Source organism: Myotis myotis, unplaced genomic scaffold (assembly GCF_014108235.1).
Source record: "Myotis myotis isolate mMyoMyo1 unplaced genomic scaffold, mMyoMyo1.p scaffold_m19_p_6, whole genome shotgun sequence".
NCBI lineage: Eukaryota > Metazoa > Chordata > Mammalia > Chiroptera > Vespertilionidae > Myotis > Myotis myotis.
Window position 1 is genome coordinate 5268641 of NW_023416368.1, and position 66344 is coordinate 5334984.

The window sequence follows — 66344 nt, forward strand, 5'->3', positions numbered from 1 at the left end:
TGGCGGCCGGATGTGGGGGCAGAGGGGGACACCAGGCAGGGGGTGGCGAGGGGGTCACCAGCTCTACCAGGTGCAGCTGGGCCTCAGTCTTCTCGTCCATCAAACAGGTGGACAACAAGACCTGCCTCTCAGGGTTGTTGTGAGGGTTGAAGGGCACGTGAGAATAAGGGACCGGTAATTGTTTTTCTCCCCCCCACTCTGAAGTCCCTCTCCGGGTTGTTTTCTTCCACGCACGTTTCTGAGTAAATACATGTAGTTTCTCCCTGAGGTTCCCGGGCTCCGGTTCCCACGGAGGAGGGAGGGTTTTGCCATCACGGGGAGTTCTGTGGGGGAGGCACGGCTGGTTCAACAACCCCATTTAACAGACGGGGACACTGAGGCGGAGTGTCCTCCGGTCACACAGCTGGGAAACCGCACGGGAGAGGGCCAACCCGGGGCTCAGTCCCTAGGGGCCTACAGAGCTTGTCAGGGAGCTCACGGGGCTCACCCCTGAATGGGGAGGCCCCAGCCGCGGGTGGGAACCTCAGACCTGAGTCCTCTGGGTGATTTCTCAGGTCACAGTGCCCTCTGGTGGTCAGCATACACGGCGGCGAGGAAGGAACGGAGCCTGGCTCCAGGCCTGATGGCTCCCCTGGGCCAGGGGCTTATCCATTCCCTGAGTCATCCATCCATTTCACACACATTCCCGCAGCGCAGTGCCCACCGGGGACTAAGACACACACGATGGCTGCTCTGGCCACACGTGCTGTCTCCCGGAAGGAGGACAGAGCTGTTCACACACCTGTGCAGATGCACAGACAGCCGTGTCAGAAATGTGTGTGTGTGGGGGGGATTCAGGGTGCACGAGAGTGTGCGCCTGAGGGACCGGCCTGTGGCCGCGTCAGCAAGGGTTCCTGAGCTGAGAGCCTCCTTAGGCGTTAACGGGGGGCCGGCGGGCATGAGCGGCGGGGGGGGGGAGGGGGGGGGGAGGTCCGGGCAGAGGAACAGCAGGTGCCGAGGCCCTGAGTGGAGAGGACGCCTGCTGCGTGTGCAGGCCGGAGCTGAGCCGCGTGGGAGGGGTGGGGGCAGAGTGGTGGGAGAAAGGCTGGGGGGCTGGGGTGGGGGGCAGAGTGGTGGGAGAAAGGCTGGGGGGGAGGGGTGGGGGCAGAGTGGTGGGAGAAAGGCTGGGGGGAGTGGGGGCAGAGTGGTGGGAGAAAGGCTGGGGAGGTGGGATGGGGGGCAGAGTGGTGGGAGAAAGGCTGGGGGTGGGGTGGGGGCAGGAGCGATTTTGCAGGGTCTTCTGCGTGGGGGTGAGGAGGCTTCCGATCTCCTTGATGCATAAAGACGGTGTCACGGCTGCGAGTGTGGGCTCTGGCCTCAGGCTGCCTGGGTTTGAACCCTGTCTCTGCCTTTTTCCAGCTGGGCGACCTCGGGCAAGTTGCTTAAGCGCTCTGTGCCTCGGTATTTGGGACGGTAACAGGTAGTCGCGTCCGTCCGCAGGACTCCCGTGAGGGAGGAATCAGTGAGCCTGCACAGTGCTGCTCTGGAACGGTGCGGGCTCTCGGGGTGCCCTGGGGGTGCCGGCAGATATTATTCTTGTCATCTTGTTACTGGAGGGGAGCAGTGACAGGGTCAGAACCCCACCGGCAGGAGGACGGCCTCTGAGGGGGTGGCCTGACGGGGCATGGAGGCAGGGAGGTCAGAGGGGGGGTTGCAGCCTCCGGAGGGCAGGGGACGGCTACGTGGACCAGGGCGCTGGACCAGGACACATTCTGGATAAAATTAAGGAGACAAGGTCAATGGGGCTTGGTTAATGGACTGGATATGAGGTTGAGAGATAGAGAGGCCCCAACATGACCCTACCAGCCAAGACCCAGGGCTTCCCAACTGGATAGAGCATGAGATAGGGCCCAGGGGGCTGTTCCTGGATTGATTGATGGATTAATTGACAGATGGGGAGGGTGCTTCAATAACTGCCCACACAGGTGACCCAGACTCCCTTCCTCTCCTGGGCCACCCTCTGGGCTCTGTGCCCCGCAGCCTCGTCTCCTGATCGGCTCCTCCCGGCCACGCCCAGGAGGGCACACTGCCCCTGGACCACCTGCGGGAGAGGGTGCAGAGGTGGGCAGGGCGGCCTGGCTCTGAGCGCCAGGAGAGCTCACCTGCTTGGCCGGTTGGGGCAGGGCGGCTGGGCAGGACCCTGGGGTGCAGTTCCTGGATCCACCAGCACCTGGCTCAGGGCCCTCCTTCCTCGGAGCTCCCGCTCAGCCTAAATCCTCCACGTGCATTCTCCCTGCTTCTCTTATTTATTTTTAATTTTTAATACGTTCATGGATTTCAGAGAGGGAGAGGGAGAGAGATAGGAACATCAGTGATAAGAGAGAATCATTGATCAGCTGCCTCCTGCACGCCCCCCACTGGGGATTGAGCCTGCAACCCAGGCCTGTGCCCGGTGACCTCCTGGCTCATAGGTCGACGCTCAACCACTGAGCCACACCAGCCGGGCCCCGTTTAAGTCACTTTAATCAGGAACCCGTGCCCACTACTCTTTGAAGTCTCTTGTCGAGCTTCCAGGACCTCCTGGTCTCCTAGCGCCTGTTTCTCACCACCTGGCCGGCTCCACAGCAACTTCCCAAGAGACTTCTCCGTCCTGGTGACACGCAGGCTCCTCCGTGGGCCCGGCCGCCTGCCTCTGTCTGGCCTCGGGCCCCAGGGATCGGAGCTCCGTGCTCTCCACTCATACCATCCTGTGGCTCTAGACCAGCGGTTGGCAAACTGCGGCTCGGCAAACCACAGCTCGCGAGCCACATGCGACTCTTTGGCCTCTTGACTGTGGCTCTTCCACAAAATACCACGTGCGGGCGCCCACGTACAGTGCGATCGAAACTTCGTGGCCCATGCGCAGAAGTTGGTATTTTGTGGAAGAGCCACACTCAAGGGGCCAAAGAGCCGCATGTGGCTCTCGAGCCGCGGTTTGCCGAGCACTGCTCTAGCCCTCCCTCTGCTGTGACCGCCCTGCCTGTGCCTTATGTCAAGGCCGTGTTCCTGGCTCCAGCCGCCAGGCAGCCCCTCCTCTGAGTATTTCCCAGACGCCTCCACAGGACGCATCCCAAACAGAAGGCGCAGGCTTTCCCCCAAAACTGCCCCTCGTCGCAAGTCTGCGGCCCGCTCCCCAGCGGCTCCAGCTGGAAGGTGAGGGCCATCCTCCATTCCTCTCTTTCCCTCCTCCCCCCGCCCCCCCCCCCCCCCCCCCGTCCGACCCACCAGCACATTCTGTTGCCCCAGCCTGGAACACACCCCCGCTCTGTGCACTGGGCCTATGGCCCACACCCCGATGGCAGACCACCCCCACCCCCCTGCCCCGGACCATTGTGGTGCCCAGCGCATCTCTCCGCTCAGCCTCTCCCCTCCCCAGGGTCATTGTCCACAGCAGTGGTTCACAACCTTGGCTGCACATAGAATCACCTGGGAATCTTTTTAAAATCCTGATTTCTGGGCCTCCTCCTCCGGAAGTTCTGTTTCTTTGTTATGGGGTGAGGCCACAACATGAGTCACAAAGAAACAGAATTTCTGGAGGATGAGGCCCAGAAATCAAGATTTTAAAAAGATTCCCAGGTGATTCTATGTGCAGCCGAGGTTGAGAACCACTGGTCCACGGCCTTCTTCAGAGAGTGACTGAGCACATACCACGCGCAGGTGCTGGCGATAGAACGTGAACAAAGTGCACCCCTGCCTGCCTCCACTCACCGTCTATTAGGGCGAGGGGTGGGGGGGTGAGAGCAAACGGACAACGCGTGGTCAGTGCCATGGAGAAGCGAGCGGCTGCTGAGACAGGCCACGGCTGTGCGACGTGGTCATGAGGAGTGTTTCCAAGCGACTGCCGTTCAAGACCCACCTTTGAGGTGGGCAGGGCCTGACTTGCCCGAGCAAGGGGGTTGGGCCTGACGAGAGAACTCTGAGGGACTGGGGCAGAGCAATGGTCTAATCTGGTTCCGGTTTGAAGATAATCCTCCGGCTGCTGGATTGGGTGGGGTGGGGTCAAGGGGAGGTGGACAGCACGGATTGGCCAAGCCACGCACAGCTCTCAGCCAAGAGGATGAGCTCAGCCTCCTGCCCCACAGGAGCGGGGTGGGGTGTGTGGGGAGGGGTGGGGGGAGAGGGTGAGGAGGGGTGGGGTGTGTGTGGGGTGGGGTGTGTGGGGAGGGTGTCGGGGGGGTCGGGTGGCTCCGCTGAGGGAAGTCAAGGTGCTGCAGGAAAAGGAAGGCTGTAAAGAAGGAAAACGAGCTCTCCCCGCCCTCCCCCCCCACCCCCCTTCGTCAGGGGCCACAGTGGAATTTACCAGAGGGAAAGCCTGGGCGAAGAAGAGCATGAGAAAGTGAAGGACCTTCCAGGCCTGGGATGTGTGGGGGCTCAGTGAGTGATTATTTATTTATTTACTTTTTTATTGTTTTTAAAATACTAGAGGCCCGGTGCACAAAATTCATGTGGTGGGGGGGTTCCCTCAGTCCAACCTGTACCCTCTCACAATCCAGGACCCCTCAGGGAATGTCTGACTGCCAGTTTAGGCCCAATCCCTGCAGGAACAGGCCTAAACCGGCAGTTGGACATCCCTCTCGCTATCCGGGACTGCTGGCTCCTAACTGCTCGCCTGCCTGATTGCCCCTAACCACCTCTGCCTTGGCCCCCTGCTGTGGTGGCTTCATCAGGAAGTATGTCCAGAATGACATTTGAAAGGTTGTTCAGCTGTCTGGACATTATGCTTTTATTAATATAGATATGTTTATTGATTTAAGAGAGGAAAGGGGGGGGGGAAGAGAGAGAGAGAGAGATATCAATGATGAGAGAGAATCATTGATCAGCTGCCTTCTGCACACTCCCTACTGGGGATCGAGCCCGCAGCCTGGGCATGTGCCTGACGCCGACGTCAGTGAGCGTTTATGGAATGAAGAGCTGGCTCCGGCCTAGGACGGAGGCTGTGAGTGTCAGAGCGAGAGGGCTCTCTTCCCTTCTGCGGACCCAGGAGGCGTGCGGAAGAGGCAGGAACTACCTGTCACGGTTCCTCTTGGATGTCAGGCTCACAACGCCACGGTCCCTGTCGTCCAGTCCAAGAAAAGCCCCCTGGGATCAAGACCATGGTCCAGGGAACCAGGTGTCAGGGTCGCCCGATTCCTCCCCATGTATTTCTCAGTCACCAGGAAGAGGGCGGCCTCCTGCCTCCCCCCCCCCCCCCCCCGCCCCGCCGTCCCCCCCACTCCTGGGCTCTGAGCTCTTTTCCAAATCCCACCACGTCCTCTCCCAGCGCAGCCTGCAGGTCTCGGTGCTCCTCCCACTGCAGCAGGTGGGAGGCAAGGAAGGCCGAGAGTCCACCCATGGGCCCGGCCTGAAGCCAGTCCCTGCAGAAATGGTGCTCTCTTAGCTGCCTCCCTCCACCCTCCTCCCCGACCCTGCAGTCGCTGGGTTACCTGCAGGCTACCTGTGGGCATCTGCAAAGGGGGAGGGGGTGGGCGCTGTCCTATCTCTATGCAGGTGAGTTCTCCTGGGGCCTCATGCATGCAGAATCGCACAGATGTGTCTCCTGTGACAGGCTCTGCCACTTAGCACGGTCTCCAGGGCTCTGTTCATTGCGTTTCCCCTGCCTTTTATGTCAATGTGCCGACACAGGCCCATGTGTGGGTTAAACCGAGCCGGGCAGCCCGGCCAGCGTGCTCAGTGGCTGAGCGTCGACCCATCAACCAAGAGTCAGGGCGCATGTCCGTGTTGGGGGCTCGGTCCCTATTAGGAGGCGTGCAGGAGGCAGCCAATCGGTGATGTTTCGCTCTCACCCATGTTTCTATCTCTCTATCCCTCTCCCTTCCTCTCTCTCTACAGATCAATAAAAACATATTTTTAAAAACCTGAGCTGGTCAGATGGGGGCCAAGTTGGCATCCTCCTGGCATTGCCGGGTCCTGGTCCCGGTCCTCCCCCCGCAGCCCAGCCCCACTGTCGCCCAAGACGGCCCCCTCCAGCTCACTCAGACCACCAGGCCATTTGCGGAGCTGCCTTCCCAGGTCACCTGGGGGCATCGAGGATCTGCTGGGGGTGGTCAGCGCCTGGACCTTGCCTGTCTGTCCAGCTGCTTCTTTCTGCTCAGGCCTTTGTGGCCTCTCATGGCGACCAGTAGAGGGCGATAGCGCTCCACCTTCTAGAAAGAAACGGCCCGTCCCTCCCAAGGTGGAGCCCAGAAAGCCCCCTTCTCTGGCCCTCAGGTCTGCCCGGCTCACTGCTCATGGGTGAGGAGGGGAGCAGGCGCTGAGGGGACGGGCCTCATCACATGGCTGTGCTGCCCCCAGGCCCGTGTCCAGGGCGCCCTGCTGCCCAGGCCCTCCACTGCCCCTTGCCCACATGTGTGCAGCCTGCGCCAGCTGTGGCGTGTGGGGACCCCTTGGAGGAAGAGGCTGGTTAGAGCTGAAGGAACCGTCTCTGGGCACCTTTGCCCCCACCCTGGGCCGCTCCCTCGTGCAGGGCGTGCTCCGTGGGACCCGCTGCTGCCCACCCTCCAGGCCCAGCTCCTGTGGGACCCCTTCAGGGAAGCCTCCCCCCGACCGGGTGCTGAAACAACCCCGGGGTGCAGATCCAGAAAGGCCGGAAGGAGGGGTGGCCCTGGGGTGGGTCTAGACAGCCCCGGACCCCTGTAGGGGGGAGGCAGAGGTGAAGGGGAGCGGGGATTGCTCAGAACAGTGGAGGGGCTCATTGTCACAGGTGGGAGGTGACCCCAGGGAAGGCAGGGGCAGGTCTGCTGAAGGGGGTGGATGGGGGAGTGGGGGGCGGGGGAGGCCAGTGCCACTCACTGCCCTGGTGGCAATGAGTCTTCTCCCAGCGCCGGCCTCCATCCCACTGTGGTGGGCGGACCTCCCTGGGGAGCGAGGTGGTCCTGGGCTGCGGGATGGCCGGGCTGCGGGATGGCCAGGCTGCGGGGATGGCCGGGCTGCGGGGTGGCCGGGCTGCGGGGTGGCCGGGCTGCGGGGTGGCCGGGCTGCGGGGATGGCAGGGCTGCGGGGATGGCCGGGCTGCGGGGTGGCCGGGCTGCGGGATGGCCGGGCTGTGGAATGGACTGGGCTGCGGGGTGGCCGGGCTGCGGGGATGGCCGGGCTGCGGGATGGCCGGGCTGTGGAATGGACTGGGCTGCGGGGTGGCCGGGCTGCGGGGTGGCCGGGCTGCGGGGATGGCAGGGCTGCGGGGATGGCCGGGCTGCGGGGTGGCCGGGCTGCGGGATGGCCGGGCTGCGGGGTGGCCGGGCTGCGGGGATGGCAGGGCTGCGGGGATGGCCGGGCTGCGGGGTGGCCGGGCTGCGGGATGGCCGGGCTGTGGAATGGACTGGGCTGCGGGGTGGCCAGGCTGCGGGGATGGCCGGGCTGCGGGATGGCCGGGCTGCGGGATGGCCGGGCTGTGGAATGGACTGGGCTGCGGGGTGGCCGGGCTGCGGGGATGGCCGGGCTGCGGGGTGGCCGGGCTGCGGGGTGGCCGGGCTGCGGGGATGGCCAGGCTGCGGGGTGGCCGGTCTGTGGGCAGTTCTCAGCTGCGCTGCGAAGGCTGGGCCCTTCCCACGCCCTCCTGGAATGCGGGGCTGCTCCTGGGAGTTGAGCAGACGTGCGGCTTTCCCTCTGGAGCCCGAGGTCAGCCGGCCTCCCGGGCCGGGCCGGCATTCCTGACGGGGCGCCAACACAAGCAGAGGCGAGGGCCGGCGAGCTCAGAGGCCCCGATCCCGCCATCGCATCGCTCCTGCCCTCATTCCTCTCGGGAAGAGGGTGTCTGACGCCAGAAGTTCCGCGCTCGTGGGGGTGGGAGGGCTCCAAGGCGGGGCCCAGAACCCCAGGCCCTGCTGCAGGGGACGCTGAGCTGGGCACCTGCAGGTGCTGCTGCAGAGTTTTCTTCTTTGCCGATCAGCGGTGCGGCCTCGGCGTCAGCTGCAGACGCGCTCTCAGGGGGTCGGGAGGGTTAGGCCGGGGTTTTGGCTATGGCTTGTTTTTAATTTAATTTATTGGGTTTAAAATTTTTTTTATTGATTTCAGAGAGGAAGGGAGAGGGAGGGGGAGATAGAAACATCAATGAGGAGAGAGAATCATTGATTGGCTGTCTCCTGCACGCCCCCTACTGGGGATGGAGCCCACAACCTGGGCATGTGCCCTGCCCGGGAATCAAACCATGACCTCCTGGTTCAGAGGTTGATGCTGGACCACTGAGCCACGCTGGCCGGGCAATTTATCTTTATTGTTGAAAGTATAACAGATGCCCCCGTTCCTCCTCCCCGCATTGATCCTCTCCACCCCAATCCCGCCCCCCCCACTCCCCACACAGGGGTTTTAAAGGTGAGAGTGGCCCCCTGACCAAAAGGATGGGTAGCTAGGGAAACAAGAGCATCAACTGACATCATTCGTTTTCTGATGGGTGGGGGCCACTGGGCTTCCAAGGGTCGGCTGGCTCAGTGGTCAGCAAGTCATGAGATGAGAACAGTGGGTAGTTCCGACTGATGCACACTCAGCAGGCAGTCACAGGATGTGGCCAACAGCTGGAGTCATAACACGGTCAGCAAAGCGGGGGGTGGGGGTGCGGGGCAGGCCCGCAAGGCAGGGGCCGATGCCTCAGTTTCTCTCGGAGTCTGCAAGATAAGCTAGTGAAGGGACTTCTGTAGTGAAAAGGACAACGCGGAGAATGCAGTTGGTCCGGTGGAGAGCTGAGTGGGAACTGCCAAGGGCCCGGCCACGCGAGCAGGGCCAGAGCCCCAACTGCAGAAGAGTCCAGATACTCGCTCACAAATTATGCCACTAGATGCTCACGGCTAACGGTGACGGGGTTGACTCGCCGAGGCAGTAGAGGGCCCGACGGAGGCCCGGGGGGCTGTGGGGGTCAGAGGGGCAGCCCTGAGCCCAGCCAGGATGGGGGCGGGGGCAGCAGGTCCTCCAATCCCGGTAAAGACAGTGACCATCATCACTGAGCACCTCCTGGTGCCTGCCAGTCCCTGACACTGTACACCCCGACATAGTCCACGAGGGGGCTGACACCCTCCACCTCAGAGATGCAGAACCCGGGGCTCAGAGAGGGTCAGTCCCTTGCCCAAGCCCTCACAGCAGCGGCTGGACTCCATCACGTTGAAAACACCTGCTCAGAGCTGAGCTGAGGTGCCAGGGCCCAGCCTCCAAAGGACCTACAGACCCCCCCCTAGAGGCAGGGAAGTGAGGTGCAGAGAGGGGGGCGTCTCCCTGTTGCATAACTCCAGGGGGCCGGCCACACAAAGTCTAGGCCCCTTGGCGAGGCCAAGTGTGCCTCTTGCTGGGGACAGGGTGTGGACATGTGGCCTCAGCAGGCTGGGGGGACCCTTCAGGGGGCCGAAGCCTTCCCCAGGCAGGCGGAGAGGCAGGACGGGCGAGGGTAGGGCTCTGGATTCCGAGAGGAAGGGTTAGCCCTGGCAGCCCTGGCCAGGAGGGGAGGGGCCGGGGAAGGGGACCAGCCTGCCCCAGGCACTCTGTTGATGCAGCTGCCCCCAGGCTTCTGGAAGCTTCCCCGGGTGCATTTAACAGCCAAGGTTGGGGCTCTGTTCCCACAGTGGATGCCTGGAATATTCATGTTTTCCGTATCCCTGTGTGGGAGCCAAAACCAGCTCCCGAGAGCCAGGAGAGACGAGCCTGAGGGAGAGGCAGGTTCCCCTCCCTGGAATGGAGTCACGGCCCTGGTGTAAGCCAAGGACACGACTTGACGACTTTCCTCTGTTGTCCCTTTAGGTGCTGAGCCTGGCTCCCTCCCCTCCCCATTGTTCTCCTCTCTCTCTCCTTCCTCCTCCTTCTGACAATTCACCTGCAGACCAGCCATGATGCTGAGGAAAGAGGCCAACCTGGTGCAGATCCTGGCTCTGCAGCTCGCGAGCTGTGTGATTCAGGCCAGGTCACTGTCCTCTCTGAGCCTCTCTTCCCTTCTCTGTAAAATGCGACAGTGATACCCACCCGACGGGCTGTGGGGTCAGTGAGTCCCAGTTGCCTATGTTCCAGCCCATTTGCCCTGGAAAACCACCGAGTCTAGGTCCTGGGAAATAATTACAAAAAGAGCAGAAATGCTTTTGTCTTTGAGAGGCCATGGAGAGTGGATAAGGTTACTGGATGTCTCGGAGTCTTGGTTCCCTGTCCCATAAAATTAAAGTAACAGTGCGACCTACCTCAAAGAGCTAGGGGAACTCATTGAATTTATGAGGATTCAATGATATGAGGGATGCCTTAGCACATAGTAAGTGCTCATTACATGGTATGTTGTTGTTATGGACTAGAGGCCCAGTGCACAAAATTCGTGCACGGCAGGGGCGGGGAGGATGGGGGTATCCTTCAGCCCAGCCTGCACCCTCTTGCACTCTGGGACCACTGGCTCCTAACCACTTGCCTGCCTGTCTGCCTGATGCCCCTAACTGCTCGCCTGCCTGCCTAATCTCCCCTAACCCTTCTGCCTGCCTGCCTGATCACCCTTAACCACCTCTGCCTTGGCCCCCTGCCACCACAGCTTCATCAGGAAGGATGTCCAGAATGACGTCCGGAAGGTCGTTTGGCTATCCAGTCTAATTAGCATATTACACTTTAATTATTATAGATGATACACTAGAGGCCCGGTGCATGGATTTGTGCACCAGCGGGGTCCCTCAGCCTGCCCTGTGGGGATTGGGCCAAAACCAGATCTCTGACATCCCCTGAGGGGTCACGGATTGCTAGAGGGCGGTTCTCGGGTGATGCACCCCAGAATTGGGCTCCCTCCTCTCTGGTTCCAGGTGCATCACCTGAGAACTGCAGCTGCCAAGTCACTGCAGCTCAGAAGCTCCTGCGTTAAGTGTCTGCTCCTGGTGGTCAGTGCATGTCATAGCTACCGGCCAGTGGGCAGGTCGCTTAGACTTTATATATATATATTTTTATTTCAGAGAGGAAGGGAGAGGGAGAGAGAGATAGAAACAGCAATGATGAGAGAGAATCATTGATGAGCTGCCTCCTGCATGGCCCCACTAGGGATAGAGCCTGCAATCCGGGCATGTGCCCTGACTGGTAATCAAACCATGACCTCCTGGTTCATAGGTTGACGCTCAACCACTGAGCCACGCTGGTTGGGCTGTTTTGTTTTTGTGTGTTTTTAAAACGAGTGTGGGCATGTGACAGAGACTGGTTCAGGGACTAGGTTGTTGATCCAAGGGGTCAAAGGAAAGACAGCTCAGGGACTTTTCCTCAAACTGTTTAAAGGGGTCACTAAGCTGACGTAAGTGAGGAGCCACTGGAGGCTATCTTGGTTCCCACAGAGGGAGAACCTGCCCGAGAGCAATGTCAACCCAGAAGAGAGCAGAACTGAGAGACAGGGATACACGCCTGACGACATCATGCAAACACCTGGATCCAGCCATTCCTGAAGCCAGAACTGACATGTTCAGCTGTGTGAATTGTTTTGTAAGTTAGGTTTTCCTTGTGTTGGGTTTCAATCTCTTATAATCAAAAAAGCCTAGATTAATAATTCCCCTCCCCAACACCTTTATGATAATAGTAGTTATTAGTTTAAAGTCTTGTTGATTAGGTAGCACCTATGAAAATGTCCCCTGGCCCAGAAGAAGTGGCTATCACAGGAAGGACACGTCGGAGTGGAGAATGGAGCCTGAGGCCTGGGAAGACTGCCTCTAACCGAGACGCAGGGGGAGGGTGCAAAATGCCTCTGGAAGAGTTTGCCTTTTCCGGAGCAGGCACCCCTGTGCTCCAGTCCGACTTCTGCCTGGGAGGGGCCCTGCTTCCCGCGCCTGCAAAACGAGGAGACAAGCTCATGGTGAAGCTTCGTTCAGAGAATGTGTGAAAGTCAGGGCTGCTTCTGCTTGATCGATGCCGGTTCATTTCTCTTCGCCCACGGCTCCCGGAAGAGCGTCACCCAGCCAGGCTGTTCCGCAGCCGGAGGAACGGCGGGGCAGCCCCTTCACCCTCGGCCTCTCCCAGGAACCTGACCCTGAAGCCTGGCCTGGAGGAGGAAACCAAATTGGTGGCGTTGGCCTGGCCTCCGCCAGAAACTCGCAGGCCCTTATCTCCCCCGTGACTAAATTTGGGCCTCAAACTCCATCAGCCTGGGAATTCCTGACGAATTCCAGCAAGGGCCAGAGAGTCTCCTGGCTTTTTGCAGAGCAGGGAGAACGTTTTTCAAGTAACAGTTTAATTTAAAAGTAATCACTGGTCGTTACAGAAAATTTGGAAAACTCGGGAACAGATCACCAGCAACGCCTTCGCCCAGCCCCGGGGCCCAGAGAGGTTTGCTGCTTTTCTGCTGGTCATTCCAGCGTATGGTCAGGTTAGTGGACTGTTGGTTGTTTTCTCTTTTTCCTTTTTAAAAGTATTATTTTATTGATTTCAGAGAGGGAGAGTGGGAGAGAGAGAAACATCAATGATGAGAATCATTGGTTGACTGCCTCCTGCACGCCCCACACAGGGGATCAAGCCTGCAACCATGACCTCTTGGTTCATAGGTCAATGCTCAACCATTGAGCAACACTGGCTGGGCTCTTTTCATTTCTTTTTACATCCATGAGATGGGAGTGTTTGTAGCTTCACGTCTTGGTTTTCCCAGCATATTTTAACATGAGGATGTTCCTGTTATGAACGCTTTGCTGAGTGCAGACATGTGCCTAGCAAACGACCAGCAGGATCTCAGGGATGCTCACACCCATCCCTAAGTCAGAGTCTTACTCTCCTTGCATTGCAGATGAGGAAACTGAGGCACAAAGCGCTTAAGTGCCTGGCCCGTGAGGTGCTGAGACCCAGCTATGAACCGGGTCTGTGCCTGTGCAATGGTTCACCCACCCTCCCTGAGGGAGCTGCCGCTGCTGCCTGCCCAGCACTCCTCCTTTGCTCCCGTTTCTCCCAGGGACTGAGATATCCACCGCTCAGTGCCCTGGGGGCAGCTGTTGGATGGAGGTGGGCGTTATCCTGTCTGACCAATCGGAGCCCCCTATCTCCCTGGCCTCCGTGATTGGTTCAGGATACTGCCCGTGATCCAGGTTTCCAGGTTGGTGTGAGTGAGGATTGCTGACAGGCTGGCTGTGTGTGAGAACCCACCTGGGAACCCCGCTCAACAGGGGGCCAGCGGAGAGAGGGGGAGACTAGGTCCTGCTGCAGCATTTCCGATTCTGGGTTCAGTTGTCCTAAAGGGTTCTTGGGTTCTGCTACTGGACTTCCCATTACCTGAGCTTTTTAATCCCCTGAAGCCATTGCGAGTTGGGTTCCTGTCACTTGTGACCGAGAGTTCTGGTCATTGGGCATTAGGGTTGCTATAGTTTCTTTTTTGTCATTATAAACTAGAGGCCCAGTGCATGAAATGCATGCACTCAGGGAGGTCCCTCAGCCCAGCCTGTGCCCTCTTGCAGTCCAGGAGCCCTTGGGGGATGTAGCACTGCCGTGGAGGCTTGTGGTTGATTGGTGCTCCCCCTGTGGGAGCGCACTGACCACCAGGGGCAGCGCCTGCATTGAGTGTCTGCCCCCTGGTGGTCAGTGTGCATCATAGTGACCGGTCGTTCTGCCGTTCGGTCGATTTGCATATTCACCTTTTATTATATAGGATAATGCTGCCATGAACACCTTTACATTTAGAGCTTAATCTCTGATTGGAATGATTTCCTTGCAATATCCTGCAGGAGGTACTTGGTCAAAGGACCAACCATTGTCAGGGCCTAGAGACATTTTGCAAGTCATTTCCTCAAGGCGGGCACCGATTCGTGTCTGCACCTCCACTCCCCAGAGGTGCACACCCCTGGGATTTACAAACTGAGTCTGGAGAGCTTTCTTTTTTAACAAGCCAGAGTTGTATTTGTTTTTTGTTTTGTGTGGGGGTTTTTTAAACAGAAAACTTATGTTAATATAAAACAGATAAAAACAGACAAAAAAATCGAAACACACCACACACAAAAGCACAACACACAGGACAGTGCAAACCCTTCCCACCCACTCGCCCCAAGTTTTACAACCTTTCTTACAGTTCCCCAAAGATTAGACTGCATTGGAGAGGTCACAGTATTGAATCAGGAAAATGAGAGCAAGAGACAGTTTGTAAAGGTCTGTACACAGGTAGTGGGGGCGGGGCGGGGGGCACCTCACTCCACCCCGAAACACAACACGGGCCTGCAGTGACCGTGAGGTGTCCGGACACTGTGATGTCTGCCAGCCCCTGCCCAATGGGGAGAGTTGCTTTAGAAAAAGATAAAAAGTGCACAGACACTCTCATAAGGCACAGACAGATTGTCGTACAAGTCATTTCATGAGGACCTGGGAGAGACGGTGAGACAGAGACCAAGCAATGCCAGGAGGCCCTGTGTCCCGGGCCGCTGTCCCCCAAGACACGGGGCAGAGACGGGGTCCAGAGGGAGGTCACTGCCCCCTCAACAGGAACTGACCGGGGTTCTCCAGGGCCCTGGGGACCGATGTCCAGGAACCAGTCCCCAGTAGCAGATGGCCTCCTCCCCACGTCTCCTGGCAGGACCTGAGGGTGGTCACCCGCTGGTGGAGACTTGGGGGTTCAGCCCGAGGCCTTTGGCAGCGACGTACGGGCTGCGCAGCGCCTGACACTTCCCACGCAGTGGGGGCTTTGCGAAGCCCGCAGGAGGCTCTGGTCCAGAAGCAGCGGCTGGACACTCACTGAGGTAGACCCCGGGGCCACAGTGGCCAGCGAGGCCCATGAAACCTGCCCCCATCGTCTCATCACTCTCTTACGGCCTCTGCCTCCGACCTCAGACCCAGGGCCGTCCTCCCAGCACCCCACACCTGGCAGGCACTCAGCAGGTGTGTGAGGAGGGACTTTGCGGGCGTGGACATGTTCTATCAACCCCCGAAACTCAGAACCTGGTTCTCATTGCTCTGCAAACCTCTCGTACCTACCACATGCGAGCACAGACCCCGACACAGAGGGATCAAATCAAACCTCGGAAATGTCCCCAACCCTGTGTCCAAACACAGGCCACGCCGACCAGAAGGCCCGGTCCTGGGGCTGGACTAGGAGAGGGAGCTTGTTTTGACTTGGAAACAGGCCGATTTCTCTAGCGATTCCAAAGGACAGGCACAAGCCCACAGCACAGGGGCATCCTCGGGTCTCCAACCCACTCCTGGGGGCCCAGGAAGGGGGTAGAAGGCCTTCCCCTCCCCAAAGCTGCCTCCAGGGGTGCCCGAGGGAAGAGGCGGAGGCCCTGGGGTGGACCCGAGCTCTCACCAGCTCAGCTTAGCAGAGGCGGCGGCAGTGGGCAGAGGAGCCTACAAGGGTTGTGGGGGCACAGGGGCCACAGCCCGGGGCGGGGCCTCCTCCAGGCACAGCGGCCAGACCCCCCGGGGGCGGTCACATGAGTCTAAAGGAAGGAAGCTCGGGCCAAGCAGCAGAGCAGGGGACTCAGCACCACACTCTCCCGGGTGTGGGTCCCAGCCCTGCACCTCCCGCTGCGGCTCCACCTCGCTCACTCCCGGGGCCTCGGTTCTCTCACCGGCCGAGTGGGGACAATCCCTTATTTCATCAATTCCAAGTAGCAGGGCCCCCACCCTCCATTTCAGCATCTCTGATTGGGATGAGCTGTCCAGCTGTGGCACCCGGCAGCTCACACTGGCAGCGGTTTTCCCCTAGTAACGCGGCGTGTTTTACAGCCGGTGCTGTCTTAGGCACGACTCGGCCTGGCGATAAGACCTGCCCCTCGGGATGAACGTGGGGGCCCCTCCCTGGCCCAGTGCCGAGGACAAGAGATGAAAGAGGGCCCCTGTCTCCCTCCTGCCCCTCTGGAGACAAAACCCGAGGGCAAGGCCAGCGGCTCCTGGGGGCCCTGAAGAAACCAGCGTAGAGCGTCAGGAAATGTCTGGATTTTAGAAAATAAACACCCTCTTCGTTCCTCTTGGATGCAGGAGGCTATTAATAGCAACCGCGAGCGCATCAGACAAGCCCCGGCTCCTTTCGTCCCAGGAGCAAGGCCTGGTCCACCCTGGGCCAGGCCCTCGGTCACTGCTCTCCTGGTGGCGTCTGTACCTGACCCGCCTGGCACCCAGGGGGCAGACAGGGGGCTCCTCAGGCCGCTGAGACCACCTGAGCTGTGCCTGTGGCTCAGGCCATCAGGAGGCTGGGGGAGGGGAGAGGGGCGAGTCCTCTCACAGAGCACTGTGCCCTCACCCAGCACCTGGAGGACGGAAGGCTCCCATTGACCAACTTCAGCGAGGCACCGAGCGCTGCCTGGAGTCTCAAGCTCTTACCTTGGCAAACACTGGGGTTCCAGCAGCCACCACCCCTCCCAGAGATTCTGCAAAATTAAAATGTGGGCATGTTTCCCAAATTCGCTAGGAAAAAGGACCAATCAGGGGTTCTTGCAGGGGCAAGAGGAGCGCTTCTGCAGTTGAGATCAGAAAACTGGGCCACTTCCAGACAGAGGGGAGGCGGCTGAGACGGGCAGCAGCCCCAGGGCACCACCGGGCGGTTTCCTATGCCGAGGGCATGCATGGCCCCGCTGCGCTCCGAGCCGGCCCCGGCCAACACCTGCTATATGAATGCCTGAGTCTGAGTGTTCTCCCTGCCGCCCTCACAGATGAACAGGTTAGGGGTTGTAATAAAAGTGACACCTGCTCTTGGCAAGGCGTCTCAGGCCTTTCAGAACGCTGTGTGGGTCCTCCCAGCGCTCTGCAGGGGGCAGCTACGAGGCTCCCTCTTGGTTGCACTGGGGACTGAGAAACAGAGAGGCCCGGGGGGTGCCTAAAGGCACGGCACCAGACAGGGCAGCTGGGGGGGCAGCCCTGGGGGCAAGAAGGGAGGAGGGCGAGGGCAGGGCCGGGGTCCCAGGAAATGCCCAAATAGCCCCGGGAAGGGGGACAGTCCAACGTCAGCATCTTCAGTTTCTACCCCAATTTCCCCAACATTCTAAGGGTCAGTGAACATCCTAGTGATCAGCCGGGGGGGGGGGGGGGGGGGCGAGAATCAGAACTACGAGGTCGCAAAGCCCTGGTTCCCTCCTACTTTGCCAGCAGGTTGTCCCAGTGATGCCCACAGGCACGGGTGGAAGCGTGACCAGCTGTCTGTGCCCCACAGTGGCCTTCCCAGCTCCAGGCGAGCCCCTGCCTCTAGGCTCTCTCCCTCCCCAGGAAAAGATAACCCGCTGTCTGGTACACAGCGGGGCCACACAGACCCAAAGCAGCCAGGGGCAGGGGCAGGGGCAGTGTGCTTATGATCAGGCTGCCTGGGGCGAAGGGGGGAAAAGGCTTCGGGGCGGCCTGCCCAGAGCCCTCACATGGCTGCAGCGCCGAGCACAGCGCCTCTCCAGGGCGGGTTAGCAACCAGAGAGGCAAACTGTTCTATGTTCTCCGCCCACCTGACCCCCAAGGAGTTGCTGCTCGGAGCTGTAAACAGCGAGCTATTTTTTCCTGCTCTGCTCCTAGGGAGTCTGCAGCCCCTTTTCCATACCATCCGAGGAGTTTGTTCAGGTGCAGGCTTCACACATTCAAAACCAGCGGATGTCACAGCCCCAGAAAGCCAGCCACTTCTAGTCTTGCTAGTGTCTGGGCTCCAGGTCGCACATTCCTTAGTCTCCTGGAGCCAAGATCCCTGTATAAATACCGATGCGTTCTCTCTCATTCTCTCACACATGCCCTCTCCCTGCTCAGTCCCCACCCCCACCCCCACACGCACGCACACACCTCAACCCACCCCCAGCAAAAAGCATTGCACAGAGGACGCTGTTTCCCAGCCGAGAGGTCACCAGAGGGACGGGCGGTCTGCCAGGCAGTTCCTGAGCTTGCTTTTGGGTCGGCCTTTGGGGGCGAAGCACTCTTGAGCCAGAAGCAACCCTCGCCTGGGCTCAGACCCCCAGGGCCTCGTCTCCATGACTGTCACGCCTCGCCCACCACGGAGAGTGACAGACGAGATGGCCACTGCCCTTGGGCTCCCTGGTGGCCATGGTGGTTGCCCAGCCCAGAGGGGCTTCAGAAAGGTGACCTTGCTCTGGCCAAGGCCCATCGGCGGGCCAGGCTACGGCCTGTAGATCTTAATGACGTCTTTGATGGGCCGCCGGCAGATGGGGCAGCAGGCCCGAGCCTGCCTCTTGAGCCGCAGGCCGCAGCTGGTGCACAGGCACATGTGTCCACACGTGTAGATGACCGTGTCCACTTCGCCATCGAAGCACACCGTGCACTCGCCGTTCTTGCTGCCTGCCGGTTCCGGTGGGGGAAACACGGGGGACACCGGGGGGCTCAGCGGGGAGCTGGGGGCCGTCACTGCAGAAAGGAAGGCCAGGCCAGACCTAAGTAATGTGGTTCTCAGGTGGGTTCCGTTGGGGCAACCCCAAGAAGGCAAAGTTTCTCTGGGGGAACCCATGGGAGAACAGCTTTGGGAGACACCGACTTCGGCTTTTTGTCTGGGTTTTGCCCTCTTTCCTGCCCCCAAGCATCAGGCACCACCATCACCCTTTGGGGAGCCACATCTAGATGCTTCTCTTCCCGCCAGCTGAATGCACAGCCGAGGAAGGAGAGGATGCGGGGGTGGGGGGGAAGGTGACCACCCTGCTTAGCCCTGGGAAGGAGCCAGGCCAGCCCCTGCCCCCGCCCCCGCCCCCGCCCCAGGTCTGCATCTCCTTACCCAGGGAGGACTCCGAGGCCGAGGAGGACTGGTTGACACTGAAGGCCATATCGGAATCGCTATCGTCCTGGGAGCCGCTGAGGGACCCCGACGGAGACGGGATCACAGGGCTGGACTGCAGGGTGCCTGCGACCAAAGAGACTCCATCAGGTGGGCGCTGCCCTGCTAGTCCCTGGCTTAGCCTCCCGCTCTGTCTGATGGGAGGGCAAGAGCTGCCTCACAGGGTTCTGATGGAGTTGTCCGTGCGAGGTGGACATCTGCTATGCGCCTGCCCCACCATCGTTCCCGCTTACTTCTGGGAAACAGCACTGGGGTTTTATTGCACACAATCCAGGCCAGTAAGAACGTCTCCCTTTTGGTCTCAATGGCAGTTTAGGGAAGGCCGCATAACCCAACAAAGGCCAGTGAGGCCTGCCCTAGAACTTTCACTCCAGCTACGGGGAAGAAAGGCTCACTGGCAGGCTAGCCTGGCACTGCAGGCCCGGCCCGCGGGAAGCCAGCACAGAGAAAGTGCACTCCGAGATGGAAAGAGGGGTGAAGTCCTACTGACGTCCTTTCAACATCTGGACCAAGCAACAGTCGCCGTTGTTACGATCACTACTTCCTAAGCATGCGGGAGGCGACAGGCACCTGCTGAAAGCATGCGCATCTCATCCTTTCACCCTCACAACCCCAGGATGCTGGGGACCCCTGCCCTTCCGCACAGGAGGAAACTGAGGCTCTGACTGCCCCACCTCTTCATGGCTGAGCAGCCATCAGACTGCGGCAGCCACTGATTCTCTCTGTGCTTCAGTTTTCTTCTCTGTAGATGGGATCATGAAACGGGTTTCCTACCATCGGCAGGAGGATAGAAGTGAACCAGGTGACAGAGAACATGGCCATCGTGTCTGTTAGCGTTGGGACTCGACTTCCTGAACCATGAGAAGGGAGCTGTGCTCTGTGAACCTTCCCCACACCCCCTCTGCCCCGCAACCACCACGCCCTGCAGCTCTGCACTCCCACGTCAGCGCCCTGTCCTCTGCCCCGCCCCATCCTGGAGCCCAGGGCCTGGCCCAGTTGGTGGGTGCTCCGTGGCTGGGGCATAAATGAAGGCAAGAATCATCTCAAAACAGGGTGGTTCAAGCCTGCGTTCCATTTTCTGTGGACGGTGTTGTTCTCACTTCCTCTTTTCAGTGTAACTGTACATACTGTTTCTCCTACACTTACTGTGCGCCGGCTATGTAAATCTTGTAGCCATAGCAATGGAAATAACGAGTGCACTGAGCACTGACCGACTGCATGAAGCCTGCCACACCCTGGCCCCGCGGTGCTTAGGTCGGTGCAGACAAAACGTGGTCCAGGGACCTGCAGCCTGGGCATCCCTGGGGCACTTGTTGGAAAGACATCCTCTCGGGGCCCAGCGCTACTGCCTGGAAACTCTAGGTCAGTGGTTCTCAACCTTCTGGCCCTTTAAATACAGTTCCTCATGTTGTGTCCCAACCATACAATTATTTTCGTTGCTACTTCATAACTGTAATGCTGCTACTGTTATGAATCATCATGTAAATATCTGATCTGCAGGATGGTCTTAGGCGACCCCTGTGAAAGGGTCATTTGACCGCCAAAGGGGTTGCGACCCACAGGTTGAGAACCGCTGCTCTAGGTGGAGTTGCGCGGTGCGATGCACGCTCAAGTTTGGGGACCGCGGGCTGGGCTTTAGTGGTGTCTCCAGCTCCCGCCCCCGCCCCGCCCTCTGGGTCCCGGCGAGCCCCGCGCACGCGCAGTTGCGGACTCACCGAGCAGGCGCAGCTGGCCGGCGGCGCCGCCGCGCACGACGAAGAAGGTCCAGAGCGCCTGCGTGGTGTCCACGCACAGCAGGCGGCCGCGCGGGCGCCCGTTGACGCCCAGGTGCACGTCGCCGCCGGGCCGCAGCGTGAAGCTGAGCGCGTCGCCGCCGCTCGGCACCGGCCCGGCGCGCGCCACCACCCAGTACTCCTTGCGGTCGAGCAGCGCGTCGGGGTCGGCGGGCAGCTCCGCGGGCCGGAGGCCGCCCGGGTCGCACGAGGTGATGCCGAAGGCCAGCGCGCCGGGCGCCGGCAGCCCCGGGCGGCCCACCTCCACGAAGAGGCTCTCGCCGGGCCGCAGCGGGCGCTCGGAGAAGACGAGCGTGCGGCCGGCGTCGGGCCGCGGCGCGCAGGCCACCTTGCGGTCGGCGGACAGGCTCACGTCGGGCCCGCGCGTCGCGTGGAAGCGCAGGTCGGCCTCGAGCAGCGCCGGCGAGGACACGGGCCGCGGGCGGTCGCGGGGCCCGCACGGGATGGCGGCGGCGTCGGCGGGCGGGCCGGGGGCGCGGCCCAGCCCCAGGTGGCCCAGCTTGGCCACCACCTGGTTGTTCTCCAGCTCGTTGTTGTTGAAGTTGGCGGCGTCGAGGCTGCCGGGCGGCGCGCAGGCGCTGAAGCGGGCCTGGCTGAGCCGCGCGGGCGGCAGCGTGTCCGCGAAGGTGCTCTCTGCGGGCAGAGGGAGGGGGTCGGAGGGAAGGGTGAGGGCGCGGCCCGGCCCCTGCCCATCAGCCCGCCTCCTTCCTCCCCGCAGCCCTCCCCGCGCCCCCAGGGGCCCCAGCCTCTCCCCACCCCCCCCCCCCTCCCCGTTCTTTTTCTGGTTCATGTGTGGGTTGGTTTAGGAATCGCGGGTGGCCCGCCGGCCGGAGGGGCTCAGGGGTTGAGCTTCCACCTACGAACCAGGAGGTCGCGGTTGCGGGCTCCATCCCCAGTAGGGGGCGTGCAGGAGGCAGCCGGTCAATGATTCTCATCACTGATGTTTCTCCCTCCCCCTTCCTCTCTGAAATCAATAAAAACGTATTTTAAAAATCATCACAGATGCACAGGATTGGGTTAAGCATAACCCTTCGTTTCCGTGACATCTTACCTTGGGGATGGGCAGGTAAGACCCTCGCCGCCTTCTGTGCTCCCTCCTCCCTTCCCTCCACCCCTTCGCCCTTTATTTCTCCTCCCGTTCTTCCCTCCTCTCTCCCTCCTGCCCCCGTTTTCTCGCTCCCTTCTTCTTTCTCTTCCTCCTTTCTCCCTTCCTCCTCCCTTCCCTCTGAGGTTTTCATACTCGTGAAGCTGGAAAGGGCATTTGGAAACCCTTTGTTTTCTGCCTCCCCAACCAGAACATAAGCTGCGAGGGAAAGAGGGGCCCTTTCTGCCCTTAGCGTGTGGCCTTGGTCTGTGAGAGGTGCTGCTTTAAGCTCCTTTCAGGAGGGGCTCCTGCAGTCCTCACACACCTGTGAGGCTGGTCTGTTATCTGTTATTACTCGCCATTTAGCGGAGAAGGAAGTTGAGGCACAGAGGGGTTCAAGAGTGTGACCACGGTCACAGGGTCACTAAACCGCAAAGCAGGACGAGAACCCAGGACGAGAGTCCAGGCCTCCAACACGTGCCGGCTGAGCCAAGGCAGCAGGAGCACAGAGCCTGGTGGCACCAAACACCGGATGCAGAAGGTTTCAATAAGAGATGGAGCCGTTCCGCCCGGCCGGTGTGGCTCAGGGGTTGAGCACTGACCTATGAACCAGGGGGTCACAGTCCAATTCCCCATCAAGGCACGTTGTGGGTTGTGGACTTGATCCCCAGTAGGGGGCGTCCCATCAGTGATTCTCATCACTGATGTTTCTGTCTCTCCCTCTCACTTCCTCTCTTGAAATCATAAAAAAAAATTTTTTTAAAGAGATGGACTCATTCTAAAAACAAGAAACTAAGGAGGAGTTTTTTTAAAGACAATCGTGAAAATATTTTTGAATAATTTTTAGTGATATGAAAATATGTTTTGATACGACATATTACAGTTAAATAAAAAAGCAAAATAAAGGTATTTATCATCCAGGTAACAGGTCTTTATACTTTGGTAGATGAATAGTTGACTGTCTCCCCAGCTAGAATGTGAGTTCCTGGAGGGCAGGGTCTGTGCCAGTCTGCTCACCACCATGTCCCCAGGGCTGAGCAGAGTACTGAGCAAGTAGCCCCATCATTATGTGGTTTATTGGATGGATGGAGGAATGAATGAGGTCTCTAGCATAGACTGTTAATAACAAAGAAATTGAAAAGAAAAAGTCATTAGCATATTTTGAAGGTTTTTTAAGTGACAGAAATATTAACCATAATTAAAGCAAGAAAAAGGGTTTCTCAAACTTTAAAACCAGGTCCCTCTGGCTAAGATTTTGTTAAATATTACCATATAGAATTATAGTTTATGTCATGGAATAAAATTTTTCTTCCTCTTCAGTTTTCCTAATATAAAATTAAGTCATAATCTTGAACATGCTTTTTCAAAAAGCCTGCCCGAGCCCCTGGGGAGAGTCTGATATGTTACCCTGCAGTCCTGCCGCTCCGTACAGGGCAGGTTTGGCAAGCTGGCAACCCCAGTTCCGACCCTGGCTCACAGACCTGTTTTGGTTGGCCTCCTGGTGTGCCCCCCCCCCCCCTTTTAACTCTTTGAAAGACTAACCTAGACAAACAGTATAATGAGTGCTGATGATCCAGATTGAACAATTCATGGCCAATCTTGTTTCATTGACACCTCCACCAACTCTCCCTCCATTATTGAAGCAAATGCTAGACATGCCATTTCATCTGAAAAAACTTCAGCATTTCTCTCAAGATAAGGGCAGCAAACTTTCCCCATGAGTTCTCACCACCAGGACTTCAGCATTGGCCGCTGCCGCCTCTGATAGAGCCAGCGCCACCCCTGCCTGCCTGCCTCCCCCTTGGACCCTGAGCCCTTACCAGTGGGCTGAATGCTCACTGCCTGACAGTGTAGACACTGGAGGCTTAGGGCTTAAATTATAATCTGAGTGAGTGGATGGATGGATGAATAAGCCGATGAGCAAATGAATGAATGCATGTGTGAATGCATGAGTAAAGGAGTGAGCAAGTGGACAAAGGAGTGACGGAATGAGCAACAGAATGGATGAAAGAATCAGTCGCAGTTCAAGTCCTTTACCCCCCCCCCCCCCCCATGCCTCAGTTTTCTCAAATGTAGAACAGGGATCATGAGTTGTCACGATAAATGATTTAGAAGTGAGCCCTCTGCGTCGCGTGAAATAAACACACAGCAGGCGCACGGAGACCATCGCCTGGCCCCTCGCAGCGGGGCCGGCGGCCGGACCTACCGAGGAGCTGGACCTCGTCGGTGATGCCGTACACGTCGATGAGCGCCCAGAGCGGGCCGCCCACGGCCACGCCGCAGTGGAAGAGCACGGGCTCGCCGTCGTTGACGCTGTAGAACACGCGGCCGTGGCGGTCCACCCAGTAGGCCAGCACCGTGTCGCGCAGCGCCAGGTTCTCGGGCAGCGCCTTGGCCCAGTAGCCGGGCCGCGTGACCAGGTCCGGGCAGGCGTACTTGGGGATGTCCTGCGGGCTCATGAGCGACGGGTCGTGCACCGTGAAGCCGAAGCGCAGCGCGCCGCTCCAGCCCGGGCGCACGGCCACCAGGCGCAGCCGCACCTGCTCGTACAGCCGGATGGGCCGCTGCGTGAACGTGACCCCGTTGCAGAAGCTGTTGCGCCGCGTGGCCCGGCGCGAGTGGCCGTCCAGCCGCACGTTCTTGCCCTTGGCCTGCGCGTGGAAACGCGGGGCTTCTCCCAGGACCGGGCGCCGCTCGGGGCCAGGCCCACAGCACGGCCGGGTGGACAGGAGGCGTGCGGGAGGGCTCGAGTCTGCGGGAAGAGAGGCAGGAGGGTTAGGGCCCCTCAGAACTGTGCCGCCCCAATTCATCTTTTAATAAAAATTCCATCTTAATTAAACCAGTACTTGGTGAACTTAAGAAGGTTCCAGCCACCCCAATCAGCCCAGCACTCCCACAGCAGTCACTATACCCACTTCACAGATGAGCAAAATGAGACCGTGTTCGGGGGAGAAGCACTGTTCAGAGCTGTTTCACCCCCAGATGGACCAATACCAATGAGCTCATCACCCAGCAGCCAGGCTGGAGTCAACCCACTTCTCCATCCCCATCAAATCCTTCCAGTCCTCCAGGGGCCACTCCGGCTGCAGTCTGTCCAAAGGCCACAGGGGCCTTGGATTCTTGGGGAGAAGTGTGTGAGGGGGGTCACGGGGGGGGGGGTCGAAGACTGCTTTTCTCTGCAATTTTTGTTCAAAAGCAAAGCAGAAACAGCAACAGAAAGACTGAGGTCCGGGGATCCCGTGACAAGAGGATGAAAGGCAATAGAGTCCAGTCTGGAGCCAGGCGCCGGCCCTTCCTGGCTGGGATGGGTGGGAGGGCTGGTCACTTCTCTAGCCCGTTTCCTCGCCTGTGAAATGGGACATCGCTCAACTCGCACAGCTGCTGAAAGAGCTGTGGCTGCAGTTTCTAGAACAGGGCCTGGCGCGGAGTCTGTGCTTAATAGGCAACTGATAATATCCCGATACTGAGGTTCCAAGGAGACTGAGGCCACAACTCTGTGCCTGCCCCTTCCCTTTACCACAGAAAGTGAAGACATCCTTTATAAGCAAGGTGACTTTTCTAGGACATGCACCTTTCAGGATGCATTTCTTAGGGAACTTTGCCCCAAAGGACTTGGAGAATATTAGGATGGTCTTATTTTTTAAAATATGTTTTTATTGATTTCAGAAAGGAAAGGAGAGGGAGAGAGAGAGAGATAGAAACATCAATGATAAGTGAATCATTGATTGGTTGCCTCCTGCATGCTCCCTATTAGGGATCAAGCCCACAACCCGGGCATGTGCCCTGACCGAGAATCGAACCGTGACCTCCTGGTTCATAGATTGATGCTCAACCACTGAGCCACACCGGCTGGGCCGGGATGGTCTCTTTGAAAGGATCTGGTTGCTGGCCATGCACCCAGGTGGCCTGGGGCTGAGGCGAAAGCGTCATCCTTCCCACCTCCTCCTCCTCCATCCCAGGGGCAGTTCCTGGGGGCCCCGCAGCCTGGGGGTGGCGGGGTGGGTGATACTGCATGAGTCTGTGCTGTTGCTCACAGCGTTCCTGGCAGGTGCTCATTAATCGCAGGCACTCCCTGGCACACGATGGTCTAGTGGTGGGAGAAGAATGGCACCCCAGGGCATGGCAGGCCGCTGCAGGGACCACTCCTCCCACGCCCAGCCACGGGGTTCACTGTGCTCTGGGCACATCAGGGGGTTCAATTACTACTGAGGCTAATGGGAGGGAGGGCAGGAGAACATGAAGAGGGAGAGGCGATGAGGAGGCAGGCTCGCCATGGCCGACCCTCCCTGGGCCCAAGGGGAAGGCCCCAGGCACCGAGGGAGGAAACCATGGGGGGGAAGACCTCTCGCCGAACAGAAGCCACTGACCCGTAGAAGACACAACACAAGGAATGAAGCCAAGGTCCCACATAAGAAAAAGAACTTCAGGAACAAGAGCCATTCCTCCATTTGTCAAACATTACGGGGCACCTAGTATGTGCCAGGCACCATGCCAGGCACTGGAAACAGCAGCCACCTAGGCAGATGAGGGGCCACTGGGTGCTGCTGACATTCCAGACTCCCTTAGGCCTGGGTGACGACGGGGCCCCGAGGCCCCAGACTCAACCAGGGACGGGTCAGAAGGTGATGCCCACGGAGCCAGGTCCTGAGGGAGGGGAGGGGATATTCCAGGCTGAGGGAACACTAGGGGCAGAGCGGGGGGAGCCAGACTTTGTGGGGAGAGTAAGTACTACAGTTGGTGTGGCAGAGAGCGTCTGAGGTTGGGCAGCCCCTGCTTCATAGGGGCGAGGGGTGAGGTTGCCATCGACATCACAGGGACCAGACACGAAGGCCCTAAATGCCAGCCCGAGAGGCTCAGATTGCACAGCATGGGGGACAGGGAGCCAGGAAGGGCTTCCAGCCAGGCAGCCAGCATTGCCCGCCAGGGAGGGGCCCCCGGCAGCGAGGACCGGGACACAGAGCCAGGCTGCGGCCAGCTCTGAACCACAAGGGTAAGCAAGGGCCCACGGGAGAGCTAGTTCATTCGGACAGAAATCAACGAGCGGGGAAATGCCACCGGTGAAAACCACCAGGAGAGGCAGCCCAAGGTCTCCGCGCACGCATGCTACGGCCCCGTCCGCCCGAGCCACCAGCTCCTGGCCGCCGCCTCCTCCCGCGTCCCCCAGGCCCATTCTCTCCAAGGTCCCGGAGCCGGCAAACTCTCCAGGAAACATTAAATACGACCGCAGATCAAAGCCCTTCGGAGCCCCAGAGACCACAAGCCACCCTTATTTGATTATTTTGAGCTCCCCTGACATCACTGTTGCTTTTCCAACCTTATCTCTTAATCGGAGAGTTTCCATACCAAAGGACTTGGGAATTCTAAGCAGACGTTCCTTCAGAGCGGCCTCATGATGGAAGTGGATGCTGGGCTGGGAGAAACTCTGCTTTGTTACTATAAGGGGAAGAGGCCTGCAAAGCCAACTATATGTTCGGGTGCACTGCAGCCAAGTCACCAGCGAAGTTTACATATTTGTTTAATCTTGATGATATGATCCAACTTCCTTCAGGGAGTGAGGGATAAACACTCTTTTTTCCCCTCTCTGCGGCCAGAGCCCTGATGTGCGTTAAAGAAAACAGAGGGAACACGTTTCTAAGAAGATGTGTTATTTACACAAGTTGAAAATGCTTAACACAAAAGAGCAGGCAACCTCCAAATTGTACACCCACACCTGCTTTTAGCTCAGCCCAGGGAGAGTGGCATCCGAGTTGGGAGATGTCCGTGGAAAACCCGGACTTCAGCCTTTAAATCACTGCAGGAGACGCTGCAGCCACACTATGGAAAGCTCGGAAAGGACAAAAACTGCCTCGGTCTCCCCACTTGCACAGCCTACCCCGCATTGCATTTTCACGTCCCCGAGAGAGCACAGAGAGAGCCCAGCGGGAGTCCTGGCACATAGTAGATGCTCACTAAATGTTTTTATTTTCTAAATCTCAGCTTGAGAGGCAGTTCTAACACAGGCTTGGAGACAGACAGACCCGGTTTAATTCCGGTTTTGTCATATCTTAGCTGTGTCATCTTGAGGTACATGCTTAATGTCTCTGGGTCCCCCCAACCAGACCTAGAAAACCGGTAAGAGTCATCGGCACGCTGCAAGATTGCTGAGAAAAAAGGAGGCCAACTCGTCAGATACTCAGTATGTGGCACATAGTAGGTGTTCACTAAACACTCGGTCTCTTTTTAAAACCACCTTATTAAAGGTTTTTTTTCCCCCCGGGTCAGAATGCCTACTGTGGGCCTGGGGAATACGTCCTGAACGGTTTCTCCCAGGGAGGGCCAGCGACCTTGGCCAGGAAAGGCCTCTTGCAAATGCTGGGGTTGCTTTCCCTTGATGTCCAAGGACACAGGCCTATTTTTAAGCCATCCCAGCAGCGTCCCAAATGTGCACTGGGCCACCTCCTGAACGGATCCCACTCCTCACCCCAGCCCAGCCCAGCCCGGCCTTCCTTTGCTCCAAAAAGAGCCGGGAAATGGCATTTACCGCCAGAGCGGGGCAGGCAGGAAGCCACAGCTCCTGCTCCTATGGCCGCCGAGATGACAGCTTCCAGCGCGTTGGCATTCGAGCAGATGGCATTCGACTGAAATTTTCAGCAGATTCTGCTCCATGGGGCGAGAGCTGCCAGGGAGCCCGGTCTATTCTGCACCCTCCCCGCACCCAGCCGTGGACAGAGCCCTGATCACCCAGGCGCGGGCCTCGTGTGCTGGGTGCAGTCTTCAGGACAACCCTTCAGGGTGGGTTTACCCCTTCATTTTCCAGATGAAGAAACTAATGCTCTGAGAGCAGCACACTGGGCAGGCGCGCCCTCCTCCCAGGCGGCCCCGTGGGGGCCCCGTCACAGGCCTTGAAAGCTGTGCAGGCCTCTTTCCCTGAAACGTACCCACAATCCACGCACCATTTGACATGGGGCCTCCGGGACCTGCCTGACATCCCGCCTCAGCCTGTGGAGCACAGGAGAGAAGGCTGTGATCCAAGCGACATGTGCCCAAGTCCGCAATGCCAACCAACAGCGCGGGCGGTAGGAAGCCACATGGTGCGTGCGTGCGCCTGTGTGTGCATATGTGTGCGTGTGCGTGTGCGTGCATATGTGTGCGTGTGCGTGTGTGGTGGCATGTGCATTGGAGAGAAAAGGCAAGGCTGGTCCTGGGCAGGGCTCCCCATGGCCCGAAGCAGGGCAAGGATGTGGGTCCCCGTCGGGCCCGAGCGCGCCTCTCCCATTGGCGGGCTTGAACGTGGGCTAGAACCAGAATAACCCACGCTCCTCACCCTGCCAAGTGGGGCAGGGGCATGTGCCCAGGGGCCGCCGCCAGCTTAATGGCACTTTGTTCTCTGCCTCAGAGGCCTGGTCAGCCAGCACCCCGAGTGGAAAGCGGCCAGCCCGCGCTGGAAACTGCCACCCGCTCCCCTCCCCTCCCTTTTGCAAACAAAACCCTCAGTGCGGTCACCTCAGTGCAGCCAGTGACACTCCTGTCGGCTGCGGGGAGGCCGGGCGGGAGGCCAGAGGTCACCCGACGCTGCTGCTGGGAGAAGCCGGCTCCTTCCAGGCCAGGCCGGCAGCCTTTCCGCTCAAGTGGGCTGGATGCACGAGTTCCCAGGGCGTGAGGTCATCCCACACCCCCTCAAAGAGTGCTCAGTGGCACCGGGATTCCCAAGCCTGTCGGACCCCCTGCTGGGCCCCTCCTGATAACCCGGCCCAGGAAACTCCAACCTCAGAGGCGCCAGCTCCCAGGGTGGGGGGTGGGGGGTGGGGGGCACCAGGGATGCGGGGGGAGGGGGCTGGGAACATGCCCTCATTCTTTCCCGAGTACATCACTTCCTCCTTCAGCTGACATTTAGGAAACATCCACTCCGTACTAGGGCCTGTGCTAGCTGCAGGGACACGGGTCCCGCCGAGCCACACACAGTCCCCATCCCCCACCGTCAGGGACAGCACAGACACAGGCCGCACAGGGTGGTCAGCACGAAGGACAGTGGCCCAGGGGACACTTCTCAGAGAAGCTACTCTGCGGAGAGAAGAAGTGACTGGGACGATGACAAAAGATGGGGAAGCGTGTTTCGGGCAGAGGGAACAGCACAAAGGCCTGGAGGTGAGGACAAGCTGAGGGCATTTGGGGAACTGCAAGGACTTCAGGGCAGAAGGGAAAGGGGAGCGTGGACAGGGAGTCAGGGGTCACATCACAAAAGATCTTAGAGGCAAGGCAAAAGAGGCGAGGGGCCTCAAGAAGGCTCTGAGGGCCACTGACGTGTTAGGAGCAGGAGAGGAACCCCGAGAACCCACCTGTCTGAAGAATGAGATTAAACCCCACATCTTCCCATAGAAACTCTTCCTTCCTTCTCCCCTATCAAAACGACCCAGCACAGTGGGAGACACGCACTCCAGGTTTAAAGGGCTGGCCCTGCCCCGCCCCTCAGCACCGGCTTCTCCTCTGGGCAGCCCGGGGCAGCTGCCTGCGGAGTCTGCCAGCTTTCTCCTTCTCTTTGCCTTGAGGGGAGCCACTCCCCGGCCTGGGTGGTGCCCAGAAGCCTGGCTGCTCACTGACCTCGGCCCCCGGGGAGCACCTGCAGGCCCTGTGCAGACTCTGGAACAATAGAGCCACACCCCTGCTTTCCAGGGTCAGAGGCAGCTGGTGCAGAGAAAGCTCCCTGCACACCCCTGCTCTCACTCCGGGAGCCCAGGAAATGTTCCGCAGGCCCCACCGCTGGGAAGTGTCTGCCGGCCCCGGGGGCGGGAGCCCACCTCTGTGGCCCTGGCAGTGTGTGCCAGGGGCTCGCCCGCAGCCATTCACTGTCGCCACCCCTGCCAGGACGCTTCCAGATGAGGAGCCCAAGGCCCCCGAGAGGCGGATGTCCTGCCAGGGGCCTCCAGCCCGCGGAGCCAGTGCCTGTGTCAATCTAGTTCAGTCGGATCCCGAAGGCTGCATCCTTCCTCTTTCATGCCTCCCTGCCCCCCCCCCCCAGGTCCCTCACTCACCCCCCGACCCACAAAGAAAAAAGCAAGGCTATGTACAAGTAGCCTAAGCCACCTGCTGGCGAAGGGGGTGAGCCGGGCCCTGCCTTGGTCTCAGGGAGGGGCAGGGGTGGGCGTGAAGATCATCAGTCAGCTTGTTCTGAGCTGCTCAAAGGCCTTGGTTTGGTGGAACTTGGGATGAACAATAAGCGAGGCATCTAAAAAAGGAGAGTGGTGACCGATTAGGAGGGGCCGGGGAATGGAGCCCCGGGCCGACATCCCTGAGGTCTGAAACAGGAATCGGGGTGGGGCAGGGTCTGAGAGGCAGACCTCCCAGGGGGCAATGCGGAGACTGAAACGGGCCCTCCATTCACAGGCCGCCTGGGACCCCCCTGAAGACCCACTGCTGGTGAGGCAGGGAGGCTCAGAGAGGTTGGGAGAGCTGCCCAGGGTCACACAGCCAAGAAGCGGTGGAGTTGGCATTTGAACCCATACCAGCCTGGCTCCCAGGGCTAGGAAGAAGGGCCTGCGGGTGCTCTGGGCAGAGTGTAGAAGTCGTCCCTGCAGGGAAGACTGGGAGCACAGGGCCTGGCACACAGTCAGTCCTCAACGAATGTCCCTTCCTTCCCTGCCACGTGTGGCTCTGAGGCCCACGGAGGAGCGACTCTGAAGGGTGCCTCTTCCACCCGCTTCCTCCTCTGAAGACCCAGCTTTCTCTTTGCTCTCCCCTCCTCCATCGCGCTGGCCTTCCTCCAGATGCCTGAGGGCTCCTGGGAGCATGTGGGTGTGGACTGACGAGGCGTGCAGGAAGTCTGCGCGGGCTTCGGCCCCTTCCCCAAGAAGTCAAGGATGTGTGTTGGAAATGCAAACGCTGAAGCCCCGAGAAGAATCTCCATCCACACATGCTAAGCGCGGATGATCTGAGAGTAGTGGCTCACCGGCATTTCTCTATGGCCCTGTGGACCCATTGCACAGACGAGGACATTACGCCCAGACGGGGAGAGTCTGGTCCAAGATCACGTGCAGGCCAACAGCTGGGTCAGGATTCAACTCAGATCTGAATCCAATGCCCGTGGGAGCTGCTGACCATCACAGGCACCCCTCGGGCCTCCTGCGGGGTCAGGTCCAGATCGCCGCAAGAGAGCAGAGCGCAGTAAACCGAGGTGCGCCTGGACGCAGAACTGCTTCCCTAGGCAGCCAGAGGCACTTTAGACATCCACCCCAGGCCCTGGGGAGGTGCCACAGACACAGCAAGAAGACGCGGTCTGATAGTTCCTTCCCCCCATCAATTCCAGGAGCACCGCTGTCTTGCCTTCAGTGGCCACTTCCGGACTGTGTTGGGCTCCGGCTTCTCACAGAGTCTCCTATCTATTCCTCACCACAGCCCCGTGAGGGAGGGGCTATCATTACGCCCATCCTCACCACGAGGAGAGGGAGGCTCAGAGAGGGGGAGTCACTTGCCCAGGGTCACACAGCTTCGCTAGAGACTGAGGTTTGAAGTTGAGACTGCCTCCAAAACCAGTGCTCTTTTTCTAACCACGTCTCTTGGCGTTCCAGCCACAGAGCACATCTGTAATCGTGTGACCCTGCAGAGCCCCCAGCCGCCGAATGGGAGGTGGGGTGTGGCGATTTCGAGCGCTCACTGGTCCTGGGGAAAGAACCCCTGGTGACCTGCGTGCAGGGATGAAGGTCTGCGCCACCTTCAGAGGCAGGGAAAGGCCACCGTCCCACCTCCTGCCCTTGAATCTCCTGAACCTCAAAGGCACGGAAGCTCTCCTCTGGTTAGTGGAAAGTTACCCAGTCGACCAGGCGTTGGAGACACAGGGTATGCGTGTGCCCACCCATCTCATAAATCCATCATCCTTGGGGGGAAGGAAAGAAAACATGTGCCCAGGGATATAATTATGGTATAAACAATGTGTAATGTTGAGGATGTAAACAAAACACGCTTGTTAATAGCGATGGGCGTTCTGCCAGTTCCGAGTGCCAGCCACCCCCACCCCACCACTTCCCCCCAATGGCTTACTCATTAAAGAACTTTCCCCGGTCGCCCAGAGGTGAGGCTGAGCTGCCGGAGTCTGGTTAGAAGGATGAAGAGAGAAGGGGTGAGGGTGAGCCGGGAGTGACGTCCAAGGATGGCTGTCCTAACCCCACTCAGAAATACCTGTCGCCGCGTCTGCAAAAATGCCGAGGATGGGAAACTGGGGAGGGAACAGACCTGGGCAGGGCACGTGACTTCATCTTTCTGTGCCTCCGTTTCTTGATCTATAAAATGGGGCTAAAATCTCCCAACATGCAGAACTGGCGGGAGGATTGTAGAAGTGAGAGATGGTGAAGGGCCTGCCGGCGTTCAGCAGGCGAGCACCGGACAGCACCCCCCATTAGACCTCAGGGTCAAAGGCGCCTTAACGGACCATCAGCCCAGACCCATCTGGTGCTCGAGTTGCCCCTGCAATGTCCATGTCCAGCCCCAGCTAACACCGACGCCCCTCCAGCAGCGGGCGCTTCCTCCCCGCCCCTCTTCACTCCCAGGCAGCTTCCGCAGTTAGAAAGCTCTTCCTTTAAGCTGAAGCGTGCCTCCGTGTGAGGCCCACACACGGGTCACCTCTGCATTTGGTCCCCATCCTGCCTGCTTGCTGGCCTCACGGTCTGCAGACAGCTCTCAGGCCGCAGGTCCGCAGGCCGTGCTGCTGGGGATCCGTGGCTCCCTGTGGGGTGACATGGCCCTCGCTTTGCTGTCCAGAGAGACTTCAGGACATCGGCTGTCCCCTGATCTGCTTTGAAAGGCAGTTGGAGGTCTACACATCAGACATTGGGGGTATCAGCTGGGGTCCCCACCGGGAACCACAAGCCACTGGAGCCTGCCCCCTGCCATGCCGAGAGACAGGTGTGAGAGAAACAAGTAAAAAAGCAGGTGAGCGACTACAACAAGCCTGCCAGGGTTTCTAAACGCTTACAGACCCCTGCTCACTACTAGGGAGCTTCCAGCTCGAGCCCCCACCCCAACCTGGCAGTTACCCATCCCACACCAACACCCCTTCCTTCTAGCCTGACTCCCCGAGCTGTGCGCCCCTGGGAAGTGACTGTCCCTCTCTGTGCCTCTCTCTGCTCTCTCAACCGCTACACGGGACTAATAACAGTAGCCATCTCTCAGGGCTCGTCCTGGGGTTCCATGCAGGCACCTGCCTGGAACAGTGCCTGGCACAGACTGGCTGTGTGATACCGCTTAGCGGCTGTTACTGTTCTTCTGTGTGTGTCTCCCTGGGGAGCGCAGGGCTCAGAGGACCCGGGGCTCATTGGCCCAGGAATCCAGTCCTAACAGGTGGCCCGTGTGGACATTACTGCCTGTCGGACGCTGTGCATGCCCGGGAGGTCACATCACCGCCCCTTTCTGCAGAAAAGGGGATCGAAGCTTGGAGGGGTCAGGCTATCTGGCTAATGAAGAGGCAGGGCCGAGGCCCGATGATGGGGTGGGGGGCTCAGCCTGTGCTCCTACCAGCCCTCCTGATGGGGACAGCACGCTCCTCCCTGCAGAACAGCCTGCGTGTGGGGCGTGCAGGGCGACAGGGGTCTCCCCGGCGGGCGCCCTTGCTCACGGATTGGTGGGTGCCGCCTGGAGCTCTGGGTGGGCGATGCACCGGGCGGGACACCTGGCAGTGGCGAGTGTGGGTGGCTGACCGCAGGGCAGTTTTTACCGGGCGACGCGTCAGAAGCCCGAGCCCCAGTTGGGCAGGAAGAAGGGGTTCACCCTTCCTCCAGGGCAGGCTTCCCAGAGGCCACACCCCTTCTGAGCTGCAGATGAAGGGTGAGGCCTGAGGCGACAGACCGGTTCCGGGGACAGCTTCATCCTGGCTCTGTGGACAGTTGTCATTCACCTTCCCGGGACGGCCAAGATGAGGGCCTGTGGGAAGGACTGGAGGGGCGCAGGGCGCAGGAGGAGGGTGAGGGGCAGTGCCCCCTGGTGACGGAGGCGAAGGGGCTTTGGAGCCGGGCAGGCCTGCGGTCAGATTCTGCTCTGCCACCTCCTGGCCGCCTGACCCGTGAGCTCAGTTTCCTCATCTGTGAAATGGGAGACTCCCGTGGAGGGCTGGCCCTGCTGCTGTAAATGGGACGGAGCAGGTAAAGGTCTGGCGTGGGGCAAGCAGGCGGAAGCCCTGACCACTCTGCCCCACGGCCCAGGTGAGCAGCCAGGCCTGCCCCCGTTCCCTCTCTGCTTTCAACGCTAGCACACGCCTGGCCCCGGGACTTGTTTCTAGCCAGCACAGAGCACCACCAAGCACAGAAAGCCCCTGGGTCCGAAGGAGGGCAGAGCTGCCTCTTGTCCGCGGGGAAGATGACACAGTGTGTCCTGAGTGGTCCTTGTAGCCCCCCCACGCAAATGCTCCGTCCCTGCTGGTGAACACGTCTCATCCCCAGCCAGGGAGGGAGGCAGCTGGAAACCTAAGCCTCCTGACTGCGCTGGCCTGGCCTCTGACTCCACATGCTACCCCCACTTGCACTGGGACCCCGCGAATGCCACAGCTCCCCACCTGTGGCCTGCTCTCCGTCCCCTCAGGCCTTTGCACATCTAGCCCCTCTGCCGTGCACAGCCTTTCTTGGTCCCTCCTCTTGGCTAACTCCTCTGCTTTCTGGGCTCAGCTGGACAGCACCTCCTCCAGGAAGCCTTCCTGCATCCTCTAAACTCTCACCCAATCTGGGCTCACCCTCCCCAGCTACTGCTGTAACTGCCTGTCCTCAAGTTCTCTCCCACTAGACCTTGAGTCCCCAAACCCAGGCTGTGACCCCAGGCCCAGCACAGCCCAGCCTGAAGGCTGGTGGACAAATAAAAACTGGAAAATTGGACCTGCCAAGAAGATTCTCCTCATCAGACATCAGGTGTCCTGGAAAGAGCTCCAGAACCCATGGGACTGCCGTCAGCGCACATGAGAGGGTGCTTCCCAGGCCAGCCCTGGGTTTGCGGTTCATGGTCACCTGGGTTTTCAAGGCAGGAGATGAGGGCTCCCGTCAGCCAGCCACGCCGGACACCCCAGGGCAGGCCCAAGGCCCCTCCTTACCATGGGGACGGCAAACGCCCTGGGCATGTGCTAAAGACTGCCTGCACCATTCCAGCTCACTCTCACCCCCACCAGTGACGGGAGCCACCTACCCTCCCCATTTCACAGTGAGGAAACTGAGGCAGAGAGGGAAGTACCTTGGCCAAAGTCCCTCCACTGACAAACGGCTGGGCTGAGATCTGAACCCAGGCAGCCTGATCCATGTTCCAGACCCGGACACCAGACGTCCGGCTGCGGCTGACCAATGAGTGGGCTTATCATGACCCTTAGACACGGCGACCCGTGGAGAGAAATGCATTTCACACTGTGACACACACACACGTGCTCGCACACACACACACACGCATGTACACGCACACCTGAAACAAAAGTTTATGAAGCAGAAGCACTCTTACTGCATAAATGCACTCAGTATTTTATCTTCATTCTATTCGACATCATTTCAGATTGTTTTTAAGCTGGTTGCGCGTGACCCACGGTAGATGGCTCACTTGGTCTGGTGGCCAGGCCTTGTTTGGGGCAGTGGACACGGACCCCTCCCTCTCTTAGGCACCTGTGCCCTGTGCCCTCCAGTAGCCTGATCAAAGCTGCCCTGTTCTGCTAGAACAGCGGTTCTCAACCTGTGGGTCGCGACCCCTTTGGCGGTCAAACGACCCTTTCACAGGGGTCGCCTAAGACCATCCTGCAGATCAGATATTTACATTATGATGCATAACAGTAGCAACATTACAGTTATGAAGTAGCAACGAAAATAATTTTATGGTTGGGTCACAACATGAGGAACTGTATTTAAAGGGCCAGAAGGTTGAGAACCACTGTCCTAGAACATTCTATTCCTCTTCCGCCAGCGGCTGACCATCCCATTCACCGCTGAACCTCCAGTGCCTGGCACGTGACAGGTGCCCATAGGTGTCAGGAAAATGAATGAAGGTGCACACAGGAAAGACAGGGTCACCCCAGCCTGGGGTGGGGATTAAGGTGACCTTAGGGTGACAAAGCCACAGGAAGACCTAAAGGCAGACCGAAGGAGATGATGCTTGAGGGTGGAGGCCGACATTTAGAACTTTCCTTCAGACGTCACCTCCTCCAGGCAGCCTTCCCAACTTTCACCGCCCCAGAGTTCCCTCCTCTCCTGCCAGGGGAGAGAGTGAAGGGAGCAGAGGTGGGAGCAGGACAAGGGTAGAAACGGAGGATGGGCCTAGTTCCTTCTGGTTCCAGCTTCTCCCTGGGCACCTCCTCCACTTGTCCTGCACACCGGACAGAACCACTCCCTCTTCCTCACTTGCACTGCTGGACCAGCCACGCCACCCTCCAGCCCCACCCAGCCCCAGCATCCTCATGGGCCGTCACCAAGGGGCCTTGCCGCATCAGGCCCCGGCTATGCATCCACAGCCTGTGGGTTTCAGGGCTGCTGGCGGGACCACTGTCACTCAGAGGCTCAGCTCGGGCCTCTTGCTCCACCGGGTGGGAGGGAGGCAGATGGGCCGGAGAAGGCAGGCGGGCCTGGCCTAACTAGGCGTGACTGGGTGACGGCGGGAGAGAGGTGCGGGGAGCGGAGAACGTCACCGTTGGGTCACCCATACAGCCATTGCGATGGCTGTGGAGAGAGTGACAAAGACCTCTGTCTTTCCAAGAAAGTCCAGATCCAGGGAAAGGAGTGGCTGCCAGGCCCTCAGAGCATCACCGCCCACTGCCAGGGAGCAGAGCTGACCCACGAGGGCCCAGCACCCACGCTCTCCTTTTCCAGCAGCTCTGCGGGCCAGGGATGGCATCCGAGGGGCCCGGGAGGAGCAGGGCCTTCCCGCTCTGGCCAGCGTTTGCAGACTGCCCGGCTGGATGAGGAAGACTGGCTCCCCTCTTACTCCAGGGAGAGTGCCTTTGTCCGGTGCCTCTCCGAGCCTCCATTTGCCTCCCTGTAAAATGGGGATAGCTAGAGCCCCTCAGAGGGGTTCGGAGGATTTAAAATAGGCAACCAGAGCTTGGCAAGGTCAACACTTCTCTCCCGCCAAAGCTCCAGGATGCCGGCGACTGAACTAACACCAAAAAGGTGTTGACTTGCTCAATGGACAGACTGAATGATTAACCAGCCCAACGGACAGTTTAAGTTCAGCCTCTTCTTCAGAGCCTCGCGCTGAGGGAGGGGCGAAATGTGAGAAGACAGGGAGGAGCTCCTCCTCCTCAACCCTCCCCTCTCCTCCCCCCAGGAATCCTGCCCCCCCTCCCTGCCCGCCCCCCCCACGTGTTTACACTTTCCCCCCTTACAAAACCCAGAAGAAGGCTGATGGAGTCCGGAGAAAAGGCCCACGTGGTTATTAGCAATAAGGCAGACCTGGGTCTTCTAAGCTCAGCTTTGCCACTGCCTGTGTGAGCTGGGGCAAGTGCCTTAACCTCTCTGTGCCTCAGTCTCTTCATCTGTAAAATGGAGCCAGGCCCCTGACCGTGCAGGATTGCAACTAGAAAGGAATGGGTCGTGCACACAGCAGGAGTTTAGCAAACTGAGTTCCCACGCTGGGCCGGGCCCACTCGTGCTCATCGGAACTGCCGATGCTCTCTGCCAGGGACAGCCCCACAATCGATCATAAAGCACATTCCTTCCTTTGCTGTTTCGTTTCCTCATTGTACACAACGGCAAGCCGGGTGGACTGGGTGCCCATAATGTTATCTAAGCCATGGATGGGGAGGCACCACATGTGGGAGGAAGAATGCAGGACTTTGAAGCTAAATAAACCTGGATTTCAATCCTCGTCTGTCAACCGGATGAGCCGTGTGAGCTGTGGCTTCCTTACCTGTAAGGTGGAGACGATAACCCCTACCTTGCAGGGCCGTCGCACGAATTAAATGCACTCATTCATTCAACAAAGGTTTCCTGGGCATCCACTGTATACTAGCCACTGGTCCAGGTGCTGACCATAGGGCAGGGAACAAATAGACAAAACCCTCCCTCTTTAGACAATAAACAGCCGGCACGTGGTGACCCAGGTTAAGGAGAAATGCGAAGAGGGTGGAGGGAGGGGGGAGTGCTGGGGACAGGGCCCCTGATGGAAGCAAGGGGGGTGGGGGCGAGCCATGGGGGCGCTGGTGGAAGAAGGTTCCAGGCAGAGGGTTCAGCAAGTGCAGGAGCCTTAAGGAGACGCGTGCCTGGCATGTAAATGCAGCCACATATGCAGGAAGCCTGGCACGGAATCCAGGTGCTCGGCAAATGCCAGCTCTCTATTTCAAGACCCGAGGAAGAAACCCCACGCATGTCCTTTTCCTGAGAATGAAGCAAGGATTTCTACAGGGCAGGACTGAGCCAAGTGTTCTTTCAGCCTCAGATGCAGGCGACACAGCTCCACTGCCGGTTTCTGAGCCCCTGCCAGGCACCAGGTTCTGAGCTGGGCAACCAGGGATACAAGATGATCCAGACCTGGTCTTTGACCTCACACCCCCCAAGGCGAGTCATGGAGGTGGGCGACCACCACGCGACACGGTCAGATGTACCAGCAGAGACCTAAGAAGGGATCTAGGCAGCAGACCAAAGGATGGGATTGGGTGTGGGTGGTCAGGAAAGGCTCCCTGGAGGAGGTGGCAACTACGCTGGATTTATTTTTTATTTTTTATCTTTTATTGATTTCAGAGAGGAAAGGAGAGGGAGAGAGAGATAGAAACATCAATGAGGAGAGAGAATCATTGATTGGCTGCCTCTTGCATGCCCTCCACTGGGGACTGAGCCTGCAACCTGGGCATGTGTCCTTGACCGGAATCGAGCCCGGGACCCTTCAGTCCACAGGCCGATGCTCTATCCACTGAGCCAAACCAGCTAGGGCTAGGCTGGGTTTTGAAAGTTGGACTAGGCGAGAAAGGATAGTCCAGGTGTGGGGAGCATCACAGACTGAAACGGCACAGTGGATGTGAGAAACGAACTGCAGGCAGGTCCTTGTGGCTCAGGAGTTCCAGTTCTGTCCCCTGCCTCAAACTTAGTGCGAGCTTCAGCCCCAGGGGAGAGTCTGAATTGCCCGCACTTAGCTACTGCAGCGGGTGAGCCCAGCCCAGCGTGGCCCAGGCCAGAGCCGGGCCCAGTGGACTGAGACCACAGAAACCTCCAGCTATATTTAGCTCACCTCGCAGCCTCTGTGCCTTCGCTCACCCCAACCTGACCCACAGGTGGCAGAATGGCTTTTTTACTAGAACAGCATGAACGTTTCTTGGTTAAGAAATCCTGAAAAGGGGCCCCTGCCTCCACGCCGTGTCTTCCTGGCTGGGAGATGCTGCCATATTTGCCATCACCCCGGACACCTCTGATTGGGTGGGTGGATTCCCGCCAGGGGGCAACAGCCCTGTCAGTCAGCGGACCTGGGTTCAAGTCCTACATCTGCCACTGACGCACGGGTGACCTCGCCTCTCTGAGGATTTGGAGGTTTGAGGGCAGTGGCCCTAAAGCTGCCCAAAGGTGTAGAAAAGTAGGAGTTGGCTCCTCCTCCAGCAGCTGGCCTTGGGAATCCCCGGCTCAGCTCCGGCCACTGCAATCCCCTCCAGGGGAAGGAACAATGACTGCTTGGTAACACCTAGAAGGGAGGGCTCTCTGGGAGTGTGGGAGCAGAGATGGGCGATGGGTCCCTCTCCTCCTAAGCCTCACACTACATTTACCCACAGCTGACTGCCTCCCCACCTAGCTGTGCTTTTGTACTTTGTGTGTGTGTGTGTGTGCTTTTGTACTTTCAACACACACACACACACACACACACACACACCTCACCTTCTGCATAAAGGATGCTACAAATGCCCAGCCGTCAACCAAAATAAAGACTCATTCTAAAGACATGGGGGATGGGAGAAGGGCTGGCCGGCAGACTGGGGTCCCCACCCAGACCCTCCCTCTGCTAGTGGTGTGACCTCGGGCGAGTCACTTCCCCTCCGCTGAGCCTAAATTTCACTTGTGAAACTGAAACCCACACCCTTCCAGGGAAGCTTCTTTGCATACCCTCTGTGCAAAGGCGAGGACATGCAAAGTGCCGGGCACGGAGCCTCCGCGCGCGCGCGGATCTGTTCCACGGTGACCCGGTATCTAGCAGTGAGACCTCCGCTGCCCCCACTCCCACCCTCGGAATCCCCTTTCTCTGCCCCCCGCGGTTCTGTGCTGGTTTAACTACAGGGGAATGCGCTCTGCGGTAGCGACTCCGAGGGGCTAGAGTCCCTAGTTGAGCGGACACCAGAGGGGGGCGCAGCCGGGGGTGCACATGGGAACCTGGCCAAACCGAGGCAGCTTGTGCCGCGGAGGCGCTGGGCAGCTGTAAGCTGGGGTGCCCCTGAGAGCACCCCCCACTCTCAGTAGCTGCAGTCTCCACACAAAGGTTGGCTCTGGCCGTCGGAAGCCCTGGGGAGCCCGGCTCCAGTCCCCACCCCCCACTCCCTGGGCGCCCCAAGCTCCCTCATCAGCGCCCCCAGGCTGGAACAAAGGCGAGGGGGCGCACAGCATCGTCCCGGCGGCCCCTTCGCTCATCTGGCCAAAGCCGGGAGGAAAAGGATGGGGGTCCCCAAGGTAACCAGGACGCGGTACCCGCCTTCCCGGAGCGCAAAGCCACCCGCCAGGCGCACACGGATATGGGGTCCAAGAAGCACTAGACTCCAGCCCGCTGGGCGCCGAGGATTCCAAGGCGCGGGTGGCTCCCCGGAAGTCCCCCAGCTGGTCCCCCAGGGAGCGGAGCACCCCAGCGCCCGCCTCCCGGGCAGGGCTCCCGGCGTACCTGGCAGGGTCCTGTGCGCCGTGTTGCCCATCGCTGCTTCGGGGCGCGGCGTTGGCAGCGGCGCGCTCAGGGCGCACGAACGCTAATTGCGCGGTGGGCCGGGGACCCGGGCCGAGGGCGGGCGGCGGGGCATCGCGGCTGCACGGGCGAGCCTGCCGGCGGCAGCTGGGGCGACCGCCGGGAGGGAGGCGGCGGGAGGAGAAGGCGGAGCCACCGGCCCGGACCCGCCAGCTCCGCCCTCGCCGCCTGCCGCCTCCAACCGCGCAGGGAGGGAGGGGCCGCGGCCGCCGCATCTTTTGAAAGTTTGCACCGGGTGGCGGGAGCTGAACCGCCGGGACTCCCGCCCTCGCCGTTCCCGCGCGCCCGGGGCAGGAGGACGTGCCAGGCAGCTGGGTGCCCGCGGTGTGCCGGGCTTGTCAGCCTGCTGACCTTGCACTCATTCTGTCCAATAGTTTGAGAAGCCCTTCTGTGCGCCAGACCCTTTCAGGCGCCGGGCCACAGGGGACCACGTCTTAGCCCCCAAGGAGTACATATGCGGGGTTCGGGCGGGGAAAGGACGCACACACAGGCAGAAAGTCACGGCGGACAATGCCGAAAGGGCTTGAGGGGGACAGTCCAGCCCAGTGACTGGGCAGTGGGATCACGTACCTACAATTAGAAGAGACTTCGGCAGAGTCCAAAGGTTGGGAGGAGGGACCCCACATTCATGAATCCACTCACTCATTCAAATATGTTTTTAAAACTATATTTTTATTGATTTCAGAGAGGAAGGGAGGAGAGAGAAACATCAATGATGAGAGAGAATCACTGATAGGCTGCCTCCTGCACACCATGGATCGAGCCCGCAACCATGACCTCCTGGTTCATAGGTGGATGCTCAACCACTGAGCCTCACCTGCCCGGCTCGCATTAAAATATTTATTAAGCGCTGGCCGGTTTGGCTCAGTGGATAGAGCTTTGGCCTGTGGACTGAAGGTTCCCAGGTTTGATTCTGGTCAAGGGCACATGCCTGGGTTGTGGGCTCAATCTCCAGTAGGAGGCAGCCGATCAATGATTCTCTCTTGTCATTGATGTTTCGATCTCTCTCTCTCCTTCCTCTCTGAAATCAATTTTTTAAAAAAATTGAGCACATCTTATGTCCCAGGCTCTGTGCTGGGCACTGCAGATCCAAACAAAGCACGCTGAGTGGTGAAGACAGAAACAGCCATTAACATCACAATGTAATGATCCTAGCCAGAGAGAAGAAACAAAACAAGAGCTATGGGGTGACTTCGGGGGACTCGGGGAGAACCTGGGGGCGTGTCAGCTCCATCTGATGGACAATAGATGGGCATGGGAAGAGCTAGGGAGCGGGTCGGCAGAGGGAGTAACACATTCCTCCTTCATTCATTCACCCCACAGGTATTTGTGAGCACCCCTCCTGTCTGTGCAGGAGCCCACACCACACTGGGTGGGGAGGGAGGGAGGCCTGCTAGCTCCTGCCCTCACTGGGCTCCATTTTGCAGATGGGAACACAGGCGACCCAATTCCAAACCAGCCCCCTTCCCCCTTGGCTCTACTTTCCATGCTCTCGACCTTATGAAATGCCATTACCCCCACTTCCCAGATAGGCAATAAGGCTCACGAGTGGAAAAGAAGGGGAACAGCAGGCCTGGAGCTGTGTGAAGAAGGGGGTATCCAGGAGAGACTGCCCCTCCCCCACCACCTTCAGCTCGGTTTGTCCGGTGTCCTTTGCCAGGAGTGCCTGAGCCAGCCCAGAAGGTTCTCCTTTAAGACCAGCTCAAAGCCTCCACCTCCAGGAAGCCCTCGGTATTCCCCACCAAGTCCTGACTCATCATATGTCTGATACTTAGGCATATACACAAGTTGCTTTCCCCCCGAGTTCCCAGTGCATGCTCAGGGCAGGTTTTGTAGCAGTCACCCCTCTGTGCTCTCCACTGGCACATGGGAAACTTCCTGAGGGCAGGACCAGGCTGTTTTCTTTCTTTCTTTTTAATTTATATTTTTATTGACTTTTAAAGAGGAAGGGAGAGGGACAGGGACAGGGAGAGGGAGAGAGATGGAAACATCAATGATGAGACTGAATCATTGATCAGCTGCCTCCTGCACACCCCCCACTGGGGATCGGGCCCGCAACCTGGGCATGTGCCCTTGACCGGAATTGAACCCGGGACCCTTTAGTCCGCAGGCTAATGCTTTATCCATGGAGCCCAACCAGCTAGGGCCAGGCTGTTTTCATTTATGAATCCCCAGTGCCCAGCACAAGACTGACATACACAGGGACTCAATACACATTTGAATAAACTGACACAGAGATGAGTTGCTCTAACTGGGAGAAGCAAGGAAAGGAGGGAGGAAGGTGGGGTGAGGAGAAGAAAGGGGGAGGGAAGAGTTTAAAGGAAGGAGTTTCCGTTGAGAGTCGCCTGGGACTCTGGTATGGTCAATAGCGACATGTGCTGGGAGAGACACAGCAACCAAACAGGAACACTTACACAGAAACAGTCTCTAGAACAAGGTGCAGGTGGCGTTGGGAGAGGGGGATCCCTGTCACAGGGGGTGTGCAAATGGAAGCAGGGGCACACTGGGCTCGGGCAGCAGCCTTCAGCGGAACCCCTCCCAGCTTTGACGTCCACCCCCCACCCTTAACCACATCCAGAAGTGCACAGACTGTGCCACCCTTCCTTGGCACCAGGACTCATGCTTGGATTGCAGGGGCCCCTGGGTGGGGCTGACTCTTGATTGTGTAGTGTTGGCACAGTCTCCCATGGCAGTGGGTAGAGGGAAGGGCCCTGGCAGGGCTCCCTGGCACTGCTCCCCGGGGCATGCCATGGCAGGCCCTACTCCTGCGATACCAGGCGGTCAGGTGCACCTTGGAAAAAGGGTGCACATTGAGCTGAGGGGTATGAGCACCGCTGACACCTGGTGAAAAGACCCTCAGGGCAGGGATCTGCAACCTTTTTCATCTCGTGGCACACATACATTAATTACTAAAATGTGCGGTGCACCAAAAAATATATTGTCTGCCCAGCTGGCGTGGCTCAGTGGTTGAGTGTTGACCTATGAACCAGTAGGTCACGGTCAATTCCCGGTCAGGGCACATGCCCAGGCTCAATCCCCAGTAGGGGGTGTGCAGGAGGCAGCCAATCAATAATTCTCTCTAGATGTTTCTATTTCTTTCCCTCTCCCTTCCTCTCTGAAATCAATAAAAATATATTACATTTATATATATGATCTTTTTTGCCAATCTGACAAAAAATAGGTACAATTTGATTCATACAGGACAGCTGTTATTGTGTTGGGTATTATCATTCTTTTGTGATAATCCAAGGGAAGAGGTCAGTGCCCCCGACTAAACAGTCAGGTATTGCATGTCTTAAAAGTTCCTGTGGTGCACAGGGTGCCTGCCGGGACACACCGGTTGAAAATGCTGCACCAGGGAACCCAAAGGCGTTTGCTGTCTCCTCCCTGTAACTCAAGAACCAAGAATCCAGGCTGCAGGCAAACCACAAAGCTCAGTCTTAAAATTGCTACAGGAGGGCTCTTCTTTTCAGCAAAACCTCGATTTCCAAACCCAGCAGGCCTTCACCCGCAAAAGCAATCGTTCTCAGTTCCTGGTCACAAAGTGCCAAGCACGCAGCGGGCACCAGGCTGTCACGGCCTAGCAGCATGCTGATTAACACAGTTCCCATTTTGCAGGCGAAGAAACCGAAGCACAGAGAAGAGGCAGGAACTGCCAAGTTCACAAGGGAAGGCCATTGATGCCCTAATCCCAGGTGTAAAGATAAGTGTCCTCTCCTTTCTCCCTCCTCCCGCAGCCACTCCTGGCCCCCCGCTTGCTCTGCCACCACTGATCCCTTAACTGGGTGAAATCTCAGCAGGGCTCTTTAAACTCCATCCCAGGACCATTGCTGGGGCGTTCACTCTGCCAGGCCCAGGGGACAACGGGATGAGCAGCGTCTCTAGTTGAGCCACCAGCAAGCAGTCCCCATCATACCCCAGCCAGTCGGAGAGACTCAGTTAGTCCCGGGGAGGTGGAGAGAGCTGGGGTCCTGGGCCAGCCAGGGGCCGGTGCCTGGGAGGGAGCTCCCCGCTTCTCCCCGAGGCCCAAGAGCTCCTGCAGATGGACCATCCATGGAAACTCAACACCTGGGAGTGCTTTCTGGTTCAGAGACATTTACCTTCCATGGCCTCTTTTCATCTTCGTGGGGCCCTCTTTGTCCACGTCACTGATGAAGAAACTCAAGCTCAGAGAGGTGGAGGATTGGCCCGTGGTCACACAGCTGGATGCCGTGGACTCCGGCCTGTCCTCGGGGCCCCACAGCTGGGCCCCCCATCTCTCTAACCCCTCCTCTGCAGGGAGCAATGGCCCCTTAGGCCCAGAGGAAGGAGTCCATGAGAGGGGCGCAGTGTCTCAGACAGCCACCAGCATCCTCCATCCGCCTGGGGTGGTTATGATCGAGAGGCCTGGAGGCAGGGTGCTTGGGTTCGTATCCCAGCTTGGGCACTGGCTGCCTGTGACCTCGGGCTGAGAGGGCTGTGAGGACTGAATGAACCGATAGTCCTGAAGTGTTTATACAAGTGTCTGGCGATGGTTCTCAAGAAACACAGGCCCCATGGAGAGCCATGGCTGCAGGTTCTAACTCCTGCTTTTAAAGGCCTTATAAGCTTCTGTTCACATTCTTTGAGTCTGGAATCCACTTCTAAGGACCTCTCCTGAGGACGCAATCCCAGCTAAGCAGGGACTAAACTAATAAAGGCCCAGAGATGTTGGTTACATACCAGGACAGCACCGTAAAGTCACACTCACTCCTACCGCAGGGAAATGCTCAGTCAACGGGTGTCACTCAACAGAGCCTCACTGAGCTCTTGGGCTGCTGCTTCCAAAGACTTCAGAGTAACAGGAGAGAAGGCTTTTGTTTTCATGCCAAGTGAGAAAGGCCAAACAGAGAACTCTAAACTCAGAACGAGGTCAGGCTTATAAAAACAAAACAAGCAGATACAAAATGTGTACAGAAAACAAGATGAAAGAAAATGCATGGGCTATGGCCAGTGATGATCTCTGAATAAGAGGAATATGTGTGTGTCCCCCCCCCCTTTCTATCTGTTGGCAGTTTCTAAAGGCTCGATAATGAGCAGGTATGGAACGTTTCTAATGGGAAAGAGCTCAATAAGCTACTTTAAAAAAAAAAATAGCTTTATCAGGAAGCTGACAGGCTGTCTGATCTGTCCTTCGCATGTGGGCATGGATCGGGCTGCCAATTTTCTAGCAAGGAGTTGAACGCTGTGGGGTGGGAGTATTCACTTTGTTAATATTTATGAGGTCCCAGCTCTGACCAGGTCCTGAGTGTGCAGGGGACGTGGGTATGGAGGGAGGGCCTAGGCACAGGCACAGCTGGAAGTCCCCTTGGTACCACGCTGGCTGGCTGAGGGTCCAAAGGAACATTCTGGGAACATTGCTATCATCATGATTTTGCCACCTCCAAAATGTTGCCTGTACTATCACTCCCTTAAAAAATGGCTTTACCTAAAAACGACTCAGGAAATGGTAAGATGTGATTGAGAGGAATCTAAAACCTCAATGAAAGGATATACCATGTTCATGGATTGGAAGATTCGATATTTTCAAGAAATAATTTCTCTGCAAACTGATTTACAGATTCAATGCATACAACCTGAATCAAAACCCTAACGGGTGTGGAAGTATTTCCTCTACTGGATATAAATACTTATTGTAAAGCTCAGTAAGCAGGATTGTGGCATTGCTACAAGGATGGACACATAGACCAATGGGATGCAGGACACATATGGATACATGTTTTAGGACAAATGTGACACTACCAAGCCGGGGGGGGGGGGGGGGAGGGGGACAATCTTTTCAATGACTAGTGCTGACCAAGTGAATAGCTATATAGAAAAAGGAAAAAAGGAAGGAAGGAAGGAAGGGAGAAATTGATCCCTACCTAACAACATTTGCAACATCAGTTTCAGGGGAATTGTAGATCTAAATGTTAAAATAGTAAAAATTCTAGGAAGTAACATAAGAGAATATCTCCATGACCTTGGAGTGGTCAAAAGACTCTTTAACAAGACACAGAAAGAGCTGACCATAAAAAGGATTGATAAAATTGACTTCATTTATATTCAACATTCTTTTTTGTCAAAGATATTGATAAGAAAATTAAAAGACAATTTACAGAGTGAAAAAAGATATATCAGAAACACATAACCAACAAAGAACTTACTTGTTTCCACAACTACAGATCAATAGAAAAAAAGACTAACAACTCAAGATAAAAATGGGCAAAAAAGCAGGCATTTCAAAACAAGAATATTCCAATGGCCAATAAATATATAGAAATGGTACTAAGTCTCATCAATAATAAGGGAAATGAAAATTTAAAGTCACAATGTGATAATCACAGCTCCCCAGCCAGATTGGCTAAACTTTTAAAATTCTACAATACCAAGAATTGGCAAGGATGTGGGGCGGCGGGGACTCTCCCATGGTGCTGCTGGGAGCACAGAGTAGCACACCTACACTGGACAGCACCCTGGCAGTACCTTTTATAGTGAATCATACATCTGCCCCCATGGCCCAGCAAAGCCTCCTAGATATAGACCCAAAGAAATGCATACATAGATGAACCTAGAGACCTGCCTGTGAATATTCACAGCAGGCTGATCTGAAACGGCCCCCAGCTGAGAGCAACCCAAATGTCCATCCCTGGTAGAATGAATTGATAAATTGGGATATACCTTTATGATCAAATACCACTCGGTAATGAGAAGGAAGGACGCAGAGCTGCACATGCCCACCCGGTGACTCCCAACACCATGTTCTGTGAAGGGAGCCAGGCACCAGGGGCACGAGATACGGGACTCCATTTGTACGACGTTCAAAGCCGGGCAGGGCTCGGTGGTCAGATCATGCAGCAAAGCAAGGAGTGACCAGCATCACGTGCAGGATGGTGGTCACCTTGGAACAGCATGGAGGGGTGCCGGTGGGGAGGAGCCCAGAGGGGGGTTCTGGGGAGCCAGACATGTTCTATTTCTTGACCTGGATGCGTGCTTTTTGATAAATAATCAAGCTGCACATTGTTTTGCTGTGACCGTTAGCCACACACAGTGGGCTGCTCTGTCTGTGTTCCATTTCACAACCAAACGCTGAGAAGAAGAAAGAGCGTCCGAGGCTCCAGAGGGAGGGAAGGCAATCTGAGAGGCCAGCTCCCGAGGGAGCAGCTGGGGCAGGACAAGCCGGATGGTGTCAGCGAGCACCGGGCACCGAGGCCTATGTCATCCAGGCGTCGGATACGTCTCCCGTCCCAGAATTAGAGGCAGGATTCAGACAGAGGGTGGTGCAGAGAGGTTCACACATGGAACATAAACCCGTATGGGTGGACAGTGCTGGCTTCGCCATTCAGCCCGCCTGGTGGAGTTTTTGAGAAAGGGAATGAGCTGACTCTATAGCTCCGAGGTGGTGAGGAGGTTTGGTTTAAAGCACTTGGTTGGTGTAGGGATGGTGGAAATCGCATCCTTTGCAACTGTTTACATTTATGATCACATTTAGATGCCAACTAAAAACGTGCACTGCTCGGGTCCAGCCCCAGCGGTCCAGGGTTCAGGTCCCTGTTCAGGCGCCAGTTGCTGGGGTCCAGCCCCAGTGGTCCAGGGGTTCCCAAAGGTGTGGACGGAGTCGGCGAAGAATGAAAGACACGGAGACAGCGTTCAGATGATCAGCATAGCCAGGTTCTCTCTTTATTCTCCTGTTACATCTGTATTTATACCATTTGATCCTATAAGCATGCCTCTATAGTCACATCATGGTATGTTTTGGGTCCTCTCTTGACCTCTACAGTTCCTTGTTTCATGTCCATAGTTTCTTATCTGACCTTTGCCAAAAATCCCATCCCCATCTAGTTCTGCTGATTTTAATCCTATCCATTCTATTCCAAAAGTTAGGGCTAGTTTGTTATCTCCATTCCAAGGTCACTACTCTGCTGTTCTGTTAAGCTACAAGGAAGTAACTGAAGGAGATTATCCTAAGTAAAGATTATGTAGCTTAAGCGTGATTGTTCGTAGTTAAGGTGATTAACTACCCGCCTGGCACTTAGTTAAGGGGTTTTACTGATTTATTCCCTTCTTAGTCCTGTTAATCCCTAACTCCAGGGAAACATCCCCACCTGGTGGCCCTAGTTAGAACACATAGCGCTAAGAAGGGGAGCAAACATATTAAGAACAGTATGCCAGATCCCTTGAAACATATGCTGTGCAGATGTTTCTTCCCTGCAGCGCCTGTGTCAAGCAGCAAGGATGGACTGGCTTCCAGCAGTGCACCATCTGTAGTTTCCAAAATTATTTTAGGGGCTATGTGAGCCCCAAATTTGAAGAGCGCTGTCTTCTCAGGTGTTAGGAGTAGATGGCCAGATGGACAGAGGCAAGGAGGGCCCTGGCATGGAGGAGCCCAGGCAAAGGAAGGCCAGAAGGCTGGGAAGGCCACTGTGCTGGGGAGACGGGGGAGGAGGGAGATGGGTGTCGCCTGCAGGGAGCCCTGAGCAGGCTCTGGGTCTGCAGGAGGGGAGCAGAAAGAGGCTGAGGTGGCAGGGAGGAAAGGCCAGGGCTGAGAGCCTCTGAGGATCAGGTGTAAAGAGGTAGCAAGGAAAGGGGACTCCCTGGCCCCTCACTGTGTGTGGCCACAGCTCTCCTTTTAAAAATATACTGTATCTATGTTTTGTTAATCCTCAACTGAAAATATTTTCCATTGATTTTTAGGAAGAGTAGAAGAGAGAGGGAAAGACAGAGAGAGACATGGATGTGAGAGAAACACATCGATTGGTTGCCTCTGCACGTGCCCCAACCAGGGCTCAGGCCGGGGAGGAGCCTGCAACCAAGGTACATGCCCTTGACCAGAATTGAACCCAGGACCCTTCGTTCTGCAAGCCGATGTTCTATCCACTGAGCCAAATGGCGAGGGCACCACAGCTCTTGAAACGACTACCAAGCAGGCCCCATACCTGGCAGCTGCTTCGAAAAGGTCGGGTGCCCACCCTTCTGCCACCAGCTCCTAGCCCCCACTATTGCCAGGGTCTCCCAGCATCACTGGCCCTGTCCTCGCTAGGTGGGGGGGGAGGGGGGAAGAGGGGAAGGACGTGGAAGGCTACCACCTACCACTCTGCCTGGGGACAGAGACTGGCCCACCCCAGCCACTCAAAGCTATTCTCTCAGCGAGAGGGGCTCCTGCCCAGCCTGCTGGACTCAGACAGCTAAGGGGCAAAGCCCGCTCTGACCCCCAGGCTTGCCAACTCAGGCCACTCTCTGGCCTCAGGTGTGCACTTGAGGACTTGAACCTAGCTTTGAAATGGACCAAGAGCAGTTGCTAAACATTCATGGGTGAGTGAATGAATGAATGAATGAAGGAGCAGCTGACAATGAAAGGGATGCCCAAGCAGACAGGTGGCATGGAGAGTGCTGGCTGGCAGAAGGCACAGGGAAGGTGGCCTTCTCCCCCTGAAGGGCCAGACTCCGCGGGGCTTCCTATAACTCCACCTCCTGGGCTGATGCGCCCATCTGTGAAATGGGCCCATTCTGCTGGCAGTCTGGCTCGGTTCTGGCCTTCGGTCAAGGGCAGGCTCAGAGGGACCCTGGCCCCATGGGAACCCACCCGAGGGGAGCCGGGATGAAGGGCTCCGCTCAAATGCAGGTCCCAGCCCAGAGGGTGCCTACCTCCAGCCTCCCGACAGCTCTCGCTGTGGGCGGGACTGCCTGTCTCTGAGGGGCAGAAGCAGCCACTTGGACCCGGTGTCCCAGCACGAGCTCGCACGGGGGAGCCAGAGCCAGAACCAAGCCCGGATCTGGACACCAGAGACCCCGGGTGTGCATCCACCCCGGGGCCACAGTCCTTTCGCGGCAAAGCTCCCCTCCGGCCAGGTCTCTGCGAGTCTGCTCCACCCTCAGCCCAAGGTGGGGGTGGGGACGGCGGGGGCAATACTTCAGGACTCGTCACATGAAAACAGACTGAGGATCCCCCTATTTTTAGCAACTGAGCTGCGTGTACCTGTTTCCCCCACCCTGGGAGCAAAAGCTCGGGCAAACATCCGCTCACACCTTACGCAAAGCAGCTGCCTCCTGGCACCCCCTGTGCTCAAAAGCTTCGCTCCCTGGGTGTTGATTGTCACGTGCACCCGCCATTGACTGTCCGATTCCGTGAGTCGCTGTTTGGAGTGTCAGGATAATGGGAACAGATCAGGGGGCTCAGTGGGTGGGCGGGGGGGTCCCCGGGTGCAATCCTGGTGGTCTGTGTGAAGGATCTGGGTTCCCCTGGCCCCCCAGGGAAGGGACAGTAATCATCGTAAGGTCTACCAGCTACTGCGCCGGGCTTCCCGGATCCACTCCACTCACAGCAGCCGGAGTCCTCCCTCTGCGGCATGCCCTGGCTGAACCCCTCCCGCGCTGTCCCCTCCAGTGGATAAAAGCCCACTTCCTGACCTGCCCATTAGACCCTCCCTGACCTGGCTTCTGTGACCTCACACCATCTCCCACCAGGCTGGCTGGCCTGTGCTTGCCACGGTCCTGGCCACACCAGCCTTCTGCTCGTGAAGCATACTGAGCCTCCTCTAGCCCCAGGGCCTTTGCACCTACTGTGCACCATGGGATGTTCTTTCCCCAGGTCCCCGAAGTGGCTCCATCTCCTCACTCGGGTATCAGCTCCCGTGTCATCTCCTAGGGAGGCTTCTGAGATCCTGGCCACCAGACTAGCTGTACTTACCCTTCCTGCCCCTCCTCCCCCAGGCATGGCCCAGGGCCTCGCCGCCCTGTGGTGGCAGCAGGGCACAGTGCTGACAGTGAGACCATTCTAAACAGCCTCCAGCCCATGGTCCAGAGGCAGAGGACGGCCGGGCTGGTGTGCGCCTGACAGGACCACGCTATTCAGCAACCTCCATACACAAAATCAGCAGCTTTGCTACGTTGAGAATTTACCCACATGGACCTTCAGAGTTCCGACGGCAATGTGGAAGGCAACGAAGTTGACAGTCTTTTGAACAAAGTAGAAGAAAGAGTGAAAGAATTGAGTCAGGACAGTGCTGGGCGGGTGAAGCGATCCCACCCATAGTTCAAAGAGGAACCCTTGGCCGGTACTGGCCCACTGCTGATGGCCGCCTGGCTGAGTCTGACGTAGGCGCAGTGGTGCCTGGTGAAGATGCACCCAATCAGAACATTAACGTTCCCGCTCGAAGCCATTTGGGAATATTCTCATCCTTAGGGGGATGTTAACGGGTGCGTACCCAGGCCGTCCTGGGCAGTGGCAAAGGCGAGCACACTGGCAAAGCGTGCCAATTCTGGGAGGCGGGGATGGGGGCATTTGATGTGAAATAGTCAACTTGAAACCTAAGTAGGTCACCATGGTAGAGAGTCACCAAATGGTGACGGGTGGATGTAATACATGCATGAGAAAGGCGTGTGGCGACGTCTGAGACAACCGCACAGGAGCCTGCGGTCAGGGCCCGGTGGAGGACTGCATCCCAGCACCGAAGAGGCACGCCGAGGAAGCAGAGAGCTGATGATGTGCTGAGTGGATTGACAGCTGCCCCGACCTCCACATCTCTGGGGAAGATCCCCATGGGGTGCCTCAGACTGGCTCCGGCCTCTCCATGAAGGGACCGAAGCAGGATGGGACATCCCTTACACGGGGGACCGGAGTCAATTGGACAGGAGCTCGGTTACTCGATGAAGAACGGCTTGGGCACCTGGATTGTCCTGTGGAATTCTCAAAGGAGAGCGTCCGTGTCCCTTCATCCTTGGCATTGTGGGTATTTCACACTGTGTGGAAGAAAGCTAAACCTTGGAGATCAGTGTCCCCTAATCACGCGTGCTACAAACAGCCCTCCCCACCTTCCCATGCTCTACGTGCCATCAGAGCGAGCCAGGCAACTCATCGTGAATTCCTTCAAGTTTTCTTTAATTATTTTTTAATTTAAAAAAGCAAATGGAAATGTATATTTTGATGAACGAGGATGTTCTTTTTTAAACAAATATTTTTATTGATTTCAGAAAGGAAAGGGGAGAGAGAAACATCAATGACTAGAGGCCCAATGCACGAAATTCGTGCAAGGAGCTCAGCCCTCACAGCCCCGGCTTTGTCCGGAAGGTCTTCCAGAAGGTCATCGGTTGGTCATTCCTCTGTTTGGCCGTCCGGTCTAATTAGCATATTACACTTTTATTATTATAGATGAGAGAATCAGTGACCGGCTGCCTCCTGCACGGCCCCCACTGGGGATCGAGCTCACCACCCCTATGTGTGCCCTGATCAGGAATCGAACCCTGACCTCCCGGTTCATAGGTTGATGCTCAACCACTGAGCCACGCCGGCCGGGCAGGAGTTATTTTTTGACAGTCAGCTGAAAGGTGATTAGCTAGCATAGCAAAGGCTGCTAAATGCACCGAAGCCCTAGAATGTGATTTGTTACTTTTTTTTTTCTGTGTGGGCTGTTTTTGTTTTAGTAGACTTTGAATTTGGCTGTTTGGAGGAGTGAACAGCATTGTTTTATTCTGGAGGGGGAGTTCTGGCTGGTGTTTCTTTCCCCCAAAATGAATTGACTTACATGATTAAAATTTGGTGCTTATATGAAAGTTAAAAAAAACCCCAAAACAAATTAGCAATGCTTTGATTCAAATTATAAATGAGGGTGAAAAAAAGAATTTCTGCAAACATTGGTAAGATGACTCATTTGTTGTCTTTCCCACCAGAAGGTCAGCAACACGAGAGCAGGAATCTCTCCTGCCTTGTTCCCGGCTGCATCGTCAGTGATGTATAGCAGGTGCTCACTAAATATCTGTTAAGCGAATGACCGATTTCTCACCACAGCCCTTAGCAATGCTGTTGCTATTTTTCCTGTTTCAGATGAAGAAACTTCTTTCAAAGAAGTCAAGTGACTGGCCCAAGGTCAGACAGCCTGTCCGTGGGGATCCTTCCTGGCCCCCAGGAGCCCCACAGTGGGTCTGGGTCTGGGAACCTGGCACTGAGCACAACCCTCTCTCACTCCTCCAGGAATAAACTGGAGGCGTACGCGTGAAAGGCTGAGCAAAACTCGCCTAATTAACCAGGGCCGGGTGCCAGGCAGAGGGGATAGGCCTTTGATCGCAGCCCACAGGTGACAGGACAGAGCGCCACCCATAAAGACGATTGTGCCATCCAGGTCAGCGGCTCCGACAAGCTGCTCACCTGAGCTTGTTGTTGGAAAGTCAGGTTATCGCGGGGCATGGCTGTGGCCATAAAGTGCCCTGGAATGAAGGGGAGCGGGGAGGAGCCTTTTTAGAAATTTTGAAGCCAACTTCCAAAATCTTTGACAAGCTCAGAGAGAGAGAGGGAGAGAGAGAGAGAGAGGGAGAGAGAGGGAGAGAGAGGAGCTCACATTTTCTGGGCTCCTACTGTGTGTCAGTTGCCACACTAGGTGCTTCCCTTACATTCTCCCATCAAAAGCCTCCTGGTGACCGTGGGAGGTGCGTTGCATCAAACCTCAGATGCCGTTGGTAATAAAAGCATTCCGACTTCAACCTCGCTGAAACGTGAACAAACGTGCCTTGTAGAACAGATGACCCCTGGGATGAGCCCGATCTTACAAAGGCCTCAGGCTCAGAGAGGACCGTGCGTTTATTTACGCATGAGGTTCTTTAGTCCCTGATCCCCCTCGTCTGTGAGTCAGGCAGATGGCTGCCCTAGCCGTCAGGTCACCGCTATATCCCTGGCTTCTAGCATCGGGCCGGCAAGTAATAGGTGCTCAACAAGTAGCTGAATGAATGAAAGCAAGGATGAATGAAGCGTAGGAGTCCTTCGGGAAGAAGGGCCTACTGTGTGTGCGGAGCGGAGTCCAGCAGAGGGACCTGGATGAGTGAGGCGAGGGTGGGGAGAGATTGGCCGTGGCTCCCTGTGTTAGCTCTTTCCACACAGGACACATTCAACCCCCTGCAGCCCCCAGAGGAGGGGACGGCTACCCCACGTCTGAGCCAGGGAGGCCTGGATCCACTTGTGTGGCCCACAACACAACTAGCTGTGTGACTTGGACAAGTCCCTTGGTCTCTGGGCCTCCGATCCCGCATCTGGGAGATACTCATAGCCCCCTCTGCGCGGCGGAGGACGGGGTGAGCGATCAGGGGCAGAGCGGAGGCCCTGCACTTGGCACCCAGTGCGCGCCCCACACGTTTACTCCCTTGTCTTTGCAAATAAGCGTGCAGTTTAGTTCCTCGGGGAGCGTGGTTCTCACGGGGTTTTTGTCTCTGTATTAGCTCGTGGGCTTGTAAAGCCACATTAACACCATATTTTTAAAAGCTGTGCTCACGGGAGGAGGGGAGGGAAGACACTGCTTTGTGAAATTGACTCAGTGGGAAACGATGTCTGAGTTAGGGAAATTCTTGTTTGGGGTCCAATCCCACGAACTGCAAAAAAGCATGATGGGAACGGGGGTGGACCAGGGCCAGCTCCTGCAGCTCAGGGTACAGATGTCATGGAGCGCCCAAGGCACCTACAGGTCCCCCATGAGCGTCCCCACTTTGCGTTCACTGTGCCTTCCAGAAGCCCTGGTGAAAAGAAAGCTCTGTGGTCATGATGGGTCCCGGGGAGGGAGGCGCGGTGGGGAGACCCCGTGTGTCTGCGTGTGTGTCTGTGTGAGTGTGTGGCGTGGGGATGCCGTGTTATACCTGTCAAGTGTAGGGAAGGGGGAGGGGCCGCCACACAAAGAAACAAGCAAGGGTTTGTTTTTCCACCGCTTGGGCGAGACCGTGCGTCAGCGGGCGGATCGGGAGGGGGACGGCTCCAGCTGGAGACGCTCAAATCAGCCCACGGTTCTCTCAGGGACTCACGGGGCCGGCTCGCGGGGAGCTGCCAGGCACCCTCTGTGCTCCTCCCCGCCCCACGCGGCTCCTCAGGAAGCGCCCACCCCGGCCACGCCGTTCATATCACTAAACAGGGACCCCTCCTCCCTGCTGCAGTGTAAGTGGCGTTCCCGTGGCACCTGGGTCTCATGTAACCCTCACTGCACCCCGAGAGGTGGGGGATAGAGGACACTGAGGCTCAGAGAGGCCAAGGCCGTGGCCTAAGGCAGCACAGCGAATCGGTGGGGAGACCTCTGAGGCCCGGACAAACTTTGTTCGGACAGTTTGGCCATAGCAGCAAAAGCCCTTAAAATGTGTCTACTTTTCACCCAGTTGCGCCGCTTTTAGAAACAGGAATAGAATCAGGCCAGAGCCTCCCGGACTCGTCTCTGTGCGTGTCCTGGGCACATTCTTAATAAGGGTAAAACCTAGGAGCCGCATTTCAGCCACAGGGAATTTGTTAAGTAAACTCTCGCAGTGGAATACTATGCAGCCGCTAAAAATAATGCACGGCCGCTGTTGACTGGTGTGGAAAACATTCAAGGGCAGAGCCAAGATCTGCACGGTCTGTGAGGTCCCTGGATTCTAGTCGTGGCTCAGCCCCTCGTCCTCTGTGTGACCTTGGGCCCTTGATGAACGCTCCTGGCCTGTTTACTTTAAAATGGAGACAAATCAAGAACGAGAGAGCTTTCGTGAGAAGTACGTCGATGAGTTAACAGGCGTAAGCACTTAGGACAGCACCTGGCACAACAAACAGCTGGCGAGTGTGGTTGGAGCAGTGGGCTTGGGAATTGGGGGGCATTATTTCTTCAGAGATTTTTCTCTGTCCTCCGCTCTCCTAAAGACGCGCACAGTCAGCCCCTTGAAGCTGTCCCACAGCTCATCGAGGCTCTATTTTTAAAATTCTCTTTTCTTTGTGGTTCGTTTTGGATAGTTTCTACCGCCAGGCCCAAGTCCACGATCCTCTGCCACGAACCCCACTGCGAGCCATCTCTCACGCACTGTCCTTTTCATCCTGAGACGTCTGCCCCATCTCCATTTAACTTCTTCAACGTATGGAATGCAGTTATAACAACTGTTTTCACGTCCTTGTCTGCTAATCCTAACATTCGTGTCAGTTCTGGGTCAGCTGCCATTGATTGATTTTTCTCCTTATTACGGGTCATATTTTCCTGCCTCTTCGCATGCCTGGAAATTTTTGATCGGATGCCAGACCCTGTGACTTTGACCTTGTGGGGAACTGGATATTTTTTTTTTCGTAGTCCTGTGTTCTAGGGTGAAATTAAACTACTTAGAAACAGCTTACTTCTTTCAAGTCTGGCTTTGCGTCGTGCTTAGTAATTCGCTCCCGAGGCCGGACCCTCTGTGTACCTCCTTGACGCCGAGTCACGGGGTCCCCCGCCCGGTCTGGCTGGAGAGCAGCACGGACCCCGGCCCCGCGGAGCCCCAGGTGCTGCTCCCTCTGATCCCTTCGTGAGGTTCTTCCCCAGCTGAGACGGTTTACCGCCTGCGTGCGCTGGTCAGCGCTCAGCTGAGTACGTAAGGGGGACCCCCGAGTGTCCCCGGAGCTCCCTCTCTGCGGCTCTCTCCTGCCCAATACTCTGTTCTGGAAACTTAGCCACTAGGGCCTCTCTGGCCTCAGTTCCATCCCTTTAACTCAGACCCTCGGGCCCTGCCTGGCCCCCTCCCCTCCCCCACCTCGGGCTTGGCTGTGGCCCGGGCAGTAAAGCTCGGCCTCCTTTGTTTCCTGACTCTCAGGATCCCTGCTCTTCCTCCACTCCCGCCCAGCGTCTCAGAAACTGTCCTTTTGTGTCGGCTTGGGGTCGTTTCAGGCAAGAGGGTACAGCCAGGTGCTAGTACCCCGCGGTGGTCAGAAGCAGAAGCCCCTGCATTCGCCAGCTTCATGACAGCCATTACCCCTGCTCTAGCCCGTTCCCAGGGCCCCAGGTCTTAGGGAAGGTGACACAGAGAGGTAAAGCGCCCTGCCCAGGAGGCACAGCTAGCAAGCAGTAGCACGAGCGGAAAGGGGACCAGCCCCAGCCGGCCTGCCTGGGGCCCCCGGGAGTGTGGGGGCTCTTGACTCTGTGCAGGACAGGCCTCCCAGCACGAGTCCAGGTGACTTTTCGAGGACGTTCATTGAAGGTGGGACAGGGAAACCAGGAAGAGCCTAGGACAGAGGAAGCAGCGGGAGAGAGCCCAGGAGGGCGGCTTTGGTTCTAAAAATGTTACAGGAACGGAAGGAATGAGCCGAGGCGGGCTGCTCGGGCTCACTGAGAGAAAGTCAGAGAAAGGGGGCGCTGGAGACAGGTCGGGGGGTGAGCCCGGGGTGAGCGGCCCTGCCCAGTGCTCCCCTGGTTGCAAGTCTCCTGGGGACTCAGCGTTTTGGAGGTGCGTGCCGGTGGCGGAAGGAAAGGGAGAGAGAAAGGCATGGGTGGGTCCCAGGAAGGAGAGTGCGCGCTGGGTTGTTGGTTTTGAGGGTTTTTAAAGGCTGGGTGTTCAGGGGGAGGATCTCAGTAGAATAATCATCAGCTTTTCCAGGTGTGTCCTCTCAGGGTCATGGTCTCCACTGATTGGTCGGCATCAGGGGGGGTCATTAGTCACGGCACCTGGTCCTGGCGTTGCCCACCTGCTCTGGCTGCTTTTCTGGGCCTGGAGCTGAAATGTAACTGAGGCCTAGACATTATCTCGGGGGTCGGGGGGTGGGGGGGCTTCTGTCCCTGCTGTAAGTTGCTCGGCCAGTTTGCTCAGCTCTCTGCCTCGGTTTCCCCACTCCATCTGTCCCAGCCTCTCAGGAGAGCCAGGCTCAGCACCAGGCTTGGCTGATACAAAGTCCCTTCTCTCCACTGGCTCTGGACAGGGAGCTGGCCCGGACCAGGAGCGGCTAAGAACCAGGGGGACAAAGGGCCAGCCTTGTGCTTCCAGCCCCAAAACTCACGTTCACCAGCGTCAGGCTGGGCTGGGCTGAAGGCTGAACTGTGGTGTGGGGGCCAGGAGTGGGGCCCCCAGGCCACAGCAGGCAGGGCAGGGCTGCCAGGGCAGGTGACAGGCAGGGGTGAGGGCAGTGCGAGGGGCTGTGGGACAGCTACCCCTGCCCCCACCTCCCCATGCCCCTTCCGGGCCTGCATGGCTGCAGGAGGAGGAGGAGGAGGAGGAGGCCCTGTCTCCCTGGGCCTCCTCATTCATCTATGCATTGGAGGGGCCATGGGCCAATCTAGAAGGCCCTTTGGTGTCTGTGTTGTGGTCTTGATGAGGTCAGAGCTATCCTTGTGCCCTGAACGCCACCACGGCTGCTACTCAAGAGAGAATTTTCAAAGACTGAAGGTTCCCACTTAGCCATGACCCCCAGGCAGGAGGCCCTGCGTCTAAAAGGCACATCCTCTCATTCGAGATCCTCACAGAGACCGGCATCTGTAGACACACCTGGGCCAGGGACCCCATGCCCTGGACACCAGTTTCCCCAGATGTTACCTGGGGTCATTCCCAGGACGGTCACAAGGATCAGACACCACAGCTGAGGTCAGGTTGCCCTTTTCCATGGGTGTTTTTCCCACCTGGCTGACTCGAAGTTCCTGGAAGGTGAAGTTGGGGAATGGGCACAGCGTACCCCACTGATGATATCTGGGCCCTCATTCTTTCCCAGGAATAACTTCCCCCAAGTGACTTGGCTGCTAAAACATATGCACGAAGCTTTGATGAGCAATTAGTTCCAAATTGCCTTTCAGAAAGATGTTATCAATCTGTGCTCCCGCCTGTTTATCTCACCCACCCCTCCAGCAACGGCTGGGGTTGTGCCTTTTAATCTCTCCCATCTGACCGCAGGACAATAGCAAGCTCATTGCTATTTCCATTTGCATTGCTTTTGGCGAATAACTTATTAAAAAATTGATAAGTCAACTGAAACTGTATTTGGCCAACTTTCAGGAGACTTTGCGAGGCCCCTGGGGATTATGGGAGCCCGAGAATGGGTTTGGGACTCAGCTTTGGTGCACGGCATTGCTGATCCATGAGATCAAGTAGGAGATCCATTCACTCCCCAAACAGCATCAGAGCTTTTCCCAGGAGGCACCTTCCTGTGTTGCTCAACCCCACCTTGTCCCAACCACCCCACTCCCTGCACCACCACCCCCTCCTACCTTTGTCTTGGGCAAATACACCTGGAAATGTCAGAGCACTCACTTGGCGCACTGTGGGAACCGACACCAACACCTGTGCTTAGGGAAGGCCGGGTCGGGCAGTGGGAAGTATCTGAAGGGCTTTACAAATAAAGGGGGGGCGGTCCTGGAGAAGAAGCCGAATGGCCCTGATGGGGCATTTCACCTCTCCGAGCCTCAGTGCCCTCATCTGCAAAATGGGGGTGGGAGTTGGGGTAGTAATAGTACAGCCCATGTGAGATTATGGTGAGAATTAAATAAGCAAATGCATTTTAAGTGCTTAGCACAGGGCCTGGCACGCAGTAGGTGTGCAACAAGGGACAATCGTCATCCTCATTATCCTCATTGTTATCACACTGCCAAGGCGCTTTGTAAACCACAGTGTCTCTACCAGTTCGAGTTGATGTGTCCTCCGTCCCCTCTGCTCTGATCAGGAAGGTCACCATCGACCTCACATGCCCAGCTCCAAAGCCAGGCTTCTCTGGAGTGGACTGTGCCCCTTTGAACCCAGGGCCTTCATCTGACCAAACACAATGGCTTTTCTCAGAATGGAGCTGAAGTCTTCTCCAAGAAGTGTTCTCCAGCTGGTCCTTTCTGGCTTTATTTGGCTGGGGACAAAGTATTATGATGGGGCTCCTGCCTCCTTTCTCTCCCATACCCAGTTTTCTCTAAGATGGCTTTAGGAATCTTCTAGGACACAGCCTTTCACCCATCCATCCATCCATCATCCATCCATCATCCATCCATCCATCCATTCATCATCCATCCATCCATCATCCATCCATCATCCATCCATCCATCCATCCATCATCCATCCATCATCCATCCATCCATCCATCCATCATCCATCCATCATCCATCCATCCATCATCCATCCATCATCCATCCATCCATCCATCCATCATCCATCCATCATCCATCCATCCATCCATCCATCATCCATCCATCCATCCATCATCCATCCATCCATCATCCATCCCTCCCTCCATCTATCTATCCCAGGGGTCCTCAAACTACAGCCTGCGGGCCACATGCAAACACAAATATTGTATTTGTTCCCGTTTTGTTTTTTTACTTCAAAATAAGATATATGCAGTGTGCACAGGAATTTGTTCATAGTTTTTTTTTTTTAAACTATAGTCCGGCCCTCCAACGGTCTGAGGGACAGTGAACTGGCCCCCTGTTTAAAAAGTTTGAGGACCCCTGATCTATCCATTCATCATCCATCATCCATCCATCCATCCATCCATCCACCCAACACATTGATTGCTTCGGTCCATTCTCAGCCACCACACAGAATCACAGAAATCATGCACTTGCCAAAGAGTCAAATTTCTAGCAAATTTAAAAAGAAAAACCAAACCTCTTCCCCTGACGTTCATAATCTGACCCTGCTCATCTCTCTGATGTCACGTCACCACTCTCCCTCTCACCTGCTATGTACGAGCAACTCAGTCAACTTGTGATTTTCCTTGGGCATTACCGTCAGCTATTCCCCCTTCAGGACCTTGGCCCGTGCTGTTCCTTGGGCTTCGAGGGCTGCTTTTCTGCCCTTTGCCTGGCCAGCTCCTTCCTTTTCATCATTTTGTTTCCAGATTAAGTGGCCTTTCCTCCAAGGGAACGACATTGCCCCACCCCAACCCAAATCATGCCCCCTTCATTACGCTTCCTTCATAGGTTTCACATAACACATGAAGCTGTGTTTCCTTTGTGTGTTTACTCATTTCATGTTTGTTTCTTCTGAAAGATTGTAATTCCTGAGGGTGGGGGTCCTTCCTCTGTGTGCGTGGTGCTGGGGCCTGGCTGCCTGCACACGCAGGATGGCTGTGTTGAATGAACGAGGCAATCCTTAGCCAAAGCGCAGCGAGGGAAACAGCGCTGCGTAAGGGTCGCTTAAAGGACAGATTGTTCACCTTCCTTCCAGATATTCCCAGTCACTGCTGGAGGCGGCCGGACGGCAGCCGGTTGGGAATGAAACTCACCATCGCGTGTGGCAGAAGAGCAGAAACGGGGTGGGCGCCAACAGGAGGCCTCTCCTGTGTCCACCGCGAGATTGTTGGCTCTTACAGTGTCCATCCGTGGGAGAGACTCTTATCTTAGAGCCATGGGTGGGTTAGAGCTGGGCACTGAATTTTGATGGTCGGCACCCCGACCCTTGTTCCACCAGGGGTCTGACCTGGGCAGGTTGTGAACTTCTTTTCTCTCAACCCATTGGTGAGGCTAATCTTAGCGCCTCCCTTGTACAGTGAACACCAATAGGTTCCAGCTACTGTTCTATTTCTCCTGGGTAACTTGTTGTTCAAATGGCACAATCGTGGTATTTATGTAACTGACCAAATTTCCCTTTCCACACTGACTGCTGGGAAGCTCAACATCGGTCTCGTGACCCCACCATAGCTCATGTCTAGGACATCAAGTGCTTTTGCTAATAGGTTTTATTCATGGCTCCACTCATGCCCCGTATGCAGCTTGCTCGAACCTGCGTGTCCTCGGAAACTGTCTCTCACGTTTCCAGGGAGAGATCTGGTATCTTGTATGAGAAGTCTCTGCTTGCTGGTGGCCACCGTTGTCTCCTGTGTGAGACGAGGGGTCGCTGGAGCGTGGGGGCTGTCTCTTTGCAATCCCCCCCTTCCCCGGCGTTCAGTCCACGCTGTGGGGATGGATGGATGCGATGTTAGGTGAGGAGCTCAAAGGAGCTCCCCGCCTCAGCCTCAGAGAGGAAACGCTGAGGAGAGGTCTCTGCTCTCTCAGATGTCCGTGAACCTAACAACAGCTCCATGTGGGAAAGGCCGGGACGGTGAGTAGGTTCCCTGTGCTTGGCTGCCACGGAAAGCAGGGGACGGGGGGGCGTCTGGAGGGAGTGGACATCCGGGCCTGGGAGACTGGTGGTCCCGGAGCTGCCCCTCGTGGTCAGCCAACATGGGGAACCCAGGTCCATTTTGATGCCTGGAGAGTCCAATGACTGACGGGCTCCCTCACCAACACTGGGGTCCCCCTCTTCTTTCTGGATGCACAGGCCATAGATGACATATTTTGTATCTTCTCATGAAAAGTTAGACGGCTGGGCAACTCTGGCTCCCGGTCCCACATGGTGACCGTCTGATGGGCACTGACCCCTGAGTGTTGAGCTCCTCCGACCTCTGCCTGTCCCTGTGGGGTCTGGGGCCAAGCCCTGGTTGATGGTGTTGTTGATGCTGCTGGCACCTGGGCAGCCTTTCTTGCCTCCTTGGAGACTCTGTGCCACCCTGTGTGGCCTCGCGGGTCTTTGTCCTGTTAGGTAAGTTGCAGTCCCCTCTGTGGCACCCCCGCCCTCCTAGGACACCCATCTCCACCCCACCCTGTCCACCCAAGTCTTTCCTGTCCTTCAGACTTGAGCCCTCTCATCTCTGGGTGGGCTTCCAGCATCCCCAGGGCACCCTGGTTCACGTGCCCTCGTGTTGTTCTGTGATTATTTATCCACAGTCCTGCCAACATATAGACCTTGCACACACTGGGGGCTCAAAGCGCTCTTGTTGGATGAATGGGTGAGTGAGTGAGTGAGTGAATGAATGAATGAATGGGTGAGTTAGGGGATGAAGCAAAGCATGAGTGAGTAGGTTGAAGTTGCCTGAGCTCAGACTGGCTCCAGTAGCAGACCTCAGAGTTGAGTGCAGGACTCAGACCCTGTGCTCCTATAGTATCTGTCTGGCCCGGCCCCTGGATCGCCTGCTGTCCCCTGACTGCCTCTCCCATGCCAGCTTCGCCCACTGAGCCACCATCATCCGCACCCCCCACCCCCCCCGCCCCAAGCTGACGTCCAGAGAAGATGTCACAGCACCAGACGGTCACACACGTGCCCCCTGCACCATCGGCTGCCTTTGCTGCGAGGAACAGCCCGACAGGGAGGCCTTCTTGCCTCCTCTCTCCGAGCCTCTCCCAGTGCCCCCGCCTCGCTCCCCACCCCCCCATCCCTCCACCCCCCAGCCGCTCTAATTGCTGTTCCCGGAGCAGGAAGAATGTCATGGATGGTGCATCTTGTTTTTCTGGAAGACCGGGGATGCGCATTAGAATACGTGCTCCATGGGCGGGCGGTAGGCTGGGCTGGGGCCTCTCTCGGCTCAATAACGGGGGAGGGCTGAGGAGGGGAGAGGTGGGCGGGACAGACAGACAAGGGGACGCTCAGAAACAGCACAGACAGTGTACTCTGGAGAGACGTGGACAGAGAGAAACAGAGGTAGAGTAAAGAGAGAGAGAGAGAGAGAGGCAGGCTGTGAGTTCGTGGCCATCACCACGTTCCTCTGACTTTCAGCATTTTTCTAACGGGCCCTGGACAGAGATTTATGAGGGTTTATTCTAAGCATGTGCAGTGCGAGGCCGACAAGATACACACTGTGTTATTTCAGGAGCGTGGCGAACGGCTCATGGAAACGCTGCCCGGCTGGACCCCGAGGCCGCTGGGCCAGGGCCTGCCTGACCCCTCGCTGTCCCCTCCTGTTTCCAGCCTTCCCCGAGGAGCCAGTAGGAGGCAGGAAAGCTCATCTGTCCTGATCTCCCCCAGCCCCGCACCCCCACCTCCCACCCCGCTGGCAGGGGCTCTGTGCGGCCTGGCTGGTCAGCACCGGCTTGAATTGAGTTTTTTGTGCTTTGAATGACGGCTGTGGGCTGGGAGGGTCAGGCAGAGACCTGAGATTGAGACCTAGCTCCAGGAGTGGGAGCTGTGGCCAGTCACTTCCGCCTCTGAGCCTCAGTTCCCCCACCTGTAAGGTGATGACAACGACTCCTGGCCTGTTAGACTGGGCTGCTGGGAGAATATGGCGTCAGACCTACTTGCTCCGGGACCCTAGCCTTGGGGTACAGACCAGTCCTGCTTCTGAGCTTCCAAGAGGAGGCCCCTGGAGTCCCCCCTGGGCCGGGGCCCCTTGGCTGCTCGGAGCTGGAGCGGGAGCTTCTCTGATTATGGTCCCTGGGGTGACCACCCCAGGAGCCTGGGTGTGGCCCCCCAGTCAGCACTCAGACCCGCCTCTGACAGGCCAGGAAGCCAAAATAATTGCTTCACTAGGTTTTGAACAGGAAATCTATTTCCGGCCCAGGGAGAAGGACTTCTTGGCCTGTCCTTGGGGACAGAGATATTGCCATGAGCTCGTGTAGGCAGGGGGCAGCATCCGGGACCCTGGGGGCCCTCCACACTGGCCCCCCCATCCCAGCTCTGCTTCTCCAGGAGAGCCGGGCCAGCCCACCACGGGGCGGCTGCAGGGGCAGACAAGGCCCCTCCTCGTTTTCATCATGAAAGTCACACAAGTGGTGAAATTTGACACACTGCACTGTATGGGCCTCCCTCGGTGCCCCACCCCCTGCCTCTCCTTACAGCATCCATGAAGGACAGTGTGTTGGCGACATCTTTCCAGAGATGTTTAATGCCTAGACCAGTGGTCGGCAAACTGCGGCCCCTTGAGTGTGCCTCTTCCACAAAATACCACATGCGGGCATGCACGTACAGTGCGATTGAAACTTCGTGGCCCATGCACAGAAGTCGGTATTTTGTGGAAGAGCCACACTCAAGGGGCCAAAGAGCCGCATGAGGCTCACGAGCTGCAGTTTGCCGACCACTGCTCTAGGCCATTCCCTCATCTGACTCTTTCCTCTTCCCCCCAAGTCACTTTCCTGTGGAGAGCAGCTAGTGTTTGGACAGGTTTTCAAGCCTCAAACTAATAAGAGGGCATGGTCCCCTCATGGCAAAGCCACATGCAAGTCCCAGCTTGGGGGGCAAAGCCCTCCCAGCAGAATGATAGCCAAAGGCTATAGTTGTAAGCTTGACCCTATGGTCCGAACCTGTGGCCGACGTGCCTGAGTGATGTGAGCTTGATAGAGTTCAGGTGCATGTAATTGAGTAGGATCAACCCCACCAGAATGTTGTAAACATCTAGACCACGCCCTTACTTTGCCTCGCAGAATCTGGCTATAAAATAAAGACACGGCTTGCAGGCCCTGGTGCTGTCGCTAGCTCTCCGTCAGAGGGGACAGCGTCCCACCCAGACCCAGCTTTTATTCTTTTGTCTGTCTTTTCTCAA

General features: G+C 57.3%; 1 protein-coding gene and 1 pseudogene across 1 annotated transcript; one reads left to right on the forward strand and one right to left on the reverse strand.

Annotated features, from left to right (window-relative positions):
- Window positions 1–13524: 13524 nt before the first annotated feature.
- On the reverse strand, window positions 13525–41462 carry NEURL1B (neuralized E3 ubiquitin protein ligase 1B). Its single transcript, XM_036314313.1, has 5 exons — window positions 41285–41462; window positions 23730–24275; window positions 20362–21072; window positions 18587–18712; window positions 13525–18225 (listed from the first exon to the last, which is right to left on the reverse strand). Exons 1-5 carry the CDS (start codon window positions 41313–41315, stop codon window positions 17981–17983), a joined length of 1659 nt encoding a protein of 552 aa, XP_036170206.1. The 5' UTR covers window positions 41316–41462; the 3' UTR covers window positions 13525–17980.
- Window positions 41463–52071: 10609 nt separating this feature from the next.
- Window positions 52072–54504, forward strand: LOC118657837 (annotated as a pseudogene).
- The last annotated feature ends 11840 nt before the right edge of the window (window positions 54505–66344 follow it).

Bases quoted from the DNA above. Each gene is read 5' to 3' on its own strand.
- NEURL1B (XM_036314313.1), bottom strand. From the start codon at position 41,315: ATGGGCAACACGGCGCACAGGACCCTGCCAG. The intron at 24,276-41,284 runs GTACGCCGGGAG...CTCTTCCCGCAG, and splicing joins GGCGCACAGGACCCTGCCAG to ACTCGAGCCCTCCCGCACGC. The intron at 18,713-20,361 runs GTGAGTCCGCAA...CTTTGGTCGCAG, and splicing joins CGGCCAGCTGCGCCTGCTCG to GCACCCTGCAGTCCAGCCCT.